General features: G+C 38.2%; 2 pseudogenes; both read right to left on the minus strand.

The window, feature by feature from the left end:
* Positions 1–25,460: 25,460 nt before the first annotated feature.
* LOC149222275 (cytochrome P450 85A1 pseudogene) lies at positions 25,461–29,850 on the minus strand (annotated as a pseudogene).
* A 483-nt stretch (positions 29,851–30,333) lies between these two features.
* Positions 30,334–31,188, minus strand: LOC149222276 (cytochrome P450 85A1 pseudogene; annotated as a pseudogene).
* Positions 31,189–72,089: the final 40,901 nt, after the last annotated feature.

Here is a 72,089-nt window from a genome sequence, read left to right on the forward strand (position 1 = left end):
ATCAAGCTTGCAAGTGAAAAACGAAGTTTGGGAGAGTTTTGAAGGATCTTGGGGTACTTTGTCCTGCGCGCAGTGTAGTGTTCTTGAGCGCAACATAGTTCTTCTAAGAGCAGCGCCGGTCTCCTAGGCGCAACGCAGTGCTTCTAAGCGCAACGCCTGCAATTTTTTGCTAATTTATCCTAGGAAAATAATCTTTTCTCTTTTTGGGACGAGATAGATTGATAACAAAGAGTGAATAGGATGTGAATGAAGGAGTTTGGGGGATTTTGAGTTTATATAGGGAAAGTTTCTTCACTTTTCCAAAAATAAATGCGACCCACCCTCCTTTAGAAACTGATTTTCACTTTATGAAAACAAAGTTACCTTTACCATTACAAACTTGAGATTTTGTTTACTTTCCTGAGTGCTGGAGCTTCTTTTTTTGGAACTTTTGGAACATGAGAGTATGAGGAGTGTGTGAAAAATGATGATCAACTCCCAAAAGTTGCTTTGTCATGTTTTACTCACTGCTAGTTTTATTCATGAAAATGATGGACCTTGGAAACCCTAGCGACCTAATGGATGACCTGAGACCTAATGGAATGATGATGATGACTGACCCATTTTTATTGTGACACCTTCATAAAGTGTGATAGGCAACCAGCATGAGTGAATTTCCAAAGAATGACTTCATCTTTAGACTGACCAAACAATGACCAAATTTGCTGTGTAAACTTAGTAGCAGAAAAAAATTGATTTTGAAAGTCTAGGAAAACATTGTAAAAGCATATTTGATCCAGGTGATAGGCTAACAAGACTGACACTAACATTACCCATTGATGCTACTTTTTTAAAGTGAAGCACCTCAGACATGTTTCCAATCATTTGTTAACTGCTTTAGTTTGACCATCGATTTGGGGATGATAGGAAGTACTTTTGGAGTTGGGTGCCTTGTAGATTCAAAAGTTCTTGCCAAAATTTGTTGGTGAAAGTCAAGTCATGATCAGACACAATGGAAGTTGGCATGCCATGTGGTTTGAAGATTTGGTCCATGAAAGCTTGAGCCACCAAAGTGGGGCTAAACGGGTGGGGTAGAGTGAAAAAATGAAAATATTTAGAAAGTATTTCCATAACCACCATGATGATGGATTTGTTGCCCAACTTTGGGATACCAGTATTGAAATCCATGGAAGCATCCATCCAGGCGGAGGTAGGGAGTGGCAATGGCTGTAAGGTTCCTGGTAACCTCACTATTTCTCCTTTTTGGTGTTGACACACATCACATTTAGATACAAAAGTAAGAATGTCAATTTGCGTGATCATCCAAAGGAAAGAATGACGAGTGCGAGCATAAGTATTTTGAAAGCCTGCATGCCCTGCAGTGGGAGATGAGTGTAAATATTGAAAAATGTGGGTTTTGACAGTGGATTTGGGCGAAATAACTACTCGATCCTTGTAGCAAAGAATCTCATCCTTCCAAGAGTAGCAGATTGAGGAATTAGGATCTGCTCTCAAGTTATTAATAAGTTGGGAGAGAGAGGGGTGTTAAAACCATTCCTTGCAGGCTTCTTCAATCCAATCTAGTATGGGAAGAGAGATTGATAGCAGGGTTCATTCGTCCTCAAATTGGCGCGATAAAACATCAACTACTACATTGTCACGGCCTTTCTTGTAAATTATCTCATAATCATATCCCAACACTTTGGCCAACCATTTATTTTGTTGTGGTGAGGATAGATGTTGCTCCAAAAAACATTTGAGGCTATGATGGTCTATGTAGATTTGGAAATGTCTCCCCAATAAATATGGTTGCCAGGTATCTACTGCATGTAAGATGGCCATCATATATTTCTCATAGGTAGATTGACCCAGATGTTTCCCACTTAGTTTTTGGCTGGTGAAAGCCAAGGGTCGACCTTCCTGCATTAAGACAGCACCAATACTAGTATTGGAAGCATCACATTCAATCACAAAATATTTGGTGAAGTCTGGTAGTGCCAATACTGGAGTGGAGCACATGGCTTGTTTGAGAGCCACAAATGCCTATTGTACTGCATCAGTCTAGAGGAACTATCTTCTCTTGAGAAGGTTAGTGAGGGGTCTAGCAATGCGACCATAATTGTGGACAAATTTGCAATAGTAGCTAGTGAGACCCAAGAATCCCCTGAAACTCTTGAAGGTTTTTGGTTGGGGCCAATCTTACATTTATTTTATCTTTTTGGGATCAACCCTAACAACTTCACAACCCACAATGTGTCCCCAATACTCGACTTCTTCCATGCCAAAAGAGAACTTGGACAATTTGACAAATAATTTGTGATTCTGGAGCAGTTGCAAGATTAGGTCTACATGTTGAAGATGTTTTTCCCAGGTTATGTTGTAGATGAGAATGTCAACAAAGAAGACAAGGACAAATTGTCAGAGATATGGTTTCAGTAGGTGATTCATGATACTTTTAAAAGTAGATGGAGCATTACAAAGACCAAATGGCATGACCAAGAATTCATAATGGCCTTCATGAGTTTGGAAAGTAGTATTGGGAATGTCTACTTCTTTCATGCGTATGTGGTGATAGCTAGAGAGAAGATTGAGCTTGGTAAAGAATTGAGCACCATGTAGTTCATCAAGCAGATCGTTAACAACTAGAATAGGGAATTTGTCTTTGACAGTTAGTTTTTTGAGGGCCCGAAAGTCCAAACACATGCACCATTCTCCATCTTTCTTTAGCACCATGACCACTGGTGATGAATAAGGATTGATGTTAGGATGAATAACACCTGCTTCAAGGAGTTCCTTGATGATTTTTTCAATTTCATTCTTTTGGGTGAAAGGATATCGATATGGGCGCACATTAGGCGATTGGGCCCCCAAGACCAAAGGGATTCTATGATCATGTTCACCTCTAGAGGGTGGAAGCTCTTTAGTTTTGTCAAAATACCTACTGGTGGTGGTCTAAGGCCTGTTGCATCCTAGGATGAATATGAAGAGTAGTGGATTCAATGGTGTGGATGGCATTAAACTAGGCAATGACTCCATGATGGCCCTTTTTCAACAACTTTTCCATTCGATGCGAGTTGATGATAGTAGGAACACCTTCCTGGAGTCCACGTAGTGTATGAATGTGGTCATAATGCTTAAAGATCATATACAACTCCTGGAAATCCATTGTGATCAGGCCTAATGTGCGAATCTATTCGGCACCCAAGACAATGTCACAACCACCCATATTAATCGCAAACATGTGTGTCTTCAGGTGGTAGTCTCCCATCTAAAGTTTAATATTTTCACAGTGGCCTTCACATTTCATTATCCCCCCATCAACGATAAGGAATTGGAAATTAGACACTGCCCATACAAAACAATGAACATCTTCGGCAACTCGCTTATGGATAAAGTTATGAGTGCTACCACTATCAATCAATACCACTACTGGGTGATGTTTAAGAAAGCCTCGGATTTTGAGAGTTTGGAGTGTAGAAATGCCCGCCAAAGCATGTAGTGAGATAAATGGTTCAACTGGAGTAGCTATGAGATCATTTTCATGCCAGTTTTCCTCAACTTCATCCTCTGTCCCCCAAGGGGTGGGGCTTCCACAAATGAGTTGTGATAAAAAACATCAATTTGAAAGAATTTTGGTTCCTTGCATTTATGTCTCGAGGATTATTTATCATCATAGTAGTAGCAAAATCCTTGTTTTCTTTGTTAAACCATTTCTGCTGAAGATACCTTTTGAACCTTAAGTGTTTTGGTAGGGCCCTAAGCCTACGTGGGACGCCCCTTGGCTACAAAATTTGTATGCGTAGACTGGGAAGCTAAGGAAAGTTCCACCTTGACAACCTTTTTGCAAGCGTCTATCTATGTAGGTGGGTGGTGCATCCAGACATGTGCTTGGATGACTTCTTTGAGACCACTAACGAAACACTCAAAGTAGAATTCATCTCCTAGACCTTCCGTTCAGATGGCCAATGTCTCAAATGCTGCAATGTAGTTTTTTACTGTGCCTGTCTATCGGAGCTTAGTAAGATGGCCCAAAAACTTAGATTCTCTGTCAAAGTGGTCACAAAGGGCTTTTGAGAACACGTGGAAAGTTATGTTCTCAGGATAACATTTCACATGCTGCTACCACCATTTCCATCTCTCTTGGTACAAGACAAGGGCTCCCACACGTAGTTTATTTTGATCATCACAGGTATCATTCAGAGTGAAATATTGTTCCATTTGTGCTACCCATACTGTTGGTTTAGATTCATAAAATTTATACATGTCCAACTTGGGTAGCTAAGGGTGGGAATGTTGGTGATCTCCATGGAAGTGAATATGATGGCTAGATTCTCCTTCGAGGCGTTCATCAATACTATGTGCCTCCTAATGAAACCCGACATGCTCTTAGTGAATCGTGCAATTGATGCTGCAATTTTGTCCAGTTGGTCCTTAAAATCATTGAACATCTTCGACTACTCGCTTATGGATAAGGTTATGAGTGCTGCCACTATCAATCAATACCACTACTGGGTGATGTTTAAGAAAGCCTCGGATTTTGAGAGTTTGGAGCATAGAAATGCCTGCCAAAGCATGTAGCGAGATAAATGGTTCAACTGGCATGGCTATGAGATCATTTTCATGCCAGTTTTCCTCAACTTCATCCTCTGGCCCCCCAAGGGGTGGGGCTTCCACAAATGAGTTGTGATCAAAAACATCAATTTGAAAGAATTTTGGTTCCTTGCATTTATGCCCCGGGGAGTATTTATCATCACAGTAGTAGAAAAATCCTTGTTTTCTTCGTTCAACCATTTCTGCTGGAGATACCTTTTGAACCTTAAGTGTTTTAGTAGGGCCCTAAGCCTGCGTGGGATGCCCCTTGGCTATTAAATTTGTATGAGTAAACTGGGAAGCTAAGGCAAGTTCTACCTTGACAACCTTTTTGCAAGCGTCTATCTATGTAGGTGGGTGGTGCATCCGGACATGTGCTTGGATGACTTCTTTGAGACCACTAATGAAACACTCAATGTAGAATTCATCTCGTAGAACTTCCGTTCGGATGGCCAATGTCTCAAATGCTGCAATGTAGTTTTTTACTGTGCCTGTCTGTCGGAGCTTAGTAAGAAGGCCCAACAACTTAGATTCTCTGTCAAAGCGGTCACAAATGGCTTTTGAGAACACGTGGAAAGTTATGTTCTAAGGATAATATTTCACATGCAACTACCACCATTTCCATCTCTCTTGGTACAAGACAAGGGCTCCCACACATAGTTTATTTTGATCATCACAGGTATCATTCAGAGTGAAATATTGTTCCATCTGTGCTACCTATACTGCTAGATTAGATCCATAAACCTTATACATGTCCAGCTTGGGAGGCTAAGGGTGGGAATGTTGGTGATCTCCATGGAAGTGAATATGATGGATAGATTCTTCTTCAAGGTTTTCATCAATACTATGCGCCTCCTAATGAAACCCTACATGCTCTTAGTGAATCGTGCAATTGATGCTGCAATTTTGTCCAGTTGGTCCTTAAAATCATTGAACCTTATTTTAAGGTGCTCATTCTTCTCATTGACCATGGCTTGAGCTATGGTTTCTACCATACATAGATCTCAGTCACTTGAAGTCACTCCCAAAAATTTGGGACAACAAGAAAATTGAAGTTGACAAGTGAATGGTACCACTGTGATCAACTCGTCGTCTTGAATCTTATTGGCTAAGCCTCTTGTAAGCGTCCCGGGAAAGCCTCAGGTTGCGCAGAGAGTCAGAGCTTCCTGCAAAACCCCAACCACTAAATGTGAGTTGCACTACAATGGAAGAACCCCAACTGTTGGATCTTATTGGTGCGGTGGCGATAGAACCCCAACTGCTAGATCTGAATTGTAATGCGACTGTAGAACCTCAACTGCTGGATCTGATTTGGAAGATAAGATAATGGGCGATCTTCAGAGAGCATAGGGAACTATAGTCACAAAGGAGTGCGAGGTGCTACAGATCGCAATATACATAAGGGTCCAACAAGATTACTCGAGCCATTATTTCAGGGCACTAACTAAGGAGGATCAACCGTACCCTTAGCTGTACTACCCGACTACCCTATCATACACACGAATAATCTCCCTGAGTGTTGTTATTAGTGTACTGTAGCAGCAAGATGGCTGACGACTTATCTAAGGTGGGGTTTCAAGTGATCACAGGGGGCTTCTGATATACCAAAGGGTACATGGAAGTGTAGTCCGTGCGCTTTTTTGTCTAATATGCTACTACTTGAAGGGGTACCCACTAGGGTTAGAAGGGAGTCCAACAAGCATGACCATCTTTTGTATTTCCTATGTGCATGCCTCCCCAAATCTGTAGATTTATGCACTCAATGATAGATCCCGTGGTTTAAAGACATGGGAAGATGTCTCTAGCCAAAAAACGAATCTGCAAAAAATGTAGGTATAACTGGCCCTGAAAAGTGCTCCGATACCACTTGTTATGCTCTTGAACTACGAGAAATTCCAGAATGCCAAATACATGAAGAAATACAACCCAGAACACAGAATAAAATGAGAAAAAATAGAAATTATTTTATTATTCAGAGATAGATGCAATGTTCACTTGCCTCTTTGAGGGGGAAACCTCCAACAGAGTGCAGATCAATTACAAATAAGACTCAATGATATTTCCCTTCTAAGTACAACTATTTATAGCTACCCGACAACCTAACAGCTAGTGGTCCTTTGCATAACATGGATTAACCACTTTCTTTATTAATTATGGCCTATTTGCAACTAACCGTGGTCCCTTTCTTAAATGCGGGTCAACCACATACAATTATTAATACGAGCTTTATTGACTCTTTAACTAACTATGACTATGAATCACCCCCATTGGGTTTATTACATAAATAAAGGGGTTAGGTTTGGATCTTATCACAAAGTGTAATGCTTGATATGTGGTACATCTCAAATACTTGAGAATCCACTTCACTGCCATCCAATGTTCTTTTCCTGGATTGTTCATGTACTTTCTTACAACTCCCATTGTATGTGCAATATCAGGCCTTGTACAGACTATTTCATAGATTAAACTTCCAACTACTAATGCATATGGAACTTTAGACATATAATCCATCTCTTCCTGAGCCTTGGGACACATCTCCTTAGTTAGTTTGAAATGGATAGCCAAAGGTGTAGTAACTGGTTTTGCATTCTTCATATTATATCTTTTCAACACCTTTAGTATGTACTCACTCCGAGACAATGTTAATTTGTGATTTTTCCTATCTCTAGTTATTCTCATACAAAGGATTTGTTTTGTAGCATCCAAATCCTTCATTGCAAATGAATTTGCCAATTTTCCTTTGAGCACATTTATTTCCTACATGTTAGACCTTGCAACAAGCATGTCATCTACATAGAATAATAATATAATATAGCTGCCATCATTTTTCCTTTTGAGATAAACAAAATGATCGGAGTGACATCTAATATAACCTTGTTCAGACATAAACCTGTCAAATTTTAGATACCACTGCCTTGGAGCCTGTTTTAAGCCATAGAGGCTCTTCTTCAAATTGCACACTATTTTCTCCTTCCCTTTGACCTCATATCCTTGTGGCTGTTGCATATAGATATCTTCGTGCAAATCCCCATGGAGAAAGGTCATTTTTACATCTAACTGCTCAAGATGTAAATCGTCAGTTGTTACTAGACTTAAAATAGTTCTGATTGAAGTCATTTTAACAACTGGAGAAAATATTTCATCAAATTCTATACATTTTTTCTGTGCAAACCCCTTCACCACAAGGCTATCTTTATACCTTTTTCTACCTCCATCTTCTTCCTTCAGCCTGTAAACCCATTTATTTTGCAATTTTTTTTACCTGCTGGCAACGTGCTTAAGTCCCAAGTCTGGTTATGTACCAAGGATTCCATCTCCTTTCATGGATATCTCCCACTTCTTCCTAGTTTATACCTGCACTGCTTATTCATAACATTCTGGTTCACCAGAATTAGTGAAAAATACATAATATAATGAAGGAGACTATCGTTTAGGGGGTATACTTATCCTGGTAGATCTTCTGACACCACTTTCAGGTGTTTGAGGTGCATGTTACTATTGTGTTTGTTGTTGTTGTTCTTACTATTGATCATTATGATTTTTAGGCACCTTTACTTTTTATGTGACCTCATCAAGCACTATGTATTCTCTATTTTCTTTTTCATGTTTCTTTTCCTGCATTTGATCCTTATGAAAAACCTTTTCATTGAATATGACATCTCTTCTCCTAATGATTTTTTTTTTTTTAATAATCATAAAAGCGATAACCAAAATCATTAACACCATATCTAATAAAGGTACATTTCTTTGGTTTTTCCTCAAGCTTTGTTCTATTTTCTTATTAATGTGGACAAAGGTTTCACAACCAAAAGTCTTTAAAAATGAGTAGCTTACCTTTTTACCTATCCATACCTCCTCTGGAATACACCATCCAAGGAACTTTAAGGCCCTCTATTTATTAGATAAACAACAATATCTACAACATCTGCCCAAAATTGTAAAGGCAATCCTGCATGCAATCTCATGCACCTTGCATGCTCCATGATTGCCTGTTCATTCTTTCTGACACACCATTTTCTTGTGGTGTTGCAATATTCACCTCCATTGTCTGATCTGAGACACCTACCCCTTTTTCTTGTGTCATTCTCAACCAAATCTTTCAATTTATTGAAAGTATCAAATACATTAGATTTATTTTGAATACAATAAATCTAGGTTTTCTTGGTTGAATCATCAATAAAAGTAGCATAATAGTGAGATCCAAAAAGAGATGATACCTGAGCAGGTCCCCATACATCTGTATGCACAAGCTCTAATTTTTCGTTCTTCTTTTCTTTCCCAACTCTAAGAAATCTGACTCTTCTGTTTTCCATAAACACAATTCTCACAAAATTCCAAATCAACATGCTTCAAACTTGGAAACATATTTCTTGAGTGGGGAATCTTCATCCCCTTATCACTCATGTGCCAAGCCTACGATGCCACAATGTTGTATTTGCTCCTGCAGAGGTTAAATCATTAATAGAATTAGAAATACCATTGCATAAATATAATGTACCAACCTTTTCTCCCTTTTCTATTACCAGGGCTCCTTTAGTTTCCTTCAAAGTTTTATCTATAAAAGTAGTTACATAGCCTTCACATCCCAACTGCCCTATTGAAATTAGATTTTTCTTTAGATCTAGGACATGCCTTACCTCCTTTAATAGCCATTGGTTTCCATTCTATTGTTTTATGAAAACTTTACACATTCCAATGATTTTACAGCGTTTATCATCACCCAAACAAACATGTCCAAAATATCCTTGAACGTAATCATGAAAAATTTTCCTATCAGCTATGGCATGGAATGAGGCCCTTGAATCTACCACCCGGGCATCAATAATATTTTCTAAAGAAAGAATCAAAGCATATTGCAACACATCACCTATCACATTCTCTTCATTATTTTTTTCTTGTTGCGTGTCTCCTTCTTTTCCCTTTTGAGACTTACAGTCTTTCTTCAGGTGTCCTTTCTTCTCACATTTCCAACACACTATCCCTAATCTGGACTTGGATATGCCTTTCCTTGACTCACTGTGATATCCTGGGCTCTTTCCTCTTCCCATTTTTCTTCCCCTAGTCTTTGTAGTCAAAGCATTACCTGATGTCTCACCGGAGATTTTCCCTCACATTTCCTAACTAAGGATTTCACCAACAACATCATCAAAATTTAAAGTACTAGATACAGAGACGAAGTTACTAATGGCCATAACTAAACCATTCCAAATTTCTGGCAATGAGGACAGAAATAACAAAGCCCTAACTTCATCATCAAAATTTACCCCTACAAAACTTAACTGACTGGTAGCTGTATTAAATTCATTTAAGTGATGAGCAATAGATCTACCTTGATTATTTAAAACATTTTCAGAATAAATCACATTGGAAGATTTTGGTCGACGCATTTTGAACCACCTAGTGTAGTTCATCTTCAGGACAAGATCAACCAAAATCTTCCAATGTGATTTCTTCCGAAAATGTGTTAAGTATTCAAGATATGGATCACAGAAACCGATCCACCTTTTGACATCTTCATATTAAATAAATGCTTCATAAGAAATACCTTATTTGAGGCCGACAATTTTTTCATATAGTTTGGCCAATGCTGACATTAAACCCTTTGCAGTCATTTCCTTTGAAATATTAAAGGCTATCGATGCTACTAGGCACATCCGTATTGTCCCAAGTGCCTTTCTGTCAAGAATATCCCATTTTGTGTCTATCATACTCGTTGGCTTCTTTGTCTTTCCGTTCAATGGTTGGTACAGATATTTCTGATACATATAATCTTCCATCTGCATCTTCCACAACTGGTAGTTTTTTCCATTACATTTTTTGGCCCTAAACCTACCATATTACCCCATTTATCCCACTTGAACGAAGATCCCTTCTCTCTTGCGAGTTTATCTACCAAATAGAGCTGCGACTCTGATACCAGCTATTAGAAAATTATATATTTCAAAGATGTAGAACACATAAAATATTGTAGAAATATAAACATAGAAAACACATAAAACAAGAGAGACACAGATATACGTTGTTTACCTAATTTGGGCTATGTCCATGGAGAAACAACCAATCCTTGCTTTATATTATCCTACAAAATGAAGAGATACAACCTACAAAAAATCTGTTGTAATCCCCTCTTCTTTCTCACAAAATCTCCTCTCTATTTCTTGCTCAGAATACAAATCCACATATTCGCAATACAATTCCCTCATATATAGCAAGGGGTTTCCTTCTATGGAAAAAAACCCTAAATTAAACGTAACTTCTATCGTCAAATCATCTACATAATGAACGACTCAGATCGACTATGAAATTACAATATTTTACAAGGAATTTTTACATCTATTTTTATCTTCGAGGGAACTACCCAAAAACCCCCACTAGGGGGGACTCATAAAATAACCATTGTTCCCCCCTGTTCACTCCTTGACCCCCCTGACGATGATTAAACAACGGGTGGCATTTCCGCTCCGTTACGAACTAGGGTCTAATGCAGTGATACCTCTGAATAAAGAAGATAATCAGGCTCCACACCCAACATTTTTGTGTAGGTCATATTGGTTAAATGATTGAAGTGAGGTTTTTTTAGGTTATTTACAAAGTTACAAGCATGATGCAGCCTCAGAACATCTTTGAAAATTCATATTCACCATTGAGCTATTTTGATTGGATTACTAGTTCACAAATCTAGAATTTCTGGAAATCCCTTGTAGCAAAATAGTAGTAATATTATGCTATTTTTTAGAACGTGTTAATGGGATTCATTTGAGTTGCATCCACTTGTATTGGGTCATAAAAAAATTCAATTTAATAAAAAAAAATTCCCCATAGAATTTTCACTTGATCTGGTTAGGCATTTGGTAGGTTAACTAGCTCACTAGTTCTTGAATTTCTGGTTTTTAGAGTAGTAATTTCGTGTTATTTTTTAGCACGAGTTAATATGGGGTATTTTGGTGTGATTACAGTTGGAACAGAGTCCTAGGATATCCTACTTAATAAATAAAAAAAATCCATCTCATTTTCATTTGATTTACTTGGGAATTCGACAAATTATCTCACTCTTGTAGCAAAACATGGCCTCTTATAACACCTCCTGTAGCACTCTTGTACCACGTGTAAAATTGACCATATCTACTCCAAAATCTTGGTTTTTGTCCCTTAGGATCGAATAATGATCTCTAGGCTTTGAACCATGATTGATTAGGACTAGAAACCTATTAAGCCTTTCCTTTTCTCTATTGCAATTCACCTCTGTAGTTATGGTTAATGGACAGATTAATGACTTGAAGATCATAATGATGAATTTCATGATTACTTTATGAAGCACCTTATGAAATTTGTTGACAAAATCTATCTCCAATGCAGTGATTGAAGAATGATTTCATTTTGTTTCATACATCTTAAGTTGTGGTTTCCATTTCCAACAATGCTCTTTCTATTGCAGAGACTAGGCTTCCTTTTGATGTACCATTCACACTATGAAAATAGGTTACTATTTACATTTATGCAAATAGGACTAACATTTACATTTATGCAAAATATAATGGTCTTTCTTTTTTGAAAAAGTAACTATGATTTCCTTTTTGCAAAAGTAACTAGGATTTCCTCTCTACAAAAGTAATTAGGTTTCCTTTCTGCAAATAATGTAACATTTCCATTTCTGCAATTAGTTTAGGCTTGGAATTCATGGCATTCACTTCATTACATTAGATCAACGAAAGAAGGATGCATTGCATGCTAAACATATAGTTCCGACACCTATTAAGTTTGTATGAACCTCGGGTTGATAACTTAAGTTGGTAGCCTTGGGAGTTACAACATTCTTGTTGCAATACTAGGGCTCATCAGTACTTATTAACCTAATTGTTTAAACATATAGTACTTAATTACTACATATATGAGTAAATAAATTAAAAAAAACACAATTATAAGACATAATTGAACATATATGGATAAAAAAAATATAAGACATAATTAAAAAACAAAGAGGACAAATGATATGTTACTACGTTAAAAAAAAAAAATATTCTAAATAAATACCTAAAAGAATCATTGCCAACATGATGTGCTCCCTCTTTATTAATATCCATGGAGGAATGTCGTTATTTATAAAGAAAAACAAACCACACCGAGTAAGTAGATTTGAGCTCTCCAAATAGATTGACAACATCAGTTGCCAATGAAAGTATAATACTACGGGGTTCGACTTTAGAATGTGGCCACATTTCCTCTATCTTATTAAATACAAATCCATATGTATGCATTCAAACAACACCATATTTAATTATGTTCTTTGCATGGTAATCCATAAACTCTGTTATGCTTTTGCACTTGAAAATGTTAAAGAATGTAACTAGTGTCGGTCTTCATAATTATATTTGATAAAAAAAACAAAAAATTGTAAAATGAGTCAATAAAGCATGGGTTTCATGCTTGGGTCAATGATTTTAGGTCAAATCCTCTGTTGTAGGCTTCTAGGTTCTGTCATGATTCAATAAAGTCATTTTCATTTTTGTTAGACCCTTCTTGAGATTTTGTATCATGTAAAAAGATTAATTTTTTATTCAAAGGTGTCATTTGTCACCTCCACACTAAGTTGGCTCTATGTGTAGAAATTTGGTGGTAGAATTGCAACTGCTCAAGAAATTTTAATCTAAATAAAGAGACATAATTTTACTCTATTGATCTGCGGAATTCAATTCATAATTTAGAACAATAATCTCAGACATGTAATAGTAGTTAACACACATGCACAATATTTTTTCTATGGGAACCCATGGGAAAAAACCCTCAAGCCTCTTTGCATTAATCAAATGAATAAAGTTGTATTACAATTGCTAGCTCAGTCTGAGCTCAACCTACAAGTCAATAAGCTATCTCTCGGATCAATGAGAGGCTCTGACCCAAACTTAGTCAATTTTTGCCCTTTCTTGTGCCCTTATTTCCTTGCACAATTCCTAGAGAACTGGCCTTTAGGAATTTTCCTCCAATTGATTGCGCAATTCCCAAGGTTTGATCATCTTCCTAAATGCAACACCTATACACTCAAACTAGTTTACAACTGCTTGTTACACTACTTTGGAATCTCCACCATAGCTGGGAACTTGCATTCTATGCATGCACTAGTTATTTTATTTTGATTGATCAATTAAATGGATGATCTGTGAGTTAGATTATTGTCCCACTACACTACTGACCTTCCACTAGTTCCTCCAACTATTAGAACTAGTTTAAATGAACTCAACTAGATATAGCTGAACTAGATTACTAAACATTAGCAATAACACATGGTTAACTGAACTCCAAGCCCTCTAACTCAAATTTACTGAGTTAATTTAGTGAAAAGAGCCATGTCACATAAGTTAGCTGCTTCTAAGTGTTTGTTGATGTGAAAATTCAAATTTTCTCAATTTGACTAAGGAAAAATCAAATTGAAACTTTCTTGCTGCATTATTTCAACACTCCCTCTAAGTGGGAAAGGGATTTTAAACCACCCCTATCATGCACACGTGGAACTTAAACTTCCCTCTTGACAAAGCCTTTGTCAAAATTTTAGCATCTTGTTCCTTTGTTGGAATGTATTGTAGCAACATTATCCACATCTGCACATAGTATTGTAAATGATGATATCAGATATTTATATACACGGATTGATCATGAAATATTAGATTCTCATAGAGCTTAGTGCAACTCTAATTATCACAATAGATCAAAATTGGATCTGTCATCTGACCAAACATTCCCACAAGTATCTTTCTCATCCAGATCACCTCACATGGTGCTTGAATTTCAGCCATGTATTCTTCTTTTGCCGAGCTAAGTGCCACAAATGTTTGCTTCCTGCTATACTAGGAAACCGTTGCAGACCCAACACTGAAAATTACACTTGATGTACTCTTTATGTCGGATGGACTCCCTACCCAATCTTCATATGTGAAGCCACACAGCTTCACTCCCGCTGTTCGTATGTACCATAATCCATACTGGGTAGTGTCTCTGAGGTACCGTAAAACATTCTTAGCTGCCTTCAAATATAATTTGTTTGGATTAACCATAACTTGGCTTAGCTAGTTAAATGCATAGCACATATCTGGTCATTTTTTCACAAGATACATTAGTGAACCCACTAACTACCAGCAAATGGTAGCATCCACCTCTTCACATGAAGTGGCAGTCTCCTGCCTCTAGTTGGTCGCTAGAGGTGTCTCCATGGGTTTACAAATCTCCATACAAAATATTTGTATTATCTTGTTGGCATACTTGCCTTGAGATACAAGAAATTCCCCATCACCCTTCTATACTTCCAGCCTGAGGAAGTAGTGCATGAGACCCTCGTCCTTCATTTCAAACTCCCTTGCAAGATTTGATCAACTGCTCATCACATGTTAATATTAAATCAACAACATATAAAAAAATGATAAGTAATTTACCTTATATCAAAATATGATAGAGCTTTTCATCCCCTTCACTTTTTGTGAAGCCCAAACTACTGAGATAAATGTCAATCCTAGTGTACCAAGATCAGGGTGCATGTTTGAGACCATACAACGCTCGCTTGAGTCTGCACACATGAGACTCCCAATAAAATTTCTCAAAACCTTTTGGTCACTCGATGTAAACCTCCTCCTCAATAACACCATTGATAAATGTTTTTTTACATCCATATGGTGGATCTTCCACGTCCCCATCTGCATAGCCAATGCAAGAAATGATCTAATGGATGAATACCTTGCTATGGGAGAAAATGTTTCCTTATAGACAATTCCCTCAACTTGAGAGAATCCTTTGGCCACAAATTTAACCTTATACTTCTATATGCTTTCGTCTACTGCATGTTAACCTTGAAGATCCATCTCGAACCCACTGTTGATTTATCTACAGGTCTTGGGACCACTTCCCAAACATTATTCTTCATGATGGATTCATATTCTTCCACCATTCTATCAACGCAAACAAGTTTCTCTACTACTTCCTCAAAGGAGGATGGCTCTTTCTCTATAAGCTTATTCATTAGAGCCATGTACCCAATGTACCTCTCAGGTGACCTCCTTTATCTTTGAAAATTTGAAGGAGCTCCCACATTCTCCCTCACATCGCACACTATTCTATCATATTCCTTGTTTCCTTTTCTCCCTTGTCTGGATGGTTCTCCTTGAGAGGATGTCTCCTCTCTTTTCTCCTCTATTTTTGGTTGCTGCACAACTTCCTGAGGCTCCTCCTTTGGAGCTAAAAGCTCCTCCTCTGGTGGGATCTAAAGCTCCATCTCAAGAGAGAACTGCATCACTTTCTCCTCATTAAACTTTACATCTATTCACACAACTGTTATTTTGAGGGAAGGTAAGTACACACAGTAATTGTGTGGAGTTCCAGTGTAACCCACAAAAACTTCCAACTTTGTTATCAGCTCAAGCTTATTTCTCAAATATTTGGAGACATGGTAGTAAACAGAAGCTAAAAAATCATGAAGTCTATTGTCATCAAGCACTACCTCTGTGCAATCCTTCCATGCAATAAAATTTGAGTTTCCTTCCAAGGTATACTCTAAATCTGAAGAGATCCTGCTACACAGAAGCTGCAAATTCAAACCTCCTAAGGAACAAATTGGAAATTCCTACTCTAATGTGACTCTTGCTCTAATACCATGTAGAAATTTAGTGGTAGAATTGCAACTTCTCAAGAGACACAATTCTACTCTAATGATCTGTGGAATTGAATTCACATTATTTTTTCTAGGGGAACCCAACTAGGAAAAACCCCTCAAGCCTCTTTTCATTAATCATATGAATAGAGACGTATTACAATTTCTAGCTCAGTCTGAGCTCAACTTGCAAGTGAATAACCTATCTCTCTACTGAATGAGAAACTATTACCAAGACTTAGTCAATTTCTCCCTGTGCTTGAGCCCTTATTTCCTTTCACAATTCCTATAGAATTATCCCCTATTTTTTAGGATTTTTCCTCCAATTGGTTTCACGATTCCCAAGGTTTGATCATATGCCTACATGCAACAATTGTACACTCAAACTAGTTTACAACTTCTTGTTACACTACCTTGGAATCTCCACCACAACTCGTAACTCAAATTATCTACATGCACTAGTTATTTTAGACTAATTGATCAGTTAACTAGATGATCATTGAGTTAGATTATTGTCCCACTACACAATTGACCTTCCATTATTTTTTCCAACTGTTAGAACTGGTTTAACTAAATTCAACTAGATATAATTGTCTAGGTTACTTAAATTTAGCAATCACACATGCTTAACTAAACTCCAAGTCCTCTAACTCAAATTTATTGAGCTAACTGAGTGACAAGATCCATGTCACTCAAGTTAATTGCATCCAAGTGTTTGCTGATGTGGAAATTTGAATTTTCTCAAATTGACTAACCAAAAATAAAATTGAGACTTTGTTTCTGCATTTTTTCAACAATGTCCTCATGAAGTTAGCCTGGATTAGGGCTATTCGGCCAAGAAGAAAGGCTATATATAGAGGTAGCTCGACTCATTTGAATCACACACTCAACAAGTTCGATCTACAAGACAGAGGCAGAAAAAGAAGAACCAAGTTGAGGTGAGAGAAGGAAGAAGTTGTAGAATTCAAGGATCACGTTTTTGGGCATATCTATCTCACACGTGCAAATTTACTAGACTATTTTTGAGGCCAAAATTTATAAATCTACTACAACTATGAAATTCTATAGTTGGGGGCTGAAATTCTAGATTGAAGTTGTAACTGAGAAGCTGACACTTGGAGACTCTGGGAGGGATAATCTATTGTAAGGAAGGGCTGAATTGGTGATTGGGTGAGGTATTTTTCTAGGCCTAAAATGTCTTGGATTGTATCATCTTGATTTGAATCTACTAGTGGAAGAGTTGGACTAGGTTTTCCCCTTGGAGGAGTTTTTCCCTAACTAAGTGCCTATTGTTGAAAATTGGCAACAAGAAATTGCTAAAAATAGAAGTGCTAAAAATATCTTTGAATTAGTCACCGGAGATTCCACAGTAAGAACATTTTTTTGCCAACGTTTCAAATCCCAACCGGGATCCATCATCAGGACAACGCTAAAAATATCACTGCTAAAAATAGCAGTTTGGGCATCAGTGCTGGATTGGGTAGTAGGGAATGAAAAATGGAAGTGCTAAAAATAGAAGTTATATTTTTAGCAGTTCAAGTTGGATTCCTATTTTTAGACAGTCCCTAGTCTAAAATAGGAAATAAAATTCGAATTTGGTCTTACCAGCAGTTTGAATATTAATTAATTAATTCTCCATGAGTTAATTAGTTAAGGAAAATCAAACATGAAGTCTTTGTGAGAACATGCAATAATTTCTCCACTGATTGAGGAATGTGTCCTTGATTTGCTCCACTGATTGAGGAATTAAGGATGAGTTCTATATTGAGAGGGTCAGTGGACTTAGTTTAACTTAGTCAAGTTTAGTTAGATTAATTTAACAAGTTGTTAAATTAATGAGATTCAGTTTGTTGATGCTTACATGCATGTGACAATTGGTATTTTCAGATAACTGAGTATTCACTCATGGATAACTGATGCATGGCCGTTTAGACAGAGACCTAATTGAGATCAGATGAGGGACAATGTACTATCAGATGCTAGGGTATTCCTAGTGAATATTCCTTGCATGAGGAAGGAATCTTCTTCCTTCTATGACTGCGTAGTTGGACCTGAGGTGATAGCAGGTATGATTTGGGCCAATTCACACATGTTATGTAATTGGACCCCAAACAAAACTATGCAAGGAAATAAGGGCTTGGAGGAATTGTGCAACCTATATATACAGGCCTAGATAGTCCATGAACTACACCATCGGAGTATAGAGAGAGAAAAATAGATTTTGAGCTGATTCTTTTTGTATGTTGTTGAGGATTTCCACTTGATTGATAATACAGAGATGGGGTTTTAGGTTTATGCTTTCCCCAGGTTATATCTTCTATGTTATGGTTGATTACTTCTCATTCTCAGTTATATCTATTCATGCTTGATGTTTCTCATGTTAAATTAAGCTTCTGCTAAGTTTATGGTAGATGTAGATCTAGTATAATGCTTTAGTACATTGCATATATCAATTGGATCTGCAGGTGAAATTTCTACATGATATCAGTGGGCTAGATGAATTGTAGAGAAAATTCTACACCTATATCATGTGTCTCTTGTTCTTGTGGTATTGATATACATATAATTTGGTAATTAATTGATGAAATATAAAATAACAAATAAGTAAAAAATCCAACATAAATCACAAGTAATTATCAAGAAGGACAAATCAAACCCTAATTCTTGTAAGCATTGATTTCTCAACATGGTATCATAGCTAAGTGAAAGAAGGACTAGTTTAAGATCACTTTTTTGGCTATCAATTGAAGGAAGTAAAATAATTCTTGGAAGAAAATGTCACTCCATAAATGTCAAGTTAATTGAAAATGGGACTCAATATCATAAAAAATGTAGGAAGTTGGATTGAAAGGATCATCTACAATCTATCTAGGAAATTCAAGTGTGAAGGATTCTTGGCTGCACTTATAGGTACACTTGACGATGAGAATGCATGGATCAATGATAGTTGATCCTATATACATATGACAAGAGAAAGTGGACAACTTCATACTCTATCAAAATAATCATCATCACATGCAATGGATCTAGGAGATAACAACAACTATGTAGTCAAGGGCCTTGGATATACATCATTAAAGCTGGAAAATGGAGCAAAGGTACACCTCAACGACATCCTCTATTTCTTAGGTTTGAAAAAGAATTTACTTTCCATTTCTTGTTTAGAAGATAAAGGAGATAGGGTTTCTTTTATAGATGGTAAAGTTTTGGTTTAGGGAAATGATTGAAGAATTGAAAAGGAAAAGGTTGTTGTAGTTCGTGAAGGAAGACTATATAGATTTATAACACCATCTCCTCAAACCCTAGTTTACATGGAGATCAATCCTATCGAACTTTGGCATAGAAGATATGGGAATATTCATTAAAAGATAATGCCCTCTCTTAGTTAAATGGTAAATGACATCCCCAACATTAAGGAATGTCATGAAGGAGTATGCAATGGATTTGCTTTGGAAAGGAACACTAGGAAACATTTTACAAGTAGTGATTTGATTTGGAAAATAATGTTATGAAACCAGCTCACAAAAATATATAAAAGAGAGATAAACGCCTTAGAATTCATCTTCTTCAATGGGGAAACCTCCTTTACACTACACAAATGAAAAATTCTTGGATGATACAAATGACAAGACCTCATTTCTATATATAGGAGTCTAAGGGGTCATAATATAATCAGAGACGACATAACAATAATAATGTAAGGGAACAATAATAACAATAGTGGGCTTCTATGGGGCACAATAATAACAATATGGGGACTACATGGTCACACCAATATAATAAGGGGGTTGTACTAATAACAATAAGGGGTTACATTAGTAGTATAGGGACCTAACATACCCCTCTCCTTCAAAAAGTGTTGACCTCGACGCTTGAGTAGTTCTTGATGCTTCTGTATAAAATTCTTGTCCTCCCATGTGGAATCTTCAGTGGGTAAGTTCTTCCACTTGATGAGATACTTTGAAATTGATTGATTTCGTAGCTGTTGGATTCTTGTTTCTGTGACTGCTCTAGGTTCCAATATGATTTTTCCTTCCTCGTCAAGTTCTGCAATATTGTTTGAACTGGGATCTTCTGTAACTTTTGAATGAGTGGCCTCACTTCTTTGTCCTTCTTCTATTCATCCCTTGCTTTGTTTATCAAATTTGGTTGGATAATAGAAATAGCACAAAACAATGTTTCCACATCCTCATCCTTTCTTGAGAGAGCATCTGCAACAACATTTTGCTTCCCTTTTTTGTAGATGATTTCAAAGACATAACCCAACATATTTGTGACCCATTTTTTCTATTCTTCTAAAGATAATCTTTGTTCTAAAAAGTATTTTAGACTATCATGATCCATTTTTACCTTGAAGTGTATTCCCATTAAGTATGGTCACCATTTCTTAAGTGCATGTAGTATTGCCAACATTTCCCTGCTCATAAATAGCTTCCTTGAGATGTAACCGTAAAAATACCCAATCGTATACATCAAAACTTCTTTCACTACGATGTTGATCTCCCTGTTTTTTCATTCGATTCTACACCAAAGTGAAATTATCCTTTAAAATTTGGAGAACTTGTTATTGATGCTCGATGTGATCTTTCACTGCTTGAATCTTTTTATTCTGGATATGTCCTTCTATCTTGAGAGTTTGAGGAGTGGTAATTTATTCCAATGCATTACAAGATATGGCCGGATTCATTTCTTGATGCTCGATGTGATATTTCACTTCTTGAACATTTTCTTCGTCATATGTCCTCCTATCTTGATAGTTTGAGGAGTGGTAATTCCGGCCAATGCATTACAAGATATGGTCGGATTCATTTCTTCTTTCTCGATGTGATCTTTCAATTCTTGAACCTTTTTATTCTTGATATGTCCTTCTATCTTGAGAGTTTGAGGAGCGTTAATTCTTTCCAATGCTTTACAAGATATGGTTAGATTCATTTCTTATTTCTCTAGGGTTGGTTCCTGGTGTATATCCTCTTCTTTTGATGTTTCTTGATCCTTTTCTTCCTCCTTTTTACAATCAATGTAAAATAATTTCTTCTCAGCACACTTACGACATTTAATGTATTTGTTATCACAATTATAACAAGACCCTTTAGCTCTTTTTTCTTCCAATTGTTGTGGTGTCAACCTTGTAGGTTGTGGAAGGCTAGGAGAAACAACAATTACATATTTATAGTTATGAGGGGTAGAATTCCTTGTTTCCATAATTTTTCTAACCACTTTTCTTGCCAACTTGGATGCCCTCTCCAATGAATCAGGTTCCCAAAGACGAACCTCATGTTGAATGTTATCCTTTAAAGTCCGTATGGAGACATCAATCCTCTGCTTCTCTGGAATATCATTTTCCCTTATATTCAATTTTTGAAAGTCGTCAACGTGCTCTTTCATTGAACACTTTTGTTTGAGATTTATCAATTGGCTAAAGAAGGTGTTTCTTTGTGTATCCTCGTAATGTGCTATCATTTCCTTCATGAAAATTGACCATGTAACATTACGAGAACAAAGCCCTTTATACCATAAAAATTGATCCAGTTCTAAATATGAAGATGCAATACGTACCTTATTGTAATAGTTACACTTCATGTAGATCAAAATATTGCTCCATCTGTAGTATCCAATTTAACGGATCCTTGCCATTAAACTTCCTCATATCACCTTTTCTTGATTTTATGAGCTGGATCTTGAAATGATTGTAACTCTATACTTTCAGATCTCCAAGTTCTAAAATTGTGGCCTATAGTAGCCCTTTGAGTCCTCTTTCTAATGTCACAAGTATAATCAATATTGGATTCTGCAAGGAAGAGTTATGTCAAATCTCCCACGATGACTTGATTATAGACTAGTTCCGTAGAGTGAACTTGTACAAAGTTCCACGTGTCACTGTATCAACCTTAGGACCTAAAATCGATACATGGAAAAATTCAGTTCGTCCTACTGTAACTTTTGATGAAATTTCAATCTGATGCTCGCAGAGAAAGTTATGGTGATTTTCTCAAGGTCACCTATTTGGAATGTAATTCGAGAGTCTGCCAAAACCCTAATTTCCTCAGATCATATCTCCTAATATATAGTGAGAAAAGATTTGAAATTCAGATCTGAGGTTTTGAATGATTTCCTCTCAAATGGGTTTTGTTTATAGCTTTGAAAACTTTGTAGTTAAAACATTATAGCGAAGCTTCCACGATGACCTGTTTGAGATGGAATTCTAGAGCTTGAAAAAACCTTAATTCCTTAGATCATATCTCCGAAAATATAGCGAGACAAGATCTAAAATTTGAACCCAAGGTTTAGAACAATTTCTTCTCAACTGGGTCTTTGTTTTAGCTTCTGAAACATCGTAGAAAAAAATTTATAGCGAACATTCCATGATGACCTATTTGGAGCAGCAAAACCCTAGAATCCAAAGCTCTGATACCAAATGTTATGAAACCAACTCACAAAAAAAAAAAAAAGAGAGATAAACGCCTTATAATTTAGCCTCTTCGATGGGGCAACCTCCTTTACATTACAGAAATGAAAAATTCTTGGATGATACAAATGACAAGACCTCCTTTATATATATAGGAGTCTAAGGGGTGATGATATAAGCAGAGCCGACATAACAATAATAATGTATTGGCACAATAATAACAATAGTGGGCTTCTATGGGGCACAATAATAACAATATGGGGACTACATGGGCACACCAATATAATAAGGGGGTTGTACTAATAACAATAAGGGGTTACACTAGTAGTATAGGGACCTAACAAAGAACACTAGGAGACCTCATTCACTCTAATTTTTATGGGCCCGTGTCTAATAAATCTCTTGGAGGCCATCTTTATTATGTGACCTCCATTGATGATCACTCTAGAATGACATGGATCTATCTTCTCAAGAAAAAGGACAAAATAATTGAAAAGGTCAAGCAATTTAGATATGAATTTCATACTGTTATCTCAAAATCAGACCCTGATAGGGTGCTGGTCAGGTTGACTCTAAGTAACTATTTCAAACCAACTTTTGGCTGAGGCTTAGCCTCCTCAACCTGAGAGGGCTCTCTCAAAGGTTAATGATTTTGATAAAGATTAAGATGGCTAACTCTTATAGAACAAATGTGACAAATATGAATGCTGGAAACACATTAAACAACTATCCATTGGGCTTATGGAGTCAAAAACACCTCAATATAACAGTGAACTCAACCTTACATAGAAGTCAAGGCACTCAGCATTTAGACATTCAGAACATAACTCATATGGGACCATAATTTATAAATGCATACAGGAAATCAGAGCACATTCAGTGAATTCTGAGTGATTATACATCTATACCACTGTAAAAATTATGGAAAGGACAAGATCACACATTCTGAACATAAGAAATCCCTCATGAATCCTGAGAAGTAAAGTCAAAATCATATTACTGAAAATGAGTCTTTACATAAGCCAAATACAAGCTGTATCATAAAATTTTCCAACCCTGATTACCTTTCATTTTCTTCTATATATAGCCTTCTTCTACCTGACTGAGATTCCTCCTCAAGCATGAGGGGAAGTCGAAGTCTACTTCTAATGACACCTATTAACCCTTTAAATAACTAATAAATACAACTGACTACTAATTGACAACTTTAGAAACCTAAAACAATTAGGATTCTAATTCTACATCATGCTGAACATAGCATTTATTACGATCAAGATTTATTCCCTGACAAGTGGTCTCTTTTAGTTTGGCTGTGATAGGTGTCTGTAGCTGCTTGCTGGCCTTTAATGTCGTATCCTTTTACCTCTGCTGAGAAACAGGAAACTGCCCCGGTACTATGCTTTTGGTTTCCTTAAAATATTCGAATCCAAAGAAGCATGTCCTTTATCCTTTAATTACCCAAATTGGAGCAGACTACCACGTCCTTGATGTGTTGTAAACCTTTCCAAAAGATTTGTTGCTTTGTCAATCATAATTGATCAACTCAATTGTAACATGCAGCTACAGTAGTTTCGTAGCGCGCTACGAAACTGCTGTGTAATTTCAAAAACACAATCTTCCTTTCATAGCTAAATGATCGCCACTGTTCATGGCTTAAGCACCTTACTCCCTTGATCATTATTCATCTTCATTTCTGGGATCCAATAATCAAAGATGTATGGTCTTTTTTTTTGTCATCCCTGCAAACTCATTCATAACCATTCATGCCAGTCCAGTTTCTTGAAGAGTTAGAAAAATTCAAACCAAAGCCAATATATTCTGCAAGGGGCATTTTCCTATCCATCTGAATGCAATGACAATAGGCTTTTAACTGACAGTCATCCTTGGCATGAGACCATTCACTCTCAAACTGGAAACCTTTCTTCTATTATATACCTGTGTGCTTAGCTTCTTATGATTGGCACTTTTTTCAAAAGCCACAGGATTAGTGGTGTTAATGATGAACTTGGAACAACACTGATTTTTACGCGGGCACCGTGTTTGGTTTTTGGATATTGATATTAAGACATTATCAACCTTCTCAATTCCATATTGGCAAATATGGTTATCTTTTGAGCTTGACAATCCATTCCATTTAACATGTTGAAACATGTCTACCTTTTGTCCACTGTATTCTTTTCCATTTAATGACTGCAAATTGGACTCCAAAGAAAACATCTGGTCATAAACTAGTATTTTATCTGAAAATTTTCTTGCAACATTGAGCTTTTCCATTGAATCATTTGGAGAAACGTATTGAAATGCTCCATCAATCCGCTTTAAATATTTGTCATTTCCCATTGGAGTGTGACAATCAGATGGTGACAGAAGCTGCTAACTTGATAAAGAATCTTTCAGTGTGCCATCTTTCACTTTGCAGACTCTTTTTCGGGCTTTGTATCTCTCACAGTGCTGCCAACGGAAAGGCCTACAGCGTTTTTGGATTGACCTCCATGTTTAGCAACATCATAGCTCGAAGACTGCAATGCTTCTATAGAAATGTTTTCTAAATTTGAACAGTTTTACATGACAGGTTCTTCTCCTTCACATCTGGGGTGGAAAACTGGGTCATATGTCAAGTCAGACTCTAAACTGGGCAAAAAATAACGCTGAGATTTATTACTTAAATGGCTACAGCTTCTGGGCCAATTAACTGATCCTCTTCCTGAATGTTCTTTTAAAGGTCTATAAGATACATTCATCTCTGCAATTACATGTCCGATATGTTGGTAACAACCTCTTGAGAATAATACGCATGCATAACAAGGCTGTGAGTATCAACAAAATCCTTTGAATACCTGCCACACACAATGCAACTTAGAGAACCAGACTTCCCCTGCTTCTGGTATTTTTTCCTCCGTTCTGAATTGCTAGGTGTTCTTCTCTAAACTCTCGGAGAGCCTCGGGACTGTCATGGAGATACTTGACAGCCATCATGGTTGTGGTGGAAACTGTTTCGTAGCCAGCATTGATAATAGATATTAGTAAATCGAAGATCTGTTCATTTGTGAGCTTGCAATTAGCAGATGCGCCATCTGCTTCTTCTTCTTTGTCATTGAGAAGCATTGCAATCATATCATTATAAGTGTCCATGGAAGCCCTCCTTTCCTTGAGCACTTCTCTCAACATTCTCAGGATATTTTCCCTTGCCTGGAAACCACGTTTGTAGCTGGTACCAGGAAGATTTATAGGCATGGAAATGGTTCCTTCCACGAGTTTACAGAATTCTGACAAAAATGCTTCTGCCTTCGGACCAGACTTGATACTCAGTACCCGCTGTAAAGACAAAAGCAAAACCATCTCTTTAGTTTTGTCCTGCAGATTGATTACGCGGTCATTCCAATGTTGCAGATGTATGTCCATGAACTCGTTGATACCACAAAGCAGGTGGCCTTTGATCATGGAGGGATTGATCAATGCGAGCATGGCTCCTCTCATGGTTTTATGAAGATCGCTTTGAACAGCAGCAATGTTCCATTTTCCCAATAAGTCAAGCATAGACTGCGGGTATCCAGGAATTAGTCCTCGGCCTTCATTCAATAAGATATATCTGTTGAGAGCTGGATCCGTTGATATCACCGTCGGGCATCCTAGAATGTGAGTCTTGAACAAATCTCGATATCTGGCCTTTCTGTTTTTGATAAATTGTTGACCATATCTGAGAACATTCATGCTATGTGTTGTCAGGATAACTGCTGTTATTCAATTTGCGTTATAATCATGGGCAATGACATATGGCACACAGAGTGCTGTCAAAAGCTTCATGAATATTGATAACAGAATTTGGCGAAGCACCCATAATCCACGTAAGCAAGAAAACCCATCTGCTTTGACCTGCTCGAACTTTATTCGTCAGCTGTCATATGTAAGGAGTGCCATTTGACCCAGCAATATCAATTTTGTCCATATCTTGAGAAAGATAAGCCTAAAAGCCTAATCCTGATAGAGAAGAAAAACGTGACTTTCATCCGCAGGAACCTGCAAAGGGACTAACACCAAACCTTTATAACAAAAAAAAATTGATGTTCAGAATTTAAAATATTTTCCTTGAGTGATAACAGGTGGCTCCACTTGGGATAGTGTGCTCCTGCGGTACACTAAGAACATGCAGGTCCAGTGCTTTATCTTTTTTATTACAAACGGAAATTTGCTTGACAAACATCCCTTTCCAGCGTCTTGGGCCTTCACCTCGGGCTTAAGCTTGATGATCACTGTAGGAGAAAGAAATCTACATCTACTGAAAAAGTTCTCAGTCAACCTTGAGCTTATTTGCATTTTCCTACCTACCTACCCTATCAACTCAAACTTCTTTCAGCTCAATCAATGTGAAATTTCCAATGTAGCCAATCATTTGTCTTATCTGATATTTGAGTTTTTTGACTGCATCGGAGTTCAGAGCCATAATGATATTGTGATGACCAGTGCCACTGGAATTGCCTCTGATCTTCATAGAAAAACTGAAACACTGGAAAGTAAAACTCTTCCATATATTTGGCTATAGGATCCCAGAATACATGATCAGCTTGATTATTCTTGTAACTTTCTGGTTGTTCAAACTGATCTTCAACAACAGTGTACAGTTCCTCAGTCGTGAAAGAGAAAGGAAGCAACACTCTCTCCTTGTGTTCTGCCATAGAAAGCTTCTGAAAATAATGATCATGATTATGAAAACTATATGCCTGAATTTGACCTTCTAAACCTTCAATGTCTTTCTCAATGTCCTCAGCAACTTCATCCAAAAATTTCATCTTATCCTCTGCCTTACACTCAAATGATTTTAGATACGAGGACAAGGACAAAGAAAAATTTTCATCTGTTTCTCCATTACTATGATCATTATTCCATTGTTTGAAACCTTGAATTGAAGGAGATTTTGCCACCAACTCTGATCTATCTATCCATTCCTCCAAAAACATAAACCAAAAGTCTTCAAATGACTTAATGGATTTGGCAGGAAAGCTTTCAATCCACTGTTTGCATTTCCCTTGAAATGAATCATAGAACAACATAATGCAAACATCTTCATTTTTAACTCTAAGAAGCTCGATAAAATCACAGAACTCAGATAGATGCTTCAAAGTTAAACTCAAATCTTCTCCGTTGAATTTTGGACCATTCCTTAGAAAATATGCATCCTTGGGAAAATGATTTGGGAAACCATGAATTCCTGAAAAATTTATGCATGCATACCTTGAAATAAGAATGGTAGCATTTGTGTCCTTCATAAATCCAGTGGAATCACCATGAATCTATGAATTTCGAATTCTTCAACAATGGAGTCGCCAAGGTAGATTGCAGCCTCGAAAATCTTCTGAGCTCCTGCTACCTTCAGAAGTTCAGCTTCATGATTTCGGGAAAGAATAATCTTCAGACTCCCAGCAGACGCACCAAAATGTTATCTCAAAATCAGACCCTGATAGGCTGCTGGTCAGGTTGACTCTAAGTAACTATTTCAAACCAACTTTTGGCTGAGGCTTAGCCTCCTCAACCTGAGAGGGCTCTCTCAAAGGTTAATGATTTTGATAAAGATTAAGATGGCTAACTCTTATAGAACAAATGTGACAAATATGAATGCTGGAAACACATTAAACAACTATCCATTGGGCTTATGGAGTCAACAACACCTCAATATAACAGTGAACTCAACCTTACATAGAAGTCAGGGCACTCAGCATTTAGACATTCAGAACATAACTCATATGGGACCACAATTTATAAATGCATACAGGAAATAAGAGCACATTCAGTGAATTCTGAGTGATTATACATCTATACCACTGTAAAAATTATGGAAAGGACAAGATCACACATTCTGAACATAAGAAATCCCTCATGAATCCTGAGAAGTAAAGTCAAAATTATATTACTGAAAATGAGTCTTTACATAAGCCAAATACAAGTTGTATCATAAAATTTTCCAACCCTGATTACCTTTCATTTTCTTCTATATATAGCCTTCCTCTACCTGACTGAGATTCCTCCTCAAGCATGAGGGGAAGTCGAAGTCTACTTCTAATGAAACCTATTAACCCTTTAACTAACTAATAAATACAACTGACTACTAATTGACAGCTTTAGAAACCTAAAACAATTAGGATTCTAATTCTACATCATGCTGAACATAGCATTTATTACGATCAAGATTTATTCCCTGACAAGTGGTATCTTTTAGTTTGGCTATGATAGGTGTCTGTAGCTGCTTGCTGGCCTTTAATGTCGTATCCTTTTACCTCTGCTGAGAAACAGGAAACTACCCCGGTACTATGCTTTTGGTTTCCTTAAAATATTCGAATCCAAAGAAGCATGTCCTTTATCCTTTAATTACCCAAATTGGAGCAGACTGCCACGTCCTTGATGTGCTGTAAGCCTTTCCAAAAGATTTGCTGCTTTGTCAATCATAATTGATCAACTCAATTGTAACATGCAGCTACAGCAGTTTCGTAGCGCGCTACGAAACTGCTGTGTAATTTCAAAAACACAGTCTTCCTTTCATAGCTAAATGATCGCCACTGTTCATGGCTTAAGCACCTTACTCCCTTGATCATTATTCATCTTCATTTCTGGGATCCAATAATCAGATATGTATGGTCCTTTTTTTTGTCATCCCTGCAAACTCATTCATAACCATTCATGCCAGTCCAGTTTCTTGAAGAGTTAGACAAATTCAAACCAAAGCCAATATATTCTACAAGGGGCATTTTCCTATCCATCTGAATGCAATGACAATAGGCTTTTAACTGACAGTCATCCTTGGCATGAGACCATTCACTCTCAAACTGGAAACCTTTCTTCTATTATATACCTGTGTGCTTTCCTTCTTATGATTGGCACTTTTTTCAAAAGCCACAGGATTAGTGGTGTTAATGATGAACTTGGAACAGCACTGATTTTTACACGGGCACCGTGTTTGGTTTTTGGATATTGATATTAAGACATTATCAACCTTCTCAATTCCATATTGGAAAATATGGTTATCTTTTGAGCTTGACAATCCATTCCATTTAACATGTTGAAACATGTCTACCTTTTGTCCACTGTCTTCTTTTCCATTTAATGACTGCAAATTGGACTCCAAAGAAAACATCTGGTCATAAACTAGTATTTTATCTGAAAATTTTCTTGCAACATTGAGATTTTCCATTGAATCATTTGGAGAAACGTATTGAAATGCTCCATCAATCCGCTTTAAATATTTGTCATTTCCCATTGGAGTGTGACAATCAGATGGTGACAGAAGCTGCTGACTTGATAAAAAATCTTTCAGTGTGCCATCTTTCACTTTGCAGACTCTTTTTCGGGCTTTGTATATCTCACAGCGCTGCCAATGGAAAGGCCTACATCATAGCTCGAAGACTGCAATGCTTCTATAGAAATGTTTTCTAAATTTGAACAGTTTTGCATGACATATTTTTCTCCTTCACATCCTGGGTGGAAAACTGGGTCATATGTCAAGTCAGACTCTAAACTGGGCAAAAGATAACGCTGAGATTTATTACTTAAATGGCTACAGCTTCTGGGCAAATTAACTGATCCCCTTCCTGAATGTTCTTTTAAAGGTCTATAAGATGCATTCATCTCTGCAATTACATGTCCGATATGTTGGTAATAGCCTCTTGAGAATAATACGCATGCATAACAAGGCTGTGAGTATCAACAAAATCCTTTGAATACCTGCCACACACAATGAAACTTAGAGAACCAGACTTCCCCTACTTCTGGTATTTTTTCCTCCGTTCTGAATTGCTAGGTGTTCTTCTCTAAACTCTCGGAGAGCCTCGGGACTGTCATGGAGATACTTGACAGCCATCATGGCTGTGGTGGAAACTGTTTCGTAGACAGCATTGATAATAGATATTAGTAAATCGAAGATCTGTTCATCTGTGAGCTTGCAATTAGCAGATGCGCCATCTGCTTCTTCTTCTTTGTCATTGAGAAGCATTGCAATCATATCATTATAAGTGTCCATGGAAGCCCTCCTTTCCTTGAGCACTTCTCTCAACATTCTCAGGATATTTTCCCTTGCCTGGAAACCACGTTTGTAGTTGGTACCAGGAAGATTTATAGGCATGGAAATGGTTCCTTCCACGAGTTTACAGAATTTTGACAAAAATTCTTCTGCCTTCGGACCAGACTTGATACTCATTACCCGCTGTAAAGACAAAAGCAAAACCATCTCTTTAGTTTTGTCCTGCAGATTGATTACGCGGTCATTCCAATGTTGCAGATGTATGTCCATGAAGTCGTTGATATCAGAAAGCAGGTGGCGTTTGATCATGGAGGGATTGATCAATGTGAGCATGGCTCCTCTCATGGTTTTATGAAGATCGCTTTGAACAGCAGCAATGTTCCATTTTCCCAATAAGTCAAGCATAGACTTCGGGTATCCAGGAATTAGTCCTCGGCATTCATTCAATAAGATATATCTGTTGAGAGCTGGATCCGTCGATATCACCATCGGGCATCCTAGAATGTGAGTCTTGAACAAATCTCGATATCTGGCCTTTCTGTTTTTGATAAATTGTTGACCATATCTGAGAACATTCATGCTATGTGTTGTCAGGATAACTGTTGTTATTCAATTTGCGTTATAATCATGGGCAATGACATATGGCACACAGAGTGCTATCAAAATCTTCATGAATATTGATAACAGAATTTGGCGAAGCACCCATAATCCACGTAAGCAAGAAAACCCATCTGCTTTGACCTGCTCGAACTTTATTCGTCAGCTGTCATATGTAAGGAGTGCCATTTGACCCAGAAATATCAATTTTGTCCATATCTTGAGAAAGATAAGCCTAAAAGCCTAATCCTGATAGAGAAGAAAAACGTGACTTTCATCCGCAGAAACCTACAAAGGGACTAACACCAAACCTTTATAACAAAAAAAATTGATGTTCAAAATTTAAAATATTTTCCTTGAGTGATAACACATACCTTAACTGAAAGAAAGATAAATACTTGAAGATACAAAAATGGAGGTGAATACACTTCAAAATAACTTATAGCATATTGTAAATAAGTAGGTATTAAGAGGGATCTCATTTTTCCCTACAACCCCGAATAAAATGGAGTAGCAGAATGAAGGAATAAAACTATTGAAGAATGCATAAGGACTATGAAATTTGATCAATATCTGTCAAATTTTCTATGGGGAGAAGCAGCCATGACAACATTATACATACAAAATATAAGTTCTCATAGAATCCTTGATAATATGACACTGGAAGAAGCATTCATAGGGAAGAAGCCATGTGTAGAACATCTCTGAATCTTTGGGTGTCCTGCATACATTCATGTTCCTAAAGAAAAGTGAGAGAAGTTGAACTCTAAAAGTATAAAAGGTGTATTCATTGATTATAACCTTTCATCAAAGGCTTATAGAATCTACATCAAATAAGGAAGATAAATTGAAGTTAGCAGGGATGTTATATTTTTTGAAAACTATGCCTACAAAATATCCAAGAATATACGAGTCGAATCTAATGAAGAAGATGTACTTTTATTTGAATAAGAAGAGAAACATGACAAGACACCTAAAAACCAAGAAGAAGAAGAAGAACCAAGTGAGCCTATTCAACCTATAATCATTCTCAAAAAATGGAAGAGGCCAAATTGGTTAAAAGCTACAGTTGAAGATGCCTAAGGAAATTGAGCAACTAAATGATATTTCAGAGAAAGAAAAATACTGAGAAGATACTCAGGATATGCATCATACATGATGAAGTTAAATAAAGAAGAACCAACTACCTCTGAAGAAGCCACTCATAAAGAAGAACGAAAGAAAGTGATGCAAGAAGAATATCAATATATCACAAAGAACGAGGTTTGGGAAATCATTCCTAAGCCTAGTGGAAAATTTGTTGTCACTTCCAAATGGATTTACAAAATCAAGCATGACATTGATGTAAGCATAGACAAATACAAATATAGATTCATTGCGAGGGGTTTCTCTTAAAAGGAAGGAACAAATTATGATGAAACCTTTGCTCCTACTACCACGTATACTACTATTATATCTTTGTTTTTCTCGTTGCTACTATGGGATGGAATATCCATCAAATGGATGTCAAAACAACATTTCTAAATGGAACCATTGATGAAGAAGTATATATTGAAAAATCATAAGGCTTTGAGATAAATAGCAGGGATACTCATGTTTGAAGACTATAGAAATTTCTATATGGCTTGAAGCAAGCTCCTAGGGCTTGGTATGAAAGAATGGATGCATATAATTTTAAGGTTCGGGCTAGTCAAAAGTCCTACTGATGCAAACCTCTACATAAAGATCATGAAGAATGAACCATTTATTATAATTTTATATGTGGATGATTTATTTATTACAGGTTTGGAGTGAAAAATTCTAGAATGCAAGAAAATGTTTGCAGTAGAATTTGAAATGAAAAACCTAGGACTCGTGCATCACTACTTGGGCTTATAAGTTTTGCAAAAACTGTTATCGGGAAAAATAGTGTCCATTGAGAGCTGCTAGTCCCACTAAGATGGGTAGCTATCTTAGAAACAAACAAACTAAAGTTACTTGTGTTTTCCTTTATGAGAGATAGATGAGAGAGAAGCAAAGAGTACCAACCTCAGTCTTTCGCTAGTCTCCTTACTTGCTTCCTCTCTCCTTTGATGGAGCTTTCACCACTCCTTTCTCACTTGTCCCACTTCAAAGAACACCTGCAGAATCAAAACAGCAAAATACCATCAAAGCATAGAGATCTATAACCATAAACAATGTAGGATCAGATGTACATTAACCATACAAATGCATATACAAATACAAGATTCATAGCTATACAAGCATATGGAGGAAAACTCAAATAGCTTTATTGATAGAAGTAGTAGAAGAGAGGATTACAACCAAGCTGTTTGATCCAGCATCATCCTCCAGCATAAAAGCCTCTTCACCTCATAAAAAGCAAGATCACCCAACAATACAATGTCTCAAAGAGAAACCAACAACACTTCCTTACAAATTACAAAATTCCAGCCTCTGGATCTCTAGGATGAGGGATCCATATATAGATGTTTGCAGGAGCGTGATTCATCTTCTGGGATTTTGATTAGTGTCATTTCACTGATAGTTCCTGGTTTCACTTGGAGATTTCATGATCTCTTACTCATCCTTGGGCGAATTCAGAGAGGCAAGTGTCATATGAGCAACTTCTAGAAGATTCTTTAATTTTCCACCTAGAAAACTACCTCTGCCATTTGTCTGCTCTCGCTCATTGCACCCTACAGAAGGGCTTTCTAGTATGCATCGCACCCCCTATGTGTAATAGATAATATGCATCGCACCCTCAGCATGGAGCAGTCTGTATGGTCCAATTTTGACCAGTTTTGAGCAGTTTTTCAGGGAGAACTTCTGGGAAATGATGTAATTAGCTAACCTTGTTCCTTTAGGGTATGAAACAAAACTTTTAGGGGTTTATAAGCCCTTGGTTTATGGACATATTTGATTGGGGTTGCAGTGCCCAAATATGTCTATAACAGTTGCCCCCTAAAGCATGAGGTCGTAAATCTTCTAATGTCGGGTGAAATGCTTTATCATGAGGTTCCGAGGTTTTTCGAACTGGAAGGTGACCTGTAATAAGATACAACACAATACATTATCTTCATAATATTTTCATGATATAGATGAGGTGGGCATTCCCATGCGCATCTTTATAAATTCATTTTCATGTACATAGGATAGACAACCGTCTGTGTTGCAGACTGATGATTTTGGTAGAGTCATCATCCCTTAGCTTAGATGATTATCTGTGCAGCAGTGATGTACATTTGATGTCTTTATTTTCTTGAATATATCATAGCTCGGATGGATGAAAATAGATCCGGGGTCTTCAAACTCATTCAATCTTTGCTCGAAGTACAAGTCGATCCATGTGAAAAGATGTTCTGATGTCGAACATGGAAAGACATTGCCTGATTACCAGCCAATGATGTAAGTTGTTAACAGGCACGAGAGGAATCACCGATAATGATGATGACCCTCAAGGTACTTCAGTTCAATTCACGTGGTGTGAATACATGAGTCGATGTTGAACACCACGCAAAACCTTTCAGTCGAAGGACATTGATGTAAACCTATCGCCGAAAGTGAGAAACTCACCATTGAGGCATGCAAGCTTCAAAGTACTGAAAGGGTTGTTCCTAAGTCAACTTCTTGGATAATGAGCTGATGTCGACAAAAAGTCACCCGTCGTAGGAGGGCCTTAATGAATCCAACATCTACGACACAGAATGGAGCAAATGATTTTGTGGAGGTGAAAATGATCTGATGATACAAGGTTCAGGGTGGCGATCATGGAAAATGGAGAGTGAAGTTATTGCAGCAGATGAAGCGTTGGCTGGGTTGGTGAATTCTCTGAGCAACTTATCTTGAACATACCGGCGACACTGAAATGGATTGGTAGCATTAACCCCAAAATGGATGGTACGGAGGACCAATGGTGATATAACCAGTGAATGGAATAACCCAACCCGACTCAATCATGGTGATGGAGTGAAAGTGTCATGTTCAAGAGTGACCTGCTACCAATGAAGTTATTCAAGTTTTCTTCCCTTTTTCCCTAGTCATTGCTAACAAGTACCTCTTTATTTTTGTCAAGCTTGAGGAGGATAACATATGCTTGTTCTATAATTTTCCCTTCGAGCAAACCTATCGCTATGTTTTAACAAGCCTAGAAACAGTGAAACTTGCTCTTGTCTGCATGGACACGTTTTTCGCTATTGTTTTAACGAGTTTAACGACAAAGATAACTCGGTCCTTTTCAATTTTAGAGAGACTAAAAAGAGATGGAAAAGGAAACTCCAATAGTCCTTTTCATAATATAATCCCTTATTCCTGAAAAAGTATAAAATAATATGAAAGGGATGACATTCCCATAGTTTTAACGAGCCGAACAAGACAAGCGCGCGATCTTTTGTGTAATGATCCCTCAGGTCCAAAAAGATTAAAATCTAGAGGAGGGATAGCACTTCCAATCGCTTTAACGAGTTGGAGAGGCCAATTTCTCAGCAATATTTTCATATTTTATGAGTCAGATGGAAAGAGCTTAAAGGAGACTCGTTTTTTGAGGAACGAGTGATGTTTTGGGATAGAAACTGGTACCAGGTAATGTTAGGAACTTTTCAATCACGACAATGTAGAGAAGGTGGCTAATAGGATCACTCATCCCAACTATTCCTCAAAAGGGTAAAAATTAAAATGGAGGCATACGATCGGCTAAAAAGGAGTGGAGGTGATGGCAAGAACACGACCAAGGTTCAAAAGCTGATAATTATGCAATCGCAAAGATAATTTACTGAAGGTGGGTTCATTTTTTAATGAGATTAAACTCTGGGGGAACATTTTCTCATTGCTAGGTTTATTTTTTAACGAGCTTGAACTTCGTGTAAAACTGCTCGTGCCAGTCGTATAATAAGGATGTCTCACCGATAGGTTCATTTTTTAGGGAGCTTGCCCCATTCGAAACTTTGCTTCGGAGCCTTTCGTATGCAAGCTAGGAACGACCAACCTACGAGGTTAAAGGGTTGAGAGCCTACAAACTAAGAAAATAAAAGGTATTTTTTCACTTGCATGCAAAAAGGTTTACATTCCCCTAGGTATAAATAAGTAGAGTTTCCAGGTTACCATACGGAAGTTCTTGCATTAGCGAGATTGTTCCATCCGTGTAGTAGACAAAACACTTCCTTGGCATTGTCCATCGAAATGGTCAAATGTGACTGTTGTCAGTGCTAATCACATAACCTTTGACGAGGAAATGATATTTCCAGACTGATCCATTTTCCTAAACAGACAGGATTATCAGAATAGTCATATATCCTACGTGGAAACCTACCTTATAACTGGGGTTTTCCTGCCGAAGCAGACCAGGGTGCATGCACCCTGGGTTTTAGTCACAATCACCAAATCACTCGTGCTCATCACGTGGACGGAATGGAGATTGATGAGACATTCCTTGTGCAAAAAGACCAGTTAGGGATGGAATTTGACTAATAGTTGTGTTTGAACCAGGGAATGAAAGCTGGTCAACTAGGTGGACCACTCTGCCTTCATGTGGAAAACACATCACTCGAAAGAGTGAGGAAAGGATAGCTCCCATGCTATAAATGTAGTCATGCCCAAGGAGTAGATTGTAATCTGCAAGCCCTTAGACTACCATTACATTTAGATGAACGGTTTTCCTTCTCAAATTTATAGGCAAATTTGGAAGGATCCCTTACGGTCGACTGGTTCCTTTGTTAAAGCTTGTCAGATTTCGAATCTCAGGCAGAAGTGATGGCGAACCAAGTACTTTCCAAGCAGTTGAGGAAAGGATACTCACATAAGCCCCTTCATCTATGATATTACCAACCATGATCATTCTGTAAGCTTGTACTATAATTTGGAATGGTACAGTAGATGGTAGGTGGGGTCTCCCTAGTAGATTCCAATTGAAGGAAACAACTAGATTGCTTGGAGGAGGGACGGAATAAACGACTGGATAAATTTCTGATGAACTTCCTTCCTGTGGTAAAGGAACAGGTAAATTTCCCTCGTGTTCGTCAGATTCTATGTTAATGAAAAGAATTTGAATGATGTCGTTCTCATTCTCTTTGGTGACTATATCATCTGAAGGTGGACCTTCCAAAGACAAGACTGGGTCAAATTCTATCTCAACCTGTTGACTTTGGTCCGGTGTGGACTTGGAGGGTTTATCTTCAATGATAGGTTCTTCTACCAAAAACAACAGTGTATCAGTAGAATTTTCAACTAGCGATGGACTTGGCAGGAGTTTCTTGTATCTAGGAGGAAGTCACTGCGGTGAAGCAGGATGGTTATCCAAGACTCTTTTAGCTTCACCTATAAAAGGACAACGGTGGATCGCATGATCGACTTCACACAGTCTACAAGGAAATTTAGATCTTCCTTTTCGTCCATTGACTTTGCTTTCACTAGTTGATGGTGTGCTCTCAACATGATCGTCAGAGGTTGGAGACACCGAATTGTGCAAGCAGGGAGACCAGTACCTCAAGATCTGCAGGATGCAGTGACAATCTTAATGATAGTGGTGTCCCTTGCAAATGACATATGGATATTTAGGTTTGGAAGGTGCAGTGTGTGGATTTTCGCCAGACGATGCATGGTTGCCCCCTTTTGTCGATGGCTTCTTCTTCTTCTTCTCAGTTACTTGGTTCTTAGTGTTACTAGTTTCACCAAGCGAAGAGGAAGAAGGAGAGGGAGAAACAGATGACGTAGAAGGTGAGGGAGCAACTTCAGGACCATCTAGTTGCTGATTTGATTGCTGAGGAATTGTGGTGTTTTGAACGACAAAGGTCGAGAAAAGCCATACTGGTAGGCCAATTGTGAGTCCTGGAAGGGACAATGTAGCCATGTGTGGAGCACCAACATCCCCCAAGAGGAGAAAGGACTAGGATTTCCCCTTGGGGGAAATCCTTGATTAGTAGACTCCATTTTCTCAAACTAAGACCAACGAGGGAATAATGACATTATTCCGATTAAAATAAATTTTATGACACTTTGACAACTTTCTTTTTCAATTTTTAAGAGTCGAGAAAAAGCTAAGGATGACTCTAGTCACCTTTGATTTTTAATGAGCCTAAAGTGACAAGTGCTCAGATGGACCTTTTCTTTTAAGGAGTCTGAAAAGGAAAAAAAGTGACTACTCTGGAAATCTAGACAGAGGGATTACCAATCCAATAACAAAACTGCAGAATACTTTTTACGGTACGGCAGTCAATCTTCTCAAATGCTATGTTCAGTGCATTGTGATTGACAGGGAGGTAGACACAACTTCCTAAGGATAAAGGATATAGCCTATTGTGGTCTCCCAATATATACTCGATAGTACATGGGAGCACAATTCCATATTGGTACTTGTCGTATGAAAGGGGAGGAATCACCCAACCTATGATGAAAACAATAGTTACCAGGCTTTACGACGCCAGAATACATCTCTAGCCTAGACTTCTAAATGTTGTGCGTTAGGTTCCAAAGAGTTTTTATGTTCATTGAGGTTTATTTTATAGTTGATCTTTCTTAAGAAGTTTTCCTTTAAGGTTCACCGCGTGATGTAGATATACAATTCCTAAATGTGCAATCTAAGATGATAAACAATCATTTACTTTCTTTTAGCAATGAAAATCCTAGCTACTAAGGAAAGAGAAATGAAATTCTTTCAACATAGAGCAGAGAGCACACAGTAGATGCACTTTTCCTAAATCAATTATCGCATGCAGTATAAATGCAAATGCATATGCATGTATTGTTTTTCAGTTTCCTTAATGTGAGACTGACAAAAAGAAAACTGAGTACAGACCTGAATTTTTTTTCTTTCAAAGCAACAATATTGACAATTTTTTCTTCAGAAAATGAAAGGGAGACTAACATGATGCTTTGCGATTTCAAATTCAAAAAATGAAAGGAAGATTAAGACGACACTTTGCGATTTCAAATTAAAAAAACGAAAGGAAGACTAAGATGACACTTTGCGATTTCGAATTTAAAACTACATTTGACACTTTGAAATACTAATAAATTCAAATCAAATATAATGGCAAAAGTGTAACCGACTGTATAAAGAGGAAGACCTTATGACACTCTTTTTCTTGACGGAAAACGACACTTGCGACACTTTCAAATCAAAAGATGACAGTTCGATTAAGCTACTATTTGCAAAGGATAATTTTAAATGATGAAAAATACATGAAAAACATTCATAATTCCTAGCTGATGGAGGTTGAATAATGCAAAGGAAGAAGGTTTCAACAGTGATATACTGATCATAGACAACAAAACTACTGAATAAAGCTAAAGAGAATGAGGAAAAAACCAAAATCTGGAGGCAGAAACAGTCTTACTCAATCATCGCACCTGTCCTTAAGGAAAATAGGGATGCATCTCACTTGCAACACAGGGGAGGTGCGATGCATCCAGACTACCAATGAGAGAGAGTGCGATGGTCCAAGGATAAGAATGAGCTTGGTTTTCACCCACAGTTTGCAGCTAAGTTCGGGGATTTAGGCTGAGCTAATGATAGACAGTAAACACAAAGTATAGTGGCTGATCTAATGAGGTTATTTGAGCTACCACAAGGGTACTTAGGATGTTTGCAAGTCAGATGTTCAATTTATAAACCAACCCAGAGATTGACTGAAGCAACGTTGATCTACTTTGCAGTTGCATAGTAAAAGCAGTTCGAAGGCTAACTGGCTTAACTTCAGGCTCTGTCTGTGGTTTATAAAGCAAACAATAGTAACAAAACAAACAAACTATTCGATCCCCAGTGGTGTCGCCATTTTGTTATCAGGAAAGCTAGTGTCCATTCAAAGCTGCTAGTCCCACTAAGATGGGTAGCTATCTTAGAAACAAACAAACTAAAGTTACTTGTTTTTTCCTTTATGAGAGATGTTGGAAATAATACTGAGAGGGGGGGTGAATCAGTATTATCAAGCAATTTACCAAGTCTTCCTTATTTGATCTTTTGAATTATTCTTGCATATCAGTACCATAAAATAATGAGCATGAATAAAGAAAATAGACAGTCACACCAAAGAACACAAGATGTAAGGTGGAAACCCAATGCGGGAGAAAACCACCTGCTGCAATATGTCTCTATCTTCTTTCAAGAAATTCTTTTTACAATGATTTTGTACTGGTGCAGTCCTTTACCAGCACGCAGGCTGCAACCTGCAGAGAGCTACAACTCTCTCTCGTTTTCCAGTCTCTCCTGGAAGGGAGCTACAACCCCCTACTTCTTTTCATGAAGAATCAAATGATCAACAAGTATACAACAGATACAGTCCACTATAGATATCAGATTAGTAATTACAGAAATAACCCAGAACACCTTATGAACAGAAATATACAGTCAACAGATCATCTTAAGACAGGGACGCATATTTTCTTTCTGTGACCTGCGACTAGACGCAGTCTACCTTCCACTGTTCTGCGTGCCGACGCACTGTTCCTCTATGCTTTGCTGCGACCGGCGCACCCAGAAACACTATCGTGCCGCGTCTTTTGCTTCAGAGACGCACCCAATAACACAGTCACGCCGCGTCCTTTGCCTCCGAGACGCACCTGAGCCTTTACTGTACTGCGTCCCGGCGCACTTTCCCTTCACTGAACCTGCGTCCCTTCAGATATAAAAGATATGAGGACTTCAGAACCAACCCAAACATTCAGATCCACAGATCTGATCATGCGCCATAGAGATCACAGTCCATTAGAAGATTCGCCTTCATAGATCTGGACTAGATCTCACCAAAAGATATTCAACCAAGATGATCCTTAATCCAAATGAACTCCTTTGCTTTATATAGGCAAGCTTCTCCCCAAAACATGGAACAATACCACGAGCCGACACCATAGAAACACAAAAACGTCGGCTAGATACCACGCAAGAAACCCCCACGTGCTTTTCTCTGCCTTGAAATGTGTGCACTGGGCGGACGCACCTCCTGAACGGCTGGCCGGCGTCCCTGGACGCGGGTTCTGTATGGTATACCTGCGGGGACGCACTTGCTGAACATATTTCCTGCGTCCTTCTTGATTTATCACCTGAAAGGGTTTGCCATCAAGGACAACACCTGAATCATAATGCCAACAATCTCCCCCTTTGGACTTGATGGCAACCACAAAATCTTCAGCTTCATTCTCCCCCTTTGACATCAAGAGCAAAGGGTATGCTCCCCCTATGCTCATGCATCTCCAGATCTGTAACCAGAAATCCATCATGAAGGAGATAGAGACATATTGCAGCTATTTCCAAGATCTCCTTTTCCATAATGCCAACAATGCATTATGTGCTCCCCCTGAGCCTATACCACCAATAGGAAGATGATCAACAGTAAGATGATGTATCAACAACCCCCAGCTTTTGCCTGAGGTATTCAAAAGTGTCCCTGGGCAATGGTTTGGTGAAAATATCAGCAACTTGTTCCTTAGAAGGAACATACTCCAACTTGACCTTCTGTTCAAGTACTTGTTCCCGGAGAAAATGGTACTTGATTGGTATGTGCTTGGTTTTTGAATGCATAACCAGATTCTTTGAGATGCTGATTGCACTTGTGTTGTCACATAAGATAGGGATTGGAGGAGTACAAGTGATTTGATAATCCTGCAAATTCTGCATCATCCAAAGGAGTTGGGTGCAACAAGATGCAGCAGCAACATATTCTGCTTCAGCTGTAGACAAGGCAATTGAACTCTGTTTCTTGCTGAACCAAGAGACCAGTCTGGGACCCATAAAGAACGCACCACCACTTGTGCTTTTCCTGTCATCCACGCTTCCGGCCCAATCTGCATCTGTATAGGCATGAAGAGTAAGATCTGTATCTCTAGGATACCATAAGCCATAATTTTGAGTCCCTTGAAGATATTTGAAAATTCTCTTCACTGCTTGAAGATGAGTCTCCTTTGGATTTGCCTGAAATCTTCCAACTATTCCAACTGCATGCATGATGTCTGGTCGGGTACCTGTCAAATATAGTAAACTTCCAATCATAGATCTGTAGGTTGGTTGATGTACTGCTGCAGATTCATCATTTGCACTGAGACTACATCCTGTGACCATGGGTGTACATACTGGTTTTGCATCTTCCATGCCATATTTCTTCAAAATCTGCTTGAGATACTTGGTTTGAGATAAAAAGATTCCTCCTTCCTTCTGTTGGATTTGCAAACCAAGGAAATATGTCAGTTCTCCTAGTAAGGACATTTCAAATTCTTTCTGCATGACTGAGGCAAAGCTTTGACTCATAGCTTCTTCATTGCTGCCAAAAATAATGTCATCTACATACACAACAAGTATTAGCAATTTGTCATTTTCAACTTTTATATACAGATTGCTATCTGCTGAACCTTTTAAGAAACCTTGTTGATGAAGATATTTGTCCAACCGGTAGTACCAAGCCCTTGGAGCTTGTTTGAGACCATAGAGAGCCTTTTTCAATCGGCATACAAGATTTGGATCATTTCCAAGAATGAACCCATCTGGCTGTTCAATGTACACTTCTTCTTCCAAGTCTCCATTCAAAAAGGCTGATTTCACATCCATTTGAAATACTTTGAAGTTCTGAAAACTTGAGAGAGCAAGGAACATTCGGATGGCCTCAAGTCTTGCAACAGGAGCAAAAGTTTCTTCAAAGTCTATTCCTTCTTGCTGCGCATACCCTTTACAGACGAGTCTGGCTTTGTTTCTAATTACTTCTCCATTTTCATTCAATTTATTTTTGAAGACCCATTTTGTTCCAATAACATTCTTATCTTTTGGTCTAGGAACCAGCTCCCAAGTGTTGTTCTTTTCGATTTGCTCAAGTTCTTCATCCATTGCTTTCACCCAACATTCATCTTTGCATGCCTCTTTCACATTTTGTGGTTCGGTGGAGGAAAGTAATGCCAAATAGCTTGAAGCTTCTGCAACTGTTCTTCTAGTTTGTATACCTGCTTCTTTTTGTCCCATGATCTGAGATTCTGGATGGTTCTTCTGAACATATCTGGATGGAGTCTTTTCTTCTATTCTTGTCCGTTCTTCTGCTTCTTCGTGAGGTTCTTCTTGAGATTCTTCTTGAGGTTCTTCTTCTTCATCATTCTGTCTTTGAGGGTAGCTCTCATCTTCTTCGATGTCTTCACGATGTATTTGCCTAGGAATATATCCCTTTTCATCAACCACTACATCAATGCTGTCAACAATTCTGCCAAGTCTTTTATTGTAGCATTTGTATGCTTTGCTATGTGGAGAATAGCCAAGAAGAATGCCTTCATCTGCTCTAGGATCAAGTTTGCCAAGCTGCTCCTCAGTATTCTTGATATAGCATTTGCTCCCAAATATTTTGAAGTGCTTTACCGAAGGAGTTTTACCACTCCAGAGCTCATGAGGGGTTTGAGTGTTGTTCACCCGGACATTTGTCTTGTTGAGAATAATAACCGCAGTATGTGCAGCCTCACCCCAGAAGGTTGCGGGGGTTCCTGATTCATCAAGCATAGCACGAGCCATTTGTTGGATTGTTCTGTTCATTCTTTCAACAACTCCATTTTGCTGAGGCATTCTAGCTGTAGAGAATTCTCTCCTTATCCCATGTTCATCACAGAAATCGAAAAATTCATTTGAAGTAAATTCCCCACCTCTGTCAGATCTGAGGCACTTAATTTTGTGACCTGATTCATTTTCAGCCAAGGCTTTGAAGGTTTTGAATTTTTCGAATGCTTCATCTTTGTGCTTCATAAGACCTAACCAAACAAACCTGGAGAAATCGTCAATAAATAATATCAAGTATTCCTCTCCTCTAGGTGTTCTTTTTCTGAATGGTCCACATACATCTGTATGTACTAGCTCAAGAGGCATGCTGGCTGATCCTTCTTTCTCTGGAAAGTTAGTTCTGGTTTGTTTTCCAAACTGACATGATCTGCATATGGTGTTGTCAGGAATTTTGATATCTGGAAGATCGCGAACTGCCTGATATTTGCAAGCTTTCCTTATTTGTGAGAAGCTTAGATGTCCCAACCTTCGATGCCATAACCAGTGCTCTTCATTCTTGCTTAGATAGCATTGTTGTTGTCCTTCATCAAATATGTATAGATTATTTGGAGTTCTCTTTCCTTTGAGAACTGTTTTACCTGTATCAAGATCACGAACAAGGCATCCATTTGATCTGAATATAACCTCGGTTCTTTGATCACACATCTGGCTGACACTTAGTAGATTATGCTTCAATCCATCAACAAACAAAACATTTCCAGCCTTAACATCTTCTTTTAAAGGAGCAATACCTTTTCCTTTTATAGTTGCAGGAGTATCATTTCCAAAAGAGACTTTCTTTCCCTTTTCTAAATTAGAATAAGACTCAAGTTTTTCTTTATCACCTGTCATATGCTTCGAACATCCACTGTCAATGTACCATAGATTTTCTTGTCCTTCTGCATAAAATGCTATCCCACATCTTTCTGTTTGAGGTTCCTTTATTCTCCATGTTTTGGCGCCTGAGGCTTGTTCCTTTTTCTGCTCTTGTACCTTTCTTTCCGGAAACCTGCTTCTGCATTCAAAGTCTTTATGTCCAAAATTATTGCAAATAGAACATTCAACTTCATTTTCAAGAGCTGAAAAGTTGTTATAGGTCCTTTTTGTAATCCCTGTCATACTTCTTTGTTTTTGAGCTTCCCTAGTCATGATTGTTTTATACGCAACACATTGAGCTGCTTTGTGACCAAAGTTATGGCAAGAAAAGCATTGTCCATTGAAGAAGCTTCTGCGATTATTGGATCTACCAGCCAACTGATTGTAATTTCTATTTTCATCTATTCTTGAACCAAATTGAGAAGATTTTACCTGTGGCTGGTTGTGGCTTTTGTTCACCCTTAAGCTGGATTGCCCCTGATAGTTTCTGCTTGACATTTGTCCCTGCTTTACCTGATGATCTTCCTTGTGCTCTTGCTCATTTCTTCTTGCTGCATCAAGATAACTTTTTGAAGTGGATGCTTGAGAAGTTTCTCCATTATAGCCCAAACCTGTCTTATTTAGTGGAGACCGCTGCACACTGATAATCTCATCCAAAGTTTCAGATCCTTTGACAAACTTGAGATTAATAGTTTTTGTTTTCTCAATTTCTTTTCTAAGACCAACAATTTCACCTTCTAATTTTTCAAGATGTTTTTCCTTTTCATCAATTTGGAATTGTAGAGTATCAATAATCATGTTCTTTTCTTCTATGCATCTCTTGAGTCTAGTAATTTCATCATAAAGGTTATCCACATCTACAGCATCCTCATAATCATCATCTTCAAATGCCATTAACAACCTATATTTATTACCTTGTTCATCTTCATCACTGTTTGATAAGCCATCACTATCTTCATGGGTGTAGTAGCTTTTCTTATTTGCGCTTTGTTTCTTGTTCCATCTAACTGGTTCCTTTCCTTTATCCTTATAAGAGCATTTTGCAGCATAATGACCTACTCTTCCACAAGCAAAGCATTTGAAAGGTAGCTTACCTCTGAACCTTCCAGAACCTCTTTGAAGATTTCTGACAAAATTTGATTCTTCTTCCTCTTCTTCTGGATCATGGCTTGCTTCATAGTAATCTTCTTTGCCTGATGCTTTAAAAGCAGCCTCCCTTCTGTCTGATGGTCCTCCCTTTCTCATTTCATAAGCAGTTAGAATTCCATGTAGCTGAGACATAGTAAGAACACGGAGATTTTCTTTTTTTTCTATTGCAGATACTTTGGATTCAAACTTGGGGGATAATGATCTTAGAATCTTTTGAACTACTAGAGACTCCTTTACTTCTTCACCCAAATTTTTCATACAATTTACAATCTCATCTACCCGAAGAAAATAATTAGCCACACTTTCATCATTATACATCTTGAGAGTCTCATATTGAATTCTGAGAGTTTGAAGTTTGGCTTGTTTTACCTGTTCATCTCCTTCATAGCTTGTGATCATTTTGTCCCATATTTCTTTTGCTGATTTGAAGTGCATTACCTTCATGAATTCTGTTTGGGATATACTTCCTAATAGAGTACTGACTGCTTTTGCATTTGTTTCATACTTCTTTTTCTCAGCTGGATCTGTAGGAGTAGCTGAAGGAAAAGCATAGCCTGTTTCTACAATGTCCCAAACTTCAGTACCAAGAGATTGAAGATATGCAGTAACTCTTACCTTCCAATAATTGAAGTTTGTCCCATCAAAAACTGGTGGCCTGATTGATGCTTCTCTCTCGTAGTTGCTCATGATGAACGATCTACCTTCAAGCGATCAAGCTTTTCTGAAGGACCTGCTCTGATACCAATTGTTGGAAATAATACTGAGAGGGGGGGTGAATCAGTATTATCAAGCAATTTACCAAATCTTCCTTATTTGATCTTTTGAATTATTCTTGCATATCAGTACCATAAAATAATGAGCATGAATAAAGAAAATAGACAGTCACACCAAAGAACACAAGATGTAAGGTGGAAACCCAATGCGGGAGAAAACCACCTGCTGCAATATGTCTCTATCTTCTTTCAAGAAATTCTTTTTACAATGATTTTGTACTGGTGCAGTCCTTTACCAGCACGCAGGCTGCAACCTGCAGAGAGCTACAACTCTCTCTCGTTTTCCAGTCTCTCCTGGAAGGGAGCTACAACCCCCTACTTCTTTTCATGAAGAATCAAATGATCAACAAGTATACAACAGATACAGTCCACTACAGATATCAGATCAGTAATTACAGAAATAACCCAGAACACCTTATGAACAGAAATATACAGTCAACAGATCATCTTAAGACAGGGACGCATATTTTCTTTCTGTGACCTGCGACTGGACGCAGTCTACCTTCCACTGTTCTGCGTGCCGACGCACTGTTCCTCTATGCTTTGCTGCGACCGGCGCACCCAGAAACACTATCGTGCCGCGTCTTTTGCTTCAGAGACGCACCCAATAACACAGTCACGCCGCGTCCTTTGCCTCCGAGACGCACCTGAGCCTTTACTGTACTGCGTCCCGGCGCACTTTCCCTTCACTGAACCTGCGTCCCTTCAGATATAAAAGATATGAGGACTTCAGAACCAACCCAAACATTCAGATCCACAGATCTGATCATGCGCCATAGAGATCACAGTCCATTAGAAGATTCGCCTTCATAGATCTGGACTAGATCTCACCAAAAGATATTCAACCAAGATGATCCTTAATCCAAATGAACTCCTTTGCTTTATATAGGCAAGCTTCTCCCCAAAACATGGAACAATACCACGAGCCGACACCATAGAAACACAAAAACGTCGGCTAGATACCACGCAAGAAACCCCCACGTGCTTTTCTCTGCCTTGAAATGTGTGCACTGGGCGGACGCACCTCCTGAACGGCTGGCCGGCGTCCCTGGACGCGCGTTCTGTATGGTATACCTGCGGGGACGCACTTGCTGAACATATTTCCTACGTCCTTCTTGATTTATCACCTGAAAGGGTTTGCCATCAAGGACAACACCTGAATCATAATGCCAACAAGAGATAGATGAGAGAGAAGCAAAGAGTACCAACCTCAACCTTTCGCTAGTCTCCTTACTTGCTTCCTCTCTCCTTTGATAGAGCTTTCGCCACTCCTTTCTCACTTGTCCTGCTTCAAATAACACCTATAAAATCAAAGCAACAAAATACCATCAAAGCATAGAGATATATAACCATAAACAATGTAGGATCAGATGTACATTAACCATACAAATGCATGTACAAATACAAGATTCATAGATATACAAGCACATGGAGGAAAACTCAAATAGCTTTATTAATAGAACTATTAGAAGAGAGGACTACAACCAAGATGTCTGATCCAGCATCATCCTCCCAGCATGAAAGCCCTCTTCACCTCATAAAAGGGAAGATCACCCAACAATACAATGTCTCAAAGAGAAACCAACCACACTTCCTTACAAATTACAAATTCCAGCCTCTGGATCTCTAGGATGAGGGATCCATATATAGATGTCTACAGGAGAGTGAGTCAGCTTCTAGGATTTTGATTAGTGTCATTTTACTCATAGTTGCTGGTTCCACTTGGAGATTTCATGATCTCTTACTCATCCCTAGGAAAATTCAGAGAGGCAAGTGTCATATTAGTAGCTTCAATAAGATTCTTTGAGTTTCCACCTAGCAAACTACCTCTACCATTTGTCTAATCTCGCTCATTGCACCCTACAGAAGGGCTTTCCAGTATGCATCGCACCCCCTGTGTATAATAGGTGAGATGCATTGCACCCTCAGCATGGAGTAGTCTGTATGGTCCAGTTGTGAGCATTTTATCAAGGAGAAATTCTGGGAAATGATGTAATCAGATGACCTTGTTCCTTTAGGGTATGAAGCAACACTTTTATGGGTTTAGAAGCCCTTATTTTATGGACATATGTGATTAGGGTTGCAGTGCCCAAATATGTCTATAACAGAAACCCGGTGAGATATATCTTGGTCAAGGAAAGTACATAATCAAGACGTTACAAAATTTTGATATGATGGGTTCCAAGCCTATGACCACTCCCATGATCACTAATCTCAGGAAGTTGGGAAGCTCTAAATCTAAGCTCATCGATCCTACAATATATCATAAGTTAGTGGGCTCTTTGATGTACTTGGGAAATACTAGACTTAATATATGCTTTGCTATAAATTTTCTTAGTCAATTTCAATTGGAGCCTCGTCATGACCACTGTATAGCTTCCAAGCATATCTTTAAATGTCTACAAGGTACAATTCATCACTTCCTGAAGTATGATGGTAAGGAAGTTAATTTAACAGGGTTTACCAATTCTGATTGGGGTGTTAGTGAAACTAATGGAATAAGCACTACCGGTGGTATTTTCAGTTTTGGATTTGTAATGATTTCATGGATGAGTAGAAAACAAGACCCTTTTATGTTAAGTAGTGCTAAAGATAAATATGTTGTTGCATGTGAAGTAGGAAAAGAAGCAGTTTGGTTAAGAAAACTCTTGTCAAATTTGTTTGGAAAACCTCTAGATCCTACAGTGATAATTTGTGATAATAAAAGTAGCATCAAGAGGTCTGAAGACCCCATATTTCATGCCAGGATGAAGCATATCAATATCAAGTACCATTACATTAGAAGTTTGATAAAATATGGGGTTGTGAAGCTACAATATATTCTAACGGATGAACAGGTAGCTGACATTTTGACAAAGTCTCTTCCGAATAAGAAGTTTGAATATTCCAGAAGCATGATGGGATTGGTAAATGTTACATATTTAGTTTATAGGGAGAGATGAAGCATCGTGTGGCAACAAGAGTGCCTGGGATGACACTTGGTCGACCTATTTTTTGATGTCTAGATCCTGAAGTAGGGAAGGTGGCATTGGTCATGGAGCTTTGACCTTGGTTAAGCACCTAGATCCCTGGGTTGGTGTTAGAACTTAAAATCCTGATGGTACCTAGAGTGTCTAAAGGTTGAGTACACCTTAGTCCTACCAGATTAGAATACCCCGATCATGTATCTATTCTGTAGCAATGTGTGTGCTAGAACTCTTCATAGTTCATATCATTTTGAGATCTTACATGTACCTATAGATGTATGTAATTATGAATACCTCCCTAGTTAAGATGGAGAATTGAATAATGTAACTAGTGTTGGTCTTTGTAATTATATTTGATGAAAATAAAGAAAATAAAAATTTATTTTAAAATAAATAAACTTATTAAAGCATGGGTTTCATGCTTGGGTCAATGATTTTAGGTTAAAGCCTCCATTTTAGGCTTCTAGGTTTTTTCATGAGTTAATAAAGTTTGCATCATGTGAAAAGAATTATTTTTGAGTCAAAAGAGTCATTTGTCACCTCGAAACCAAGTTGGTCATATCCTCATGAAGTCAACCTAGATTATTATTATTTGACCTAATAGAAAGGATATATATAGAGGCAACTCAACTCATTTGAAGCACACACTCAACAAGTTTGATCTAAAAAATAAAGACGTAGAAAAATAAGATCCCAATTGAGGTGAGAAAAGGAAGAAGATGTATAATTCAAGGATCGAGATTTTTGGCATCTCTGTCTCACACGTGTGAAGTTACTGGACTATTGTTGGGGCTAAAATTTCTAAATCTACATCAAGTCTGAAATTTTATAGTTGGCGACCAAAAGTTTGTAGCTGGGGGCTGAAATTCTGGATTGAAGATGAAACTAGTAAGATGACACTTGGAGTGTTATACAGAATCTACGATTACAGATAGTAGTATCCTCCCTAGGCTTCGTGGACTGACCTAGAACAACAGAAATACAAAGGGACTAATTTTTTCCTTAAAGTAAATAGATAATTGGATGAAGGCTACTTGGAATATGTCATATGCTTTGCTCCTTCCTTGGCCTGTATGCTCCAATCCTAGCTCTGATCACTATAATTAGAACTTGCACAATCAGACAACATAAGCCAACGATCTACAAAATATATGTAGCATCATCTAATAACTTTATTTAATATATCAACATGGTATTGAAATACATGAAATCATAACATCATATATAGGAAAAAAAAGAACTCTTTGCATTAATAGAAATGGAGTGAATTACAACCAAAAATAGGTGGTGATCTTGTAGAAGAGATCCTCCAAGTTTACTTGTCCTTTCCTTGCCACAAATTTCACCTATAATCACCCTAATTCATGGAATGCCATCTCTCACATGAGAAACATAAGGGTAGAATCACTCTCCAAAAGCAAACCCATTTCCTATGGATGACAGTAAATATATAGGTGAAGGAGGTCGTTCATGAATTCTTATCCTTTTACCAATATTGGCTTGAGATCCACTCTTGATGGGAGAATTATATCAAGGGATAAGGGATGGAAAATCCAAGGTAGGATATGATAGGATTTGATACTTTTATTTGAGGTAAATAGTTACAACAGATCCTAGAAGCTTTTGGAAGAGGAAGCTTCAGGATTCTTTTTTGTTTTCCCTAATTACTAGAATCAACACACCCCCAACATTGAGCAACCTGCTGGTGATCAACATAGGTTCATAGTAGGGCAACCTAGTAGTCAACACTAACCAATGAGGGTCCAAGGTGCATTGGTCCTAAACTTGACTGAAAGAAAGGAGCTTTAGGCAAAAAATCAGGGATATGAGAGAGCCATACTTAGGGCTTTGTGTAGGGAGGATGACCAAATGTGACAAAATGGCCAATAACATGGAGACTTTGGCAGGGATCATCTATTAGAAGGAAGGGCTAACTTGGTGATTGGAGGAGGTCTTTTTCTAGGTCTAAAAAGTTTTGGATTATCTCATTTTTAATTGAATATACTAGTGGAAGAGTTGGAATGGGTTTTCATCTTAGAGGGGTTTTCCCCTGGCTAAGTGCCTAGATCTTGTGTCTCGCATTCTTATGGCCTTCATATATATATATAAATATAAATATATATATATATATATATATATATATATATATATATATATATATATATATATATATATAATTTGGTAATTTCTTAGTGAAATATAAACTAATAAATAAGTAAAATAAGCTAACATAAATCATAAGTAATTATCAAGAGAGAGGACTCAAACCATAATTCCTATAATAATTGATTTCTCAATAGAATAATCACCACAACTGTGGAATTATGTGAATTTAACGAATAAACTTGTGAGGAAAAGTTTTTGTTACTTGATTGGTTTGACATATAATAATTTGAAATTTTGGGCATTCTTCTTTCGATGCATGTTCTCCATAATATAGAATATGATCATGAGGACATGCATGAATAAATTGATAATCCATTCCAATATATTTCATAATGGCATGTAAATCTTGGTATGTGCAAGGTAAAACATTCATCGACAGTAACAAAAATTCACGTAACAATGTAAAACATAATTAAAAAAATATTATTGGTTAATTTAAAGACTATTAATCATACATTTTGCATCCAAATTACATAGATAATAAACTAATAATAAAAGTAGAGTAACAAACCAAACCTTTATTATCATGCACTAAATGTGATCAAATATATTACATACCTTAGGATTTGTGTAACACAAGTGTCTAACAAACCATCCATAACCTTTAAGTTCACCAACAACAATATAGCAGAGAGAACACTTGTTTTGGAGCCTTCATAAAGAGGTTGTGTTTCCTTCTCAAGTAAAGTTATATCAAAAACACCATCAAGGTTGTCATCATCATCATCCATTCCAACATTATTAAATGTCTGCTAGATCAATATATTTGTCCCATCATCTCAAATTGCGTTATTAGCATCATCATCTCCTTCTATAGGATCATTAACTTAATCTTGAATATTCGCTCCATGTTCTTGAAAAAAACTTGTACAACTACGTCTTCCTACACGGGAAGCACCCTAGGGGCCATTCCTTTATAATTACAAACAATCAAGTAATATCAGTGTACATAACAAATATTAAAATGATACAAACATTTACAAATCTAATATAGAAAAACTATTGAAAGATGTAACTAGTTTTGGTCTTCATAATTGTACCTCTATGTAATTTGTGTAAAAGAATGAAGAAAAAGGAAGAAAAAAAAGAGAAAAAAAAAATTATTGTCAGACATGGGTTTTATGCTCAAAATAATTATTATTATTTTTATTTTTATTTATTATATAAGCATGTTCTTCATGCTTCTAGGTTTTTTTAGTCAAAAAGTCAAAGTCCTATTTGGAGCTCTTGAAAAGAAAAAGAAAAGGAATTTTTGTTATATAATTTTGGGTCAAAAGCCTCTCTAGATGCCAAGTTTGCCTATATGACAAGTCGTCCCCACCCAAGTAGACATGTTTGTTTGCATCCCTTTGGACAATATAAATAGAAGATGATGTGACCTCATTTGGATATACACTTGGATGTGTTTTTGGTTTGAAATTTCATAGAAGATGAAATATGAAGTGGAGGGACAAAGTCTAAAATGGAAGAAGAGTTTCTTCTCGAGATGGAATATGTGAAAGTTATACCTTGGTACTTCTCTTGTTTTTGATATCTTGATGATGAATTTGTTGAGAAAAATGGAAGGTTTGACTTGGAATCTAGATGTGGAAGTTATTCTGTGCTCATGGGCCTTGTATATCTCACTTTGATCTGATTTATAAGAAGAGATTTTGACCGGGTTTTCCCCTAGGAGAACGATTTTACCCTAGATGAGACCCTATATTCCGTGTTCTTTTGTTTCTGTGATCTTCATGTTTTTCATTTGATAACTATTTGATGAAGAAGAACATAATTAATTTAAAATATGCCAACATAATTCACAAATAGTTATCAACGAAAAAGAAATCTAATAATTATTGGAAGCCTCCCCATTTATCAACATGGTGTTGGAAATAATACTGAGATGTGGGTGGGGGGGGGGGGTGAATCAGTATTTTCAAATCAATAACTTTTTCATTTCCATAATTAGATTTATATACGCTACTTCAGAGAAGGGAACTCATGTGCGCACGCAACTGTTCTTCAGGCAACCAACGTATATCTAGTGAACTTATGATTAAGTTAATTCATCATATGTTGATCTTTAATCATTGCATTAGTACTTTAGTAAACATTAAACAATAACCATGTGTAGTAATAACAGAATAAACCATCACACATAAGAAACACACATGAACACCAATATTTAAGGTGGAAAGCCAATGTGGGTGAAAACCACCTGCTGCTATCGTCTCTCTCTTCTTTTAATAATAAGAAAATATGTTTACAATATTGTACTGGTGCAAACTCATACCAATACGTAGGAACCTACTTGCAAAAGGCTACAACCTTCTCTCATTCTCCAGCTTCCTCTGGAAGGGAGATACAACCCCCTATTTCTTGTACTAGTCAATATATTTACTAGTACGTAGGCTCCGACCTACTAAAGAATACAACCTTCACTCATTCTCCAGCTACTACTGGAAGGGAGCTCCAACCCCCTGATCAAATCACTAGCCACTACTAGCATGAAGCTTCGACTTCCTCACTGAAGGCTCCAACCCTCAGTATCCTTCAGGGACCATGCTTCATAAATTTTCAAACTAGATTCTCCTGGTACATAGCAATACACATGAAGGACTCATGTCGGGTGGATAAATCATTCTTGCGGACAAGACCGATCTCCCTAGTATCTAATGATATCTAGCGACATGCAAACCAAACAAATTCTATCTTTCTCTAAATATGTGATTTATAAATAAAAGCCAAGAGATGTTTCAGACCCTACCTCAAGTCCAGTGCTAGTTTGTGGAAGCCACGCTCCGTTTGTCCAAATGAGCTCCCTTTTAAAGAACCTGCAAACACAAACAGGAACACATCAAATAACACCTGCATAGACAATATAATAAACCATATTTATCATGATGATCAAGGAATTCATGAAATAAACCATAGGAGACAATTTATTGAGAAAAATGAATCTGATTGTATTAACTTTAAACAATGAAGAACTTTATAACCTTGGTGCCTTGATGTTGTACAAGCTCCTCCCAGGGTCCAGCAAGAATCTCCTCTACTTTGACAAGTTTCACTCTCTTCCCAAAGAAGCCAAAAGGTATGTAATCTCTCCTCTCAAGCTCAACTAGGAAGTCTCAATTACAACAGCATTTACCCTAAAAAATATTCAGCTTTTCCTATCTAGCAACCAGCCCAATGCCTCAATTTATAGTGCAGTGGAAGGAAGTTACCAGGTCCACCTTCAAAGGGATAGAGTCCTCCTTCAAAGGGATAATCTCCTCTCATCAATGGGTTAGCTCCTTTAGTCATGGGATGCATGAACCACCTAGGAGCAAACTTTCCACCCCAAGATTCCTTCTAGAAGCGTCAAGAATTAATCCAAAGTGAGTTTTTAATAATAATGTCACACAGAATGAGTCGATCTTGCGGACAAGATAGACCTTCCTAGAATCTAAAGAGACCTAGTGACAAGCAAGCCAATCAAAAACTATCTTTCTCTAAATATGCATTTATAAACAAAGGAAAACAAGTGTTTTAGGCCTACCTTGGGTCCAATGCAAGTTTGTGGAAGCCTCGCTCCTTTGATCCAAGTGAGCTCCCTTGTTGCGAATCTGCAAACACAAACAAGCAAACAAATTAAATAGCACCTGAAAAGCCAATATCATAAAACATATTTAACATGAAGATCAAGGAATTCATGAAACAAATGACATAAGACAATTTGTTGAGAAAAATGAATCTGATTGTATTAATTCAAATCAAAGAAGAACTTTACAACCTGTGCCTTGATGCTGTACAAGCTCCTCCCAGGGTCCAACAAGAAGTCTCCTCTACTTTGACAAGTTTCACTCTCTTCCCAATGAAGCCAAAAAGGTATGTGATCTCTCCTCTCAAGCTTAACTAGGAAGTCTCAATTCCACCAGCATTTACCCTAAAAAATGTTCAGCTTCTAACCTCTCTAGCAACCAGCCCAATGCCTTAATTTATAGTGCAATGGAGGGAAGTTACTAGGTCCCCCTTCAAAGGGATAAAGCCCTCCTTCAAAGGGATAACTCCTCTCATCAAGGGATTAGCTCCTTCTCTTTTGGGATGCATGAACCACCTAAGAGCGACCAATCCACATCAAAATTCCTTCTAGAATCATCTAGAATTAACCCAAAGTGAGTTTTTTAGAATAAACTTGCACCTTTTTGACTTTCACAGGGGTCCACACCCACTCCTTTAAGGACAGAGTGGGCAGGTCCACAGTTTTTGTAAACAGGAGGTGCGATACCGCAGGCAACAGTGAGAGAAAGTGCGGAACCAGAGCTTTGTTGATTTTCAATGTCTTTCTCTCATTTTCAAAGCTTGACTTGAAGAGCTGAGGTCAGAGAATTGCTTAGGAGGATAGTACAAGTGATGATAGACCCATACTGACTGCAAATAATCATGGTGACGATATTTTTGTGTAACATATTGCCCCCTAAAGTGCGAAGTCTGTAGTAGATGAGGATTTCATTTATCATTTAGGAAGAGTGAAGTACTTTATCATTTCGAGGATCATCTTGTGGAGAGCCCAGTTGGAACCTGTAAAAACATTCAATGCAAGATATATATATAAGATCATATCATCGCTGAGGTAGGCATTCTCATACTCAGATCAAAACTGACTTAGAAAACTAACTACTGCTCTGATATAGGAATGATCTTGTAATACATCACAAGTATAGACTCATGTGGACACAATATGGACGCAACCATCTGTTTATGAATAGTCCATCATATAATGAATACAAAATTCCTCGTAGCCTAGATTGCAAAAACTAGATCCAGGGTCTTCATTTCTACTTCCCAAAACAGTACGATTCTATCCATGCGAATGAATGTGTTGATGTCGAACATGGTAGAAACCACTTGATTACCAGTCAATGATGTAAACTATTAACAAGTGTGAGAGAAACCACCAGTGATGTCAATGGCTCTCAAAGTACCCAGAACAATCCATGAGATGTGAATAAATGTGTTGATGTCGAACATGTCACGGAATCCTTTGATTGAAGGTCAATGATGCAACCTATTGTCAAAGGCGATAAACCTGCCATTGAAGCATGCAGATCCCAAGGTACTGACGATTTCTAGATCATCTTTCTAGATAATGAGCTAAAGTCGATAGAAAGCGATCCGTCGCAGGCAAGCCCACAACACGAAATCATAGATCAAGTTGAAGAAATTTATTTGCAAGGACTGACTCAGGGATGGTCAAGATGGATGACGGATATTTTGCAGATGAATGGCTTATTGGCAGTGACCTCTTGAACACATAACAACACAACAGATGGTTTGGTGACAATTGACCCAAAGTTAATACCCAGAAACTGGCTGAAGACTTTCAATGTGGTTTGATCAACTGTTAGGAAAAGGATTTACCAACCCAGGTGAATAAAAGTGTCGTGTTCAAGAGTGGTTACAAAGTATGACAAACAGGCTCATTTTTCTCTCTTTTCCCCCACCATTGCTGGCAAGTACCTCTTTATTTTTTACAAGCTTGAGGAGGATAACATTTGCTTGATTATAAGCTCATCCTTCGGATGAGTCCAACTTAGTTTAAATTCGAACCCTAAGAAGGAGTGGTTTGTTCCTGTTTGTAATTGAACAGGTCCTTTACTGTGAAATTTTAACGAGTCTAGTATAGGAGAAACTCGGCGTTTGTCAATTTTAGAGAGTCTGAAAAAACTTAAGAAGACTCCAAGGTTGACCATTTTCGTAAATTTGTGTCTCCCAAGCCCACAAAAGTATAAAATAATACTTGAGAGAACTACTTGATCTTTACGACCAAGGAGTACTTTTTGTAATTAGTGCCCCTGATCCAAAAAAAGTAAAAAAGCGATCAACGACACGTCGTTTTATAACCAATATAGAGTTTGAAACAACAAAAATCCGGCAATTATTTCATGTTTTTATGGTCAAAAAAGAGCTGTAAGTGGACCATATTTTTAGTTCCATTTTAACGAGTTTAAAACGAAAAGCTCGGCGATATTTTCATGTTTTAGGAGTCAGAAAAGAGCTTAAAGGTGACTGTAAATGTTTTTTCGTCGAAAATTATAGATTTCGCCTGAATAATCCGTTATCTTGAACAAAAATGCAAACATTACTCATACCTGTTTGAAATGGATAAAAATGCTGCAAAAATTACCTTTCCAAAGTGAAACATAAACAAATTTGCAATTTATTTACTCAAAAAACTAATGAAAAGGACTTTCGTCAATTCATTTTTACCATTTGAGATTTGGGTGAGAAAATAGTGCTTTTGTTCAGAAACTTCCCGTGAAGATTGTGGAAAATCCAACCGTCGGAATCGAACGCCATCTTCTCCAGGTAATCCACATCATCCTACTCTTCATTTTTAACCGTTTCATTTTTTGTTTTAGGCTTTTATTTCATTTTTTGGAGGGTTTTAAGGCTAAAAACCTGTACGCAGGGGCCCGCAGGCGTAACACTGGAAGCCCGCGGACCCCGACTTTTTCTCAATGGGGAAAAAGTCAGGGGTCCGCACCTTCCATGTAGGCAAGCTGCGGACCCACGCACTGTCTCTAACACAGAGGGTGTGGTCCCCGCGGCAAGGGTTTTTAACCCAAAAATTCTCAAATTTGACCCAAACAATTTAATTTCTAGCATTATAATTTGTCTTTTTATTGGATGTAGAGTGTACATCATGCTAGATTGGCGTGAATAGGAGCATGAGGACATGGATCTTTCCGCGTTGAATCACCAACCTTCGATTGATGCATTGAAGGCATGCGGCTTGTACAAATTCTGGGCCATACCTGGCATGAGGGCCCAGGTGGATTTCTTACAGTGGCTGGTTGACAGATGGAGCATATACGACCAGTGCTTCTTCATTGGTGTCCACCAGCTCAAAATCGAGCCGGCAGACATATACTTCTTGACCAGTTTGCCTAAGAGAGGAGAAGACTTGACTCTATTCGGGACTAGGCCAGGTGGCCAGTCTGTCGATAGCCTCCAGCTAGAGTTCTGCAACAGCCAGGCTAGAGACAAAGGGATAGACATTAAAATCATATCCCATCCTAAACTCATGGTGATCGCATTTACTGTCACCAGACTTTGCAGGAGTGTCGCATTACATATTGCCACCGGATCCCAGATGTGGATGGCAGTTGACTGCTTTCGAGGCACCATCTTCAACTGGTGCGATGCTGTGTTGGCCAATGTAAAAGGCCAACTGACCAGAGCCAAGAACAGACAACTGAATACCTTTGGTTATGGGGCTTTGGTTGTGAGCTTTGGTCTGGAGAGGGTTCCAGTGTTGATCCCGCAGCACCTTACTTTTGGAGCTGGGCTTCCTCGAGAGCCCAAACGGATGCGATGGGTTGCAGTTATGGCCCGTCATCCGGACGAGGGGACAGAGGTTATTCGATTCAAACCTGAGTATTTCCAATGGTTGGAAAACCAGGTTTTTTCTATTCAGGACTTCCCTTATGCTGGGGTAGATTTTTGTGGTGACCCAGACATGGCTCTTCCACGAGGAGAGCAATGGGATGACTCAGGTAAAATCATTTTCAAGATTTTCCTATTTTAATTATTTTTTTTATTTTTATATTGTCCCAAAACTGATAGTAAAAGTTTCAAATGCAGATGTGGGTCCACAGCGACCAGCCGCTCTCCGGCCTTACGAGAGGAAATAACCAGTTGCAGTCGCGCTAGCCCCACAGGACGAATCAGCAGAGACTTTGGCCGAGTTGGAGAGTCATCTAGAGCACTTGACAGGAGATATTCCGGAGACCAGCATAGATGACATTCCTCGTTGACTTCAGTGCTATGTGATTGGGGTCCCAGGACCTTTTAGGAGGTTCCTTTGCAAGGTGGCCCGTGCAGTGGTTTCTTATCGAGATCATCACTAGTGATAGGATGATCGCCTATTGTAGGCACATATGACATTTTTGCTTTTTGTACTTATAATTTTTGCCGATCATAAGGTGTTTTTCAACCTATGATCGAGGATGATGTATTTTTTGACACACTTCTATATATATCACTATTACCGGCTTATTTTGTAAATCATGCTATGGAATGGTTTTAAATTTACATGCATGATTATTGAAAATGTCTACTTAACATTCGAGAAGCAATTGCATCTACTAATGTATTTAAAGATCTTGGAATATGCTGATATTCAATATAATCAAATTCACGTTCCAAGAGACGCACTCTCAAAAATAATCTCAATAACACTGGATTTCTAATGGCATACACTCTATTAAGCTGTAATACAATGAGTTCAGAATCTAACCTCACTATCAAACTCTAAATCCCAAATGAAGTAGATTCAGATAATAACTCAATCACTGCACTATACTCAGCAATGTTGTTCATTGTTTGACCGAGGCTTACCCCATGCATAGATACCAACTCGTCAGAGGGCGAATAGATAACCCAAGCTGCGGAAGAAATGTTCCATGTATTACAACAAGCACCATCAGTGAAACCAATGTATGTTTGGAGAGGCATCGACATCTACAATATCAAGAGTAAAACCAAGATAAGCAGGAATAATGACGAAAAAAACACTCTCTAAGCTAAGCAAACTTTTAAAACTAAAACACACCAGCTAGAAAGAAAACTATCCTAACTACAAAATCTCCATATCCATTCTTTAAGCATAATACCTCTTCAGGTAAAGACCGTTTCTAGGTTTACCTAAAGAGTCCCCGTCAAAGTCTACCAATTCATAGGCCCCTTTTGCTAGCTTTCGCTTGACAACATAGGGACCATGCCACATAGCAACGAATTTTCCAGCGCCTAATTTATCATTAGCTTGATCACACACTAAGACTAGATCTCCTTCTGAAAATTTTCAAGGGGTCACATTTCAATCATACTAAGCTTTCATATGTTTTGCGTGAGTTTCAATCACCAATGCAGCATCACATCGATTCTCATCTAATTGAGCCAAGTATAACAAACATTTTTCCTCTTCGGAAGTGGCTGGAAGTAACTCGATGGCCATTTGCAATGATGGGATTTCGCATTCAATGGGTAACACAGCTTCCAGACCATAAACTAGTTGGAAAGGAGTGAACCCTGTTGATGTTTTTACTGAGGTTCGATATGCCCAAAGCGCTGAAAATAACATGTTATGCCAATTCAACTGATGAATCCCAATTATTTTTCGGATCGTGATGACTAAAACTTTGTTGATGGATTCAACTAGACCATTAGCTTGTGGATAATAAGGAGTTGAACTATCGTGACGCAAACCAAGCTGGCCTGTAAGTTCGGTCATCATAACGTTTCGAAAATGATGCCCATGATCAATGATAATCACTTGTGGGACACCAAACCTAGAAATTATATGATTGAACACGAAAATTGCAGCTGTTTTGCCGTCTGCCTCAAATGTAGGCATCGCCTCGGCCCACTTGGTAAAATAATCTACTGCAAGGATGATATACACATGCCCCCCAGCCGAGTGAGGGTTACATGTAATAAAATCGATACCCCATTTGGCAAAAGGACCAACGGAAATTATAGGGTGGAGAGGAGCAGGTGGAGCGCGCATCTTTCGATAAAAAATTTGGCAGTTGTGGCATTTTCGGACCGCGTTAATACAATCTTTAAACAAAGACGGCCAGAAGTAGCCAGCGCACAATATCTTTTGGGCTGTGGCATACCCAGACATATGACTGCCACACGCTCCAGAGTGACAGTCATTTAGAACCCTTTCAGCTTCCTCGTGAGTTAAACAACGTCGAAAAATAGAGTCCGCCCCACGACGATAAAGAGTATCTCCAATAATCCTGAATTTTTGGGACTGGAATCGTATTTTCCGACGTTCTGACCTTGAAATTTCTGGCCGAAAGGATTGGTTCTGGAGATAAACGATGATATCCCCATACCATGGATCTAAAGTGCTGATTAGAAACAAGGATTCGTCCGCAATGGGCTCCTCCGCCACAGTTTCCGTGTCAGCACGCGGGAAGTCACACATTAACTCCGCAAAAACTAAAGATTTCTTAGACTTAGATTTTTCAAACTCCAAGTCGAACTCTTGCAGGATAACAATCCATTTAGAGTACTTGGCCCCTAGCAATTTCTTGGTCAAAATGTAGATCATAGGGTTGCAATCAGAAATTACTATAGTTTTACAAAGTAAAATGTAGTGACGAAAACGTTGGATAGCTTGAACAGCTGCCAATGCCAATTTCTCCACATGTGAGTATTTTAGCTCAGTTGGATTTAAAGTTCGACTAAGGTAATATATCACATGTTCAGTACCAAATTCATCTTCCTGAACTAACACCATTCTAATGTTGGAATGAGAGGCGACGAGATACAAGAAGTAGTCCTGGTTGTAGTTGGGAGGATGCAATAACGGTGCATGGGTCAATGCGTGTTTTAGTGCATCAAAAGATTTCTGAGCTATCTCATCCCAATACAATGGAGTATTTTGTTTCAACAACCGGGTAAAACCCTTTGTAACCTCGGCGTAGTTAGGAATGAATCGTCGTAAAAAGTTTACTTTCCCTTGCAAACTTTGGAGTTGGCGAAGACTCGAAGGAGGAGGCAATTTGACAATAGCTTCGACCTTCGAGTGATCGACGCGAATGCTGGCTTTCGAAACAACAAACCCCAGCAATCGACTCGTTTCTATAGAGAAAAAACACTTGTGTGGATTCAACCGAATCCAATAATGCCTACACCTCATAAAGATTGCTCATAAATGGATGAGATGATCAGCTCGATGTAATGAATGAGCAGGTAAATCATCGAGATAGGGTTGCACAATGTGCTTGATGTCATGAAACGCATAAGACATGGCCCTTTGAAAAGTTTCTCTAGCATTCTTGAGTCCAAAAGGTAATTTTCAATAAGCAAATGTCCCCCATGGACAAATGAAAGCTGTTTTTTGTTGATCGGCAGGTAGAATATTGATTTTATTGTATCCGGAAAAACCATCCATGAAGGAGAATATTTCGCTGCCGGCACAATCATCAATGATTTGATCGGTACAGGGAGTTGGGTAATTGTCCTTTGGACAGGCTTGATTAATGTCCCTATAATCGATACATATTCTTATTGTCCCTTGCTTTTTGTTAACCGGAACAATATTCGATACCCAATCCGTAAAAGAGATCGGATAAATGAAACCTGCTTTGAGTAATTTTTCAACTTCTGCTTTAATAGCAACAACTTTTCTCGGGTGAATCTGATGCAAATGTTGCCGGACAGGTTTAGCGTCTGAGTAAGTCTTGATTTCATGAACAACAATCGCGGGATCAATTCCTGGAATTTCCTCATAGGACCAAGCAAACATGTCGCGGAATTCTTGAAATAGGGCCTTATATGTTTGAATTTCGTCTTCTGTACATGAGGCACCTATATGAATGTTCTAAAAAATTCCAGGCTTAATCGAAATGTCAATAGGAATAGTTCGAGAGATGTTTCCCAAATTTAACTCCGAATCAGGATTTTTCATTGGATTCTGAGGTTCCTTGACATATTCAGTCGTAAAAATTGATGAAAAATCATTTTCAAAACGATCATTCTTGGGTAAGAACAAAGATCTGTGATGGAAATCTTCCCATGGTAAATCATCTACACATAGGATTTCATGAATTTTCTCATCAAAGTGAAAAAGTTCAAAAAACGTGATTGAATCCGAGCTTGATGTGAAAAGTGATTCCTCACGGACCACATTCATTAAGTCAATTTTGGTTGAAGATGGGTCGGTAAACGATTGCACGGCCTCATACGCAATTTCATATGGACTCAAAGGCATAACATCACCAAATGATTCTATCTCAGAATTCAGAAGGAACGATCCAACGATCATCATAAACAATGGTGTCTGACGAAATCATATGAATGGTTGCAAATGAAGATGATGCATTGATCAGAGGAAAAGGAAAAGTTCCCAATAAACTGACATCTTTAACTAGTCCTACTCCAACATCCTTATACGGGATAGTCGTTTTACCGACATGCTGAATACTTTCAGAAGAGGCTGGGTCGGATGAAAAGTAAGCAAGTTGGTCTATTGTTACAATCTTTCCATTATGAGGAAACTTTATAACCTGAAAGACCGATGAAACGACAACTGTCATAGCGTAAGACCAACTATGACCCAAGAGAAGGTTGTAATCTAGAGGGGCATCAACCACCTCAACATCTAGATTAATGGTTTTTCCTTCAACCCCTATTGGTAAATCCTGTAGAATGCCAAAAGGATGAAACCCATGGCCATCAAAGGCCTTTAGAATCGTCGGGGACTGATTTAGTGAAGGAGAACCAAGCGATCTCCAACACTGTATCGACATAATACACGTTGAGGCTCCCTCATCAATCAAAATCCTATGAATAGGCCTGTTTTTTACTATCACTGGAATCTGGAAAGCCATTTGATGAGGTAAGCGTGGTGTACTATTTTCTAGATCGAAAATTATTAGGTTCGAGTCCTGAATGTCAGCAGCTCCTATAGCCGACAAAATTAATTTATGCTGTGCTGGACATGATTGCAGCACTTCCAAAGCCAACATTGTTGAGGGTGAAATAGCTAAATCCTCAACAATGTTATAGTTCTGAACCGCTCTCGCATGTGGATTTAAAGCTGACTTTCAAAGTATACCCTTGGCGGGCGGTTTGATTACCAAGTCTAGATTAGGTTTCTCGATCTGTAGTGGATCGGAACCGGGAGCTGAGGTTGATGGGTTAGAATGAGAAGATTCTTCTTCTTTACCATCAACAGGACTTTTACTACCATAATCATGCGATCGAGTCGCAATCCTAACATGGGACATCATCAGTATGGGTTCTTCATTGGCACTCGAGGAAGAACATATCATCTTACTGTCTTGACTTGGAAAAGGATCCTTCAAAACAGCAGGTGTTTGGGAACCTTTGACAATCTTCACAACCTCTGCACGATGAGGGCAGTCTCTTGTAAAATGTTCTTCGTCACAAATGAGACAAGGATAATGAGGTTTTCATTTTTCATCATTGGATTCCGATTTTTCAGGTTTCTCTTTTGAATTTTTGTCTGTTTTATTCTTCTTCTTCCCTTTCTTCTTGCCACCAGATTTTGATTTGGCTGTAGATGACTCTACAACGTGAATATCGGTGGAAAGCTCCACGGAAGAATCTCCTGTCGGGGAATCAGGCAAGGTTATGATAGGAGAAGAATTCTTGGAAGACTTCTTCTTACTTTTAGTGTTAACCATACCAATCATACCATTAGCAGCATGAGACCCTGAAGGAGCTGCAACGATTTGATTTTTCTTGGGAAGATCGGGGATTTTCTTGTGTAACGTACCTGACTGAGTATAGACCAATTCAAGGTACTGTGCTTGAGAAATTACTTTCTCCTCAGTAACGACTCCGGCCTTAGCTACATCTTCAGTGGCAACAAAGATTTTACAAACCATTTAGCCAAGATCTGATCCGGAATAAAAACCTTCACTAAACGCTGTCGACGTCTCCATTCATGAATGTGATCTGAAATGTAAGTGGACTTCGACTGCTTTAATGAAGTTAGTAATTCCGTGCCATTGTCATATCTAACTGGCAACTGAAAATGAGTTAAAAACGAGGTAGCTAACTGACTAAAGTTATAAAAAGTGCCTCACGGTAACTCAATGTACCACTTGGCCGCGAGACCAATTATAGTGTGATGGAAAAGCCTTAGACGGATTGAATCATCTGAAATGTTGTTAGACGCACACCAGAGGTGATAAGTCATCACATGGTTCGACGGGTCCTCTCCTGATTTGCCTTCGAACTTAGGAATATCACTAGGCAACTTATTCATCATTGGCGGCCAAAACGGAAGATAATTAATGGGATCGTTCATTAGGCGCGACAAGTCAGGAAAGTCCAAAGTTGCGATAAACAGTAACTGACGATTAGGGTCCATAAAACTCTGGGTCATGAGACCAGCCCCAGGAGGGGGATATCCAGGATAACTAGGAATAGGAATTTCATTTGGGATATTGTATCCTCCCGGAAAACCAGGATTAACCAGACCGTACTGGGGTTGTTGAGGTTGTTGATATGTGTACCTAGGGTATGGTTGATACTGATAGACTGGCTGCTGCACAGTAGGACCGAATTGGTACTGTCCCTGGTACGGTTGATAAGTAAATTGTGGTTGACTTGTGACAACTGTACTTGAACTAGGTTGCCATACAGGCATCTGAACCGAAGTTTGAATCGTGGATCCAGACAGAGGTAAAGATGTCTGAGGAGTAGATACAGGAACAGTAGAAACCGGAGCTGTCGATACTCCAGAAGTAGGTGGGGTAGATTGAACAGATGTTGCGGCAGTTGCAGGAGTCGTTTGAGGCGGAGTACGAGGCGTACTAGGCCCAGGCTGAGAAACTACCGAAGGTACAGAAGTTTGAATAGTAGACTGGACAGGTTGTTGGGATGTACCAGAAACTAAGGGTTCTCTAGTTTGAGATGACAATTGTACATTCAGCTACAACACCTGTTGAGTTTGTGATGGATCCCACACTAAATTCATTCCGGGGTACGGACCCATAACAGGTTGAGAATATTGAGGACCACAACCAGGTTGAGGGTAGGATTGATAATTCAAAGGTACATTTCCCGTTCTTTGAACATATGATTGACCGAGGGTGGTTGGAAACCTTGGTTCGAGTACTGACCTTGGGATTGATACCCTTGAGGCACGTATTGATACTGGGGTTGACCTTGAGGTACATATTGATACTGGGGTTGACCTTGGGGTACATATTGAGTCTGGGGTTGACCTTGAGGAACGTACTGTCCCGTAGGTATGTACTGTCCTTGAGGTTGCCCCCTAGGCTCAACCCCAGACTTGGGAACCAGGACCACTAGAAGCTAGAGAAGCAAACCCCGATGTTGGAGTAGCAGCAAATTCACTTTCAGGTTCGGATATTTCAGGTTCCTCACCTATATCACTAGTAGATGAAAAGCTACCAGTAACTTCGGAAGCAGAAACTGATTTTGGATTATAATCTGCTACTAAAGCTTGAAAATAAGGATGTACCACCAAAGAATACTCTCCTTCTTCAGGTGACCCAACTCTACTGTCTCTAGGAGTTACGAGGGCTCTTAACCCTTCAGGCTAGCTCGGTGAAAACTCTGGAGGTTGGCCCCGAAGTCTACGGGACTTCCTCGGTAATTCAGCCACGATTAAAAAATTTTAACTACTTCACACACAAACAAAGTAAAATCTCAATGAAAACCACCTAAAGGCTCTAAAGAACCAAACAAATTTGAATCACACGCCTAAAGAATCTAGGAGATCAAACACACACAAACAGTAACTTTCCATACTAAAAACACTAGTTGGTGATGAAGCCCAACGTCGCAAAATTCATTACAGAAATGGTGGTTGGAACAGTTACCTCGGCAACCTGCTTAATGAATAAACTGGCACAAGTTCCTCCGCTTAACCGTCTCGAGTGAAGAGAACCCCCCAGAAAATCCAAGTGAGTCTAGACGACGTCTGCTCCAGGTACAGTGGGATCTTCCCACCACTGTCACCTTAGGAAGAATCCTACAGAATATGGTCACTAAGGTTACTAACCGAAACAAATATACCCGGGGGAATAGTCTACGATCTGATACGCACGCAAGGGAAGAGTAACAAGCTCAATCCCCTTGAAGGCTCCTTGACATAATCTAAGGTTTACCAACAAGTGACCCCAGGCACCTCGACAATGGTTAATCCAAGGTTTACCATTTTTAATACGTGAATATCTGGCGTCGTTCCCATTGAGGAAGGATTGATTCCCACACTGGTTCGGACACGATCTCGTGCTTCTCCTTTAAGAGGAGCTTTCCTAGAGCATCAATGCAACAATTGGATTTCTCTCCTACCGCAAGATATAGCTACTTGTTTGTTTTACTGTCTTGGAGAGTTAATTACTCTCCTACTCCAAGGCACTAGCCTTAGCTATGTTGGTGTATTAGAGCCCTAGAAATAAAAATATTACTAGATGAATTTTACTTTAAGCGTTATTTTTATTGGTTTTTGTTTAAGTCAAGAGGTGCGGAGATGAAACTCGTGGTATGAAGACTCGACTCGAAATCACTAAAAGAATGCACTTAAGATGATTAAACAATCTTTTCCCTTCAACGAACTTCTAGCTAGGAAAGAGTTTGAGAATGCAAATACTGGTAAACACAAATCTTTCTTAACAAACAAATTAAAAGAAGAGCTTTTGTCCTTTCCAATGCACTCAAAACGAGACAACTAGTTATTTTCACAAAAAATTCCCTTTTCTTTCGAAACACTCAACCACTACAAAAACAAACTTTTTCCAAAAGAGATTTTTTTATTTTTTTATAAAACACTCAAAAGTATGGAAACGACTAACTTTTAGATCTATAAACTATAAAAACCTATTTGAAGTCAAAGCTTACAAGATGTCTTTTTTAAGGATGTTTTACTTAGCTAGATGTAAACTAAGGACCAATTTATGCAGAATCACAAATCAGTCAAAAAACAACCAATTTTTGTTTTCTTTTTTTAAAAATGAAATCCAAACTTTTAAACACAAGCTTTTCGAAGTTTTGTAAAGAGAAAACACAAGGCGGATTCCTCAACAAAGGTAGATTTCGGAAATGGTCAGACTTATAAGAAGGCTGGTAAAAACCAAGGTGATCTGAGGTTCCTACAGCTTCTAAGCTCAGAGCTACTACAAGACCAAAATGAAAACCAAACCCAACAAGCAAAACTTCTAGGAATTTCACCTAAAACCCTAACACTAATGAAATCAACCTAAGGAAAGCTTTTGACATGTTATATGTAGGTCTGGGCAGGGGATAATAACTTCTAAACAAAAACTAAGCTGACTAACAGAGAAAATCTTAGGTTTTCCAAAATTTTGACGAGGTCTGCAGGCCCACAGTTAACACAGGTGCGGTATCGCTCTGTGCTAAAAGAAAAAGAGCGGATAGGTATGCACTGTGTCAAAAGCCTAGGGTGCGGTCCTCTCCCAAAGTTATGAAAAACAAAAAATAACCCTGGATCTACAAATTCTACCCAATTCCACACACAACAAGCCAAAAACAGAAACAAAAACACAGTTTCTCAGGTCAAAGTAAAAACAAGGAAAAAATAAAGTCCCCAGCGCAGTCGCCATTTTGTCACACGGAATGAGTCGATCTTGCGAACAAGATAGACCTTCCTAGAATCTAAAGAGACCTAGTGACAAGCAAGCCAATCAAAAACTATCTTTCTCTAAATATGCATTTATAAACAAAGGCAAACAAGTGTTTTAGGCCTACCTTGGGTCCAATGCAAGTTTGTGGAAGCCTCGCTCCTTTGATCCAAGTGAGCTCCCTTGTTGTGAATCTGCAAACACAAACAAGCAAACAAATTAAATAGCACTTGAAAAGCCAATATCATAAAACATATTTAACATGAAGATCAAGGAATTCATGAAACAAATGACATAAGACAATTTGTTGAGAAAAATGAATCTGAATGTATTAATTCAAATCAAAGAAGAACTTTACAACCTATGCCTTGATGCTGTACAAGCTCCTCCCAGGGTCCAACAAGAAGTCTCCTCTACTTTGATAAGTTTCACTCTCTTCCCAATGAAGCCAAAAAGGTATGGGATCTCTCCTCTCAAGCTTAACTAGGAAGTCTCAATTCCACCAGCATTTACCCTCAAAAATGTTCAGCTTATAACCTCTCTAGCAACCAGCCCAATGCCTTAATTTATAGTGCAATGGAGGGAAGTTACTAGGTCCCCCTTCAAAGGGATAAAACCCTCCTTCAAAGGGATAGCTCCTATCATCAAGGGATTAGCTCGTTCTCTTTTGGGATGCATGAACCACCTAAGAGCGACCAATCCACGTCAAAATTCCTTCTAGAATCATCTAGAATTAACCCAAAGTGAGTTTTTTAGAATAAACTTGGGTCTTTTCGACTTTCACAAGGGTCCGCACCCACTCCTTTAGGGACAGAGTGGGCAAGTCCGCAATTTTTGTAAACAGGAGGTGCGAGACTGCAGGCAACAGTGAGAGAAAGTGCGGAACCAGAGCTTTGTTGATTTTCAATGTCTTTCTCTCATTTTCAAAGCTTGACTTAAAGAGCTAAGGTCTGAGACTTGCTTAGGAGGACAGTACAAGTGATGATAGACCCATACTGACTGCAAATAATCATGGTGATGATATTTTTGTGTAATAAATAAACTTGCGCCTTTTTTACTTTTACAAGGGTCCGCACCCATCCCTTTAGAGACAGAGCGAGCAGGTCCGCAGGTAACATTACCAAGGGGTGCGGGACCGTAGTTAATGGTAAGAGAAAGTGCGGAACTAGAGTTTTAGAGATTTTCAAAGACTTTCTCTCATTTTTAAGGCTTGACATGAAGAGTTGAGGTTTGAGACTTGCGAAGGAGGACAGTATGAGTGGTGATAGACTCACACCGACTACAAAAAGTCATGGTGACAATATTTTGTGTAACAGATTGCCCCCTAAAGTGTGAAGTCTGTAGTAGATGAGGATTTCATTTATCATCTAAGAAGAGTGAAGTACTTTATCATTTCGAGGATCATCTTGTGGAGAGCCTGGTTGGAACCTGTAAAAACATTCAATGCAAAATATATATATGAGATCATATCATCACTTAGGTAGGAATTCCCATACTCAGATCAAAACCGACTAAAAAACTAAGTAAACTGCTCTGATATAGGAATGATCTTGCAATACATCACAAGTATAGACACATGTAGACACAGTATGGACGCAGCCATCTGTTTATGAATAGTCCACTGTATAATGAATACAAAATTCCTCGCAGCCTGGATGGTGGAAACTAGATCCAGGGTCTTGATTTCTACTTCCCGAAATAGTACGATTCTATACATGTGAATGAATGTGTCGAATTTGAACATGGTAGAAACCACTTGATTACTAGTCAATGATGTAAACTGTTAACAAGTGTGAGAGAAACCACTAGTAATGTCAATGGCTCTCAAAGTACTCAGTACAATCCATGAAATGTGAATAGATGTGTTGATGTGGAACATGTCACGGAATCCTTTGATCGAAGGTCAACGATGCAACCTATCGTCGAAGGCGAGAAACCTGCCATTGAAGCATGCAGATTCCAAGGTACTGACAATTTCTAGATCATCTTTCTAGATAATGAGCTGAAGTCGATAGAAAGCGATCTATCATAGAAAAGCACACAACACGAAATTATAGATCAAGTTTGAAGAAATATAGTTACAAGGACTGACTCAGGGATGGTCAAGATGGATGACAGATATTTTGCAAATGAATGGTTTATTTGCACTGACCTCTTGAACACATAATGACATGGCAGATGGTTTGGTGACAATTGACCCAAGGTTAATACCTAGAAACCAGCTGAAGACTTTCAATATGGTTTGATAAACTGTCAGGCAAAGGATTTCCCAACCCAGGTGAACAAAAAGTGTCGTGTTCAAGAGTGGTTAAATGTTTTTCTGAGACACAAAGTATGACAAACAAGTTCATTTTTCTTTCATTTCCCCCACCATTTCTGGAAAGTACCTCTTTATTTTTGACAAGCTTGAGGAGGATAACATTTTCTTGATTATAAGCTCATCCTTCGGATGAGTCCAACTTAGTTTAAATTCAAACCCTAAGAAGAAAAACATAAGAAAACTCCATGGTTGTCCTTTTTCGTAAATTTGTGTCTCCCAAGCCTGAAAAAGTATAAAATAATACTTGAGAGAACCGCTTGACCATTACGATCAACGAGTACTTTTCATAATTAGTGTCTCTGATCTGAAAAAGTAAAAAAGCGACCAAAGACACGTCATTTTATAACCAATATCGAATTTCAAACGACAAAAACCTGACAATCTTTTCATGTTTATACAGTCAAAAAAGAACTGTAAGTGGACCATATTTTTAATTCCTTTTTAACGAGCTTAAAAAGAAAAACTCGGCAATCTTTTCATATTTTAGGAGTCAGAAAAGAGCTTAAAGATGACTCTAATGTTTTTGTCGAAAATGATTAATTTTGCATGAAAAATCCGATATCCTGCACAAAAACTCAAACATTACTCATATCCTGCACAAAAACACAAAAACTCAAACATTATGAAGATTTTCATACAATATTATGGGTCACAGAAGTCTAAATTCCTCATTACTCATACCTGTTTAAAATAAATAAAAATGCTTCAAAAGTTACCTCTTTAAAGTGAAAAATAAACAAATTGAAAATTAATTTATTAAAAAAAACTTATAAAAAGGGCTTTTGTAAATTCATTTTTACCATTTGACTTCAGAGTGAGAAAGAAAACTTTTGGGTAAGAAACTTCCCATGAAGATTGCGGAAAATCTATCCGTTGGAATTGAACACCGCCACCTCCAGGTAATCCACATCAGCTTACTCTTGCATTTCAACCATTTGAAATTTGTTTTTAGGGTTTTATTTTGATTTTTTAGGAAGAAATTTGTTTAAAAGTTTGCTCGCGGGGGTCCGCAGGCGCGAAACGCAAAACCTGCGGACC

The sequence above is a fragment of the Pinus tabuliformis genome, chromosome Q (genome assembly GCF_031772625.1).
Source record: "Pinus tabuliformis cultivar Carrire ecotype Pingquan chromosome Q, CPIR1, whole genome shotgun sequence".
NCBI lineage: Eukaryota > Viridiplantae > Streptophyta > Pinopsida > Pinales > Pinaceae > Pinus > Pinus tabuliformis.